The following is a 53,000-nucleotide window of genomic DNA, read 5'->3' on the forward strand; positions in this document are numbered from 1 at the left end:
CCTTGCCCAGTTCCATTTCTCAGGAGCCGACCCTGAGTCCAGTCCAGCTGAGGGGAGGGGTCAGGAGGGAGCCAGGAGGGCGATGGCTGGGAGCCAGGGTAGGGGCCATCCCCTTGCAGACCTGAGGTGGACCCAGGCTGATGGTGGACGTGGTGGGAGCCGGGGGCAGGTCCCTCCCCGGGAACACCCTGACTGTGTTCACCTCAGCCTGTCTCTGCTCCCAAAGCCTCCTGGGAATGCGGCATGGCCAGGTGTGGGGCCCTGAGGGGTCTCTGTGCACAGGTGGCCCCGGGGCCCTGGGGAGCCCGAGGGTCTGTGGCCCCCAGCGTGGGGCTGAAGTCTGAGCTGCCCTAGGGCGGGCCTGGTCCTCCCTGGCCATGTCAGCCCCACCTCCCTCTTCTGGGAAAGGTGACCCGGCCACAGCTCCCGTGGGTCCGTGCGGGCAGCAGGGAGTGTGTGCACGGCTCAGCCCTGCCTCTCCCACCTGTCACCCTCGGCACGACCCTGCCCCAGGAGGGGCTTCCTGCTGCTCACCTGGGGAGACGGGGGCTCACCTGGGGAGACGGGGCTCACCTGGGGAGCAGTGCCGGGTGCAGGTGGACAGAGGTGGTTCTCTGCCCAGGCCTGGCCTGAAGCCCCCGGGCCGCTCAGCCTCCTGGGCAGCAGCCACTGTGCAGGGGATGAGCTGGGCCTCGGGTTCCTGGGGGCGTCCGGGCAGGTGCATGCTCGGCTCCGGTGGCTCAGGGCTGAGTCCCCACCCCGTCTCCATCACCCACCCCCACCCCGCCGGGGTCTTCCTGGCCAGCGCCCCTGCTGCAGTGAGCAGAGGCGGCCGTTACTGGGGCCCCGGCCCCTGCTCACCCACGCCCAGAGGAGAGGGTGGGCTCAGGGCGGAGCATGCTGCCCACCGCAGGAAGCCGTCTCCCCCACCGGCTCTCCCTGCCCAGCCAGCCCTGGCCTGACTGTAGGGTGCCGAGCTGCTGCCTCGGGGAGTCCTGCCCCTGCCCCCACACCCACCCGGGTCTGACTGAGAGGAGGGCAGAGCCCACGAGGCACTCCCAGCGTCGCATCTCGGCGTGGTGGGCTGGGGGCGCGCTGGGGGCCCGTCCCCGCCATCACCTGGCCGTGCGTCAGGAGGACGCAGGCGAGGGCACAGGTGCAGGCGGTTCCAGCGTGGCTGACATTCACGGGACGAGCCACGGCACAAAGTGTCCTGTGTTCCCAAGTCAGGGTCTCGGAGGAACTTGCCGATAAGAGGGATCCAGAAGGCAAACACGGCCCGGCCTTTCCTGCCGCAGCCCCTGTGCCAACGGGCGTCCTCGGGCTCCTGGCCCAGTGCAGGTGGAGTGAGCTCACCACGCGCAGCTCTGCCCCGGAGGCCAGGCCCCGGGAGCCTCTGCTGAGCGCGGCCCTGGAGGCCGAGGAGCCCAGGGAGGGGGACGGCGGGACCTGCACCGTGGGCATGGCCCTCGCTCTGGGGACAGGCACTCTCTCCCCAGCTGGGGGAGGCTGGGGCCAGTCAGGCTACACCTGCCCAAGAGGCTCTGTAGGCTGGGAGGTCAAGCTTCCCTCCCAGAGGGTGGAGATGGCTGGGTTCTGTGGGGGGAGCAGAGGCCTGAGCGCTGGACCTGACATTCAGCTAGATGGGCAGCCACATGGCGGGCACGGGGCCGGCACGGCCAGCACAGACCTCAGCACAGACCCGAGGGAGTCACGGGTCAGCCACCCGGCCCTGCAGGGCTCGGCCTGCCTCTGGTCTGGAGGCTGCGCTGTGTCCCCTGCCTGCCTGGGCCCCAGCTCTGCTGGCCCCAGCGCCCGGAGCCCATGGGACTTGGCCCAGCCCCTCGGGCTGAGCGTACGTCTCTCCCATGGCGGGTTGCGTGTGTGCACGCGTGTGCGCCTGTGCGTGTATAGACGGCGCTTCAGGTGTTCTGATCACGGATGTGCAGACAAATGCTGAACTGCGGGGTGGCTGCTGTGCCGCAGGACATGAAGCCGCGGAGCCGATGCCAGCTCCCGCATCGGAGTGACAGGTGGGGTCCCGGCTGCTCGGCTTCTGATGCCGATTCCTGCCAACTCACCCGGGAAGGCGGCAGAAGACGGCCCACGTGTTAGGGTCCTGGCCACCCCTGTGGAGACCCGGCCAGAGGCCTTGGATCCAGGCTGTGCCTGGCTCGGACCTGGCGTTGCAGCCGTGCGGGGTGTGAACCCGGGGTGGAGGAGCTCTCTCCGTCTGTCGGGGTCGCTCTACTTTTCTAATAAACGCATAACCACATCTGTAGCAGAGGTCAACGCGTGCTCGGGATTTCAGACGTGGCTCCATCATCCCGACACCGAGTGAGCCGTGAGAAGGCTCGGAACCCAGCCCTCGGGCACTGGGGGCACTCGGGTCCCGGACGCAGCCAGGGGCGTGCTGGCTTCCTGACCCTAGCGAGCAGCAGCGGGGTCCTCCCCTGACGTTTAAGGTCGGGGACAGAGGATCCGAAAGAGCCCAGCTGGACCGTGGGTGCACGAGTGGTGGTTTCCACGGAAACCCTGCCGTGTGAGAGGACTTGGCGTCGTCCTGGGGAGAGGACCCTGGGCACTTTCCTGGGCGCTTCCTGCTGAAGCCTTGTCCAGCTGTCACTCACTGCCCTCCCACAGGTCAGCAAGAAAAACGCTCGGTCGTCCACACCGGCCGTGAGACCCCTGACTGGCCCGATTGGCCCGTGTGCTGGGCCCTGGCTGCGCCCACCTTCGGAAGCTGGGCTCTGGGTGTGCGTTGCCCCGGACGGTGCTGCCGACCCCGCTTCTCCTGTGCCAGTTCTTGCAGAACCCTGCAGGCTCCGGCTCCCACGCGCTCCCGCTCCACGCGGCTCCGCTCTTGCTGCAGCTCCTTGGGGCCACAGCGTTGGCCCCGGGACGCAGAACTGGGCTCCCCTCTCCTTTTCCCCCAATCTGTGTGCGCTGGGCCCACCAATGGGCATGGGGTCTGCCATTGTCTGCTGTCAGTCATCCATCCTGTCTAGGGAGGTTGTGGACAAGGTGCATTTCCCACAATGCATCGGGCCGGTGCCTTCCTCTCTACCAGGGGCTTGGTCTGTAGCACCTGCTCACCCCTCCCCCGCCAAGGTCCCCGCTTGTCCTGGGGCGTGGTCACAGAGCTGTGCACGAAGCATCGGAGGTCTCCCTTCTCCCACTCCACTTCACCAAGTTTGATGTATGTTCTTTTTATTATTTTAAAGATTTATTTATATTTTTGGAAGTCAGAGTTACACAGAGACAAGAGAGGAAGAGAGAGAGAGAGAGAGGTCTTCCATCTGCTGGTTCATTCCCAAGATGGCCGCAATGGCCGGAACTGTGTCAATCCGAAGCCAGGAGCCAGGAGATTCCTCCAGGTCTCCCACATGGGTGCAGGGGCCCAAGGACTTGGGCCATCTTCTCCTGCTATCCCAGGCCATAGCTGAGAGCTGCATGGGAAGTGGAGCAGCCGGTTCTCGAACTGAAGCCCATATGGGATGCCTGCACTGCAGGCAGCAGCTTTACCTGCTACGCCACAGAGCCGGCCCCCGATTGCTCTTGTTTCCATTCTACCAACATTCCCGCTCACCCGTCCCGGTCCCCTCTGCTGACCTGCGGCTGCTCTGAGGGTGAGCAGAGTGGGCCCTGCCTGCTCAGTGGCTCAGAGGCGTGGGTCCGGGCTTGCACACAGCCACACAGTTGGGCCCACATTGTCCTGATGATTCTGAGGTTGAGGGTCTTGCCCAGACCACAGGAAGTTCTGCCAAGACCCAAGCCCAAAGCTCTCTCATCCTCACGGCACCCGCGCCAGCAGCCAGCGCGGCAGCCAGCAGCCAGCCAGGTGGCATGGGCTCAGGGCAGCCAAGGCCGCATCGTACCCCGAGGCTCCACACCCAGGGGAGGTCTGAGCCCCTCCCTGGGCGGCAGCCCTGTCTGGGTGACCTTTGTGGAGTCAACAGCCGTGATTGAGGGACGTCCAACAACAACGACACCTGAGCCGCTCCACTGCAGCGCTGGCCACGGGTACGGCCAGGAAGGGATCGGCCGGTCCTCGGCGCCAGCTTCCGGGAGGACCCTGCCCCGGCCCTATAAGGGTGGAGGGGAGAGGAGCTGTGCAGACGCCCCGAGCCCCGGAGCTGACCTGTTGCAGCCGAGAGCGCAGACCCGAGATGCAGACCCTGCTGCTGGCCTTTGGCTTCGGCCTCCTCGTGGTCCTGCAGGCCCAGGACCCCCTGGACGTGGGGACGGAGAACCAGGCCGTGAGGCTCCGAGAGGGGCAGGGCGGGGCTGGGCTGGAGGGGGACGCTCGCGCTGGGCAGGCGAGGCTCTCCTGCTCCTGAGGACCCCGGGCGGCAGAGGGGCCGGGGTGAGGGTCCCTGGGGTCCCGGCCCTGCAGGGACTGGAAGCAGGCACGGGCTGGGTCTGGGGAGGCCGCTGACTGCTTTCAGGTGGTGTGGCTGTGGGGAGTGCGCCCAGTTCCTGGCCCTTGGCTTTCAGGGTCTGGGGGCTGCAGACCCCGGGAGGGGAGGCCCTGGGGCGTCGGTAGGGCCTGATGGGTCGCACCCTCGCCAGCCCTCAGGGACCTTGTACCTGAAGGCCATGGCCTTAGACAAGGAGATTTCAGAGCTGAAGCCGGATTCTGTGGGCCCCGTGACCATCGTAGCCCAGGACGGGGGCAGCCTGGAGGTCACCCTCAGCTCTGTGTGAGTGTCTGCGCCGCCCCTCCCCCACACGGGAGGCCGGGCAGGGATGGGGGCGCTGGCCACACGGGGTCCCCAAGCTGAGCACCTGGGCTCTGAACACAAGCTGCCTGCCTGGACCTGGGCTGCGAGGGCCCCAGGAGGGCCTGGAACCAAGCCTGTGGGCCAGGGGCACCTGCAGGGCACTGCCCACCTCCTCTGCCTGGGCCTCCGTGCCCCACAGGCCCATAGGGAAATGGAGTCTCATCTCAGCCCTGGGTCAGCCTGGGGCCAGGCCTGCACTCTGGACTTGGGACCCTCACGGCGAATCCCTGCTCTGCGCACCCCAGGGCGGGGTTTGCACAATGACCAGGTGGGGACATGACCCCCAGCAGAGGGCGTGGCAGGGACACAAGGACCGCTGTGCCATCAGGGCAGCCCTCAGTGGGGCTCCCTCCTGTGCGGGTCAGCACCTGCTCTCTGGCCTGGAGCTGAACCCGGCTCTCGCTGACCCTGCCGTGGGCCCCATGTTTGCGTCTCCTCCCCGCAGATCCCCCCCCCCACCCCCGTCCCTCTCTAGACCACACTAAGGTGCCTGCGGGCCTGGCTGTGCACGGCTCCTTGTGCAGAGGATCTGCTGGGGGCCTGGGCAGTGAGGGACAGGAGAGGAGCGGCCACAGACCGTCCGGCAGTGGACAGGATGGCGGGGAGGGCAGCCACCTGGAGGAGTGGCCTGGGGCTCGAGGCCACTGCATGACCAGCAGGGCCTGCCGGGCAGCTCTGCCTGCTGCTCCCTGGGCCCGGCTAGGACCCGGTGCCTCCAGGCCCTGCGTGTGTCCGCTCCGAGCAGGGAGGTCAGCCGGGACAGCGCTGCCCACTCGGCTTCTGTTTCCAGGACAAAGGGTCAATGCTATAGGCTGAGCACCGTCCTGGAGAAGACCGAGCAGCCGGGCGTTTACTTGGCCTGTGAGTGCGGAGGCCGCGGGGCCCACGTCAGCGCGGGGAGGGTGAGGCCCCTCCCTCCACTCTGGCCCCCTTCTCAGCCCACCATGCCCGCCCTGGGTCTCCTTGCTTTAAAGGGTCCAGCAGCTGACACCACGCTGCAGGCGAGGCCTTTGGTGCACAAGGGACCTGGCTGTCCAGGGCTGTCCCTCGGGGACGCTGTGCCCCTGTCGCGTCCTGTGTCCGGGATGGGGAGCTGCGTGTCCATGGCAAACTCTGCCCACCTCTCACCCCCAGCCTCCCTGGGCCTCCCTGGCATGGCCACAGCTGTCCCTGGGTGCAGGGGATCTAGGGAGGTGGGGCACCCAGCGCCTCGGGGGACCTGGTCCAGCAGCTCTGGGCAGCTGGCAGCTGAGGTGTTGGCCGGGCTGGGGCGGGGCCACGTCCCGGGGCCTTGCGGAGGGAGGCGTGGCCTTGTGGGACCCCCGTTCCCGTTGTGCAGTCGAGGGCAGGACCACAGTGCAGGTCACTCAGATGAAGGAGAAGGACCACTGGGTGTTCCAGTGCCAGGGCGAGATCCACGGGCAGCGGTTCAAGCACGCCAAGCTGATCGGTGAGCCCCCACCTCCCTTGCCTCCCGCCACTCCTTACCTCTCCCTTGCCTCCTCACCCCTCCCTGAGAGGCCCCTGGGATGCAGGGACCCCGTGCAGGACACTTGTGTTGATTCCTGATCCAAGTGCTGGTCCTGTCTCCAGAGCTCAGGGCTTATCCGGTTCAGCGAGTGGTGGGGCTCACGGCCAGGGGCCCCTGGGAATCCACAGGCAGCTGAAAGCTCTCCCAGTGCCAGGATCTCGGGGTTCAAAGCTCAGAGGTGGCCGAGGGCACCCTCCCAGCCCAGGGGCTCCTGGGTCTCCAGGCTGGGATGCAGATGCCTCCACGCCCGGTGCTGCCCCCCACCCTCCTGACTCCCCCCCGGCCTCACCTGCAGGCAAAGACCCTGAGAACAACCCGGCAGCTTTGGCGGAGTTCGAGCAGCTGGTAAAAGAAAGGGGACTGAACTCGGAGACCATCTTAGTCCTTACACAAGGAGGTAGGGGGACGCACCTGCCGCGCCCCGTGCCCAGGAGCTGGGGCAGCATGGCGGAGTGCCCGGGACGTCCCTCGTCTGGGGCTGCTCTGTGCCTGCCGGGGTGAGGAAACGTCGGGTCGGAGCGGCCCGGGGTCCTCTGAACCGTGTGTCTCCCTCTTCCTACAGAGAGCTGTTCTCCGGGGAGTGACTAGGGTGAGTGGCCAGAGCACACCTGGGAAAACCTGAGTCTGGGGTCTGATGGGCGCAGGAGCCGCGGGCTCCAGTCCCTGCCATCCTACCTGGCAGGTGAGGCCCACCTGGCCTGACAGGGTGGGCTCTGCTCCTGCACCCGTCTTGGCCCTCGGGCGTGGCTTCAGATGCCCGGGCTGGGTTCGAGCCTGGGATCCTGGTGGGGGAACCCTTCCCCGGGGGCCGCTCCCATGGTTCTCTGGGGGAGGCAGACTCTGTCCACACCACACTGCCCAAAGCCTCAGAACGTGGCAGCCGCGCCCCAGGTCTGCTGGCGTCCAGGGCCCTCCCTGCTGGGTGTCCGGTGAGGTCTAAGGGGCAGGACTTGCCCAGGGCCCCACCAGGTTGTGGGTGGAGCCAGGATCTCCTGTTAACCAATGCCCTTCCTAGTCCTCCTTTGTCCCCACGTCTCGCTGTCCCTCTCACACAGGGAGGAGGGCTCTGGGCAGCCTTGGCATGGGCCCTCCCCCGCTGCCTGACCCTGAGGCTGGGTCCCAGGTGCCCGGCCCGTGCCACGCCCCCTGCAGAACCCCCCACTGACCCTCCCCTCCTCCTAGGGCATGGCCCGGCTCTGCAGCCCACTGGGCCTTACCCTGGAACTGGAGGAGCCCCTCCCCCTCGGAGCCCAGCCAGGTCCCTCCGTATCCACCCCCCGATTCTACATAAAGAGCTGAAGCAGTCTCTGTGTCTCTGCTCCCTGGGGCTCCCTTGGGGGTCTGCGGGGATGGGAGGACCCGGCCTGCTCCTGCTCTCCGGGGCAGGGCCTGCAGGCCTATGGGCAAGAGGTAGGGCGTCTCAGTTCAGATGCCCAGTGCCTGGGCCCTGGCTGGGGTGGGGAGTTGGTGTCGGGTGATGGGCGGCTCAGCCCAGGGGCGGACCTGGCAGAGCTCCTGTGCGGGTGGGGATCTCCTGGGCTCCCCAGGTCCTAACCCACTGGGGTCGGGGCAGGAGGGAGGGAGGGGAGGACCCAGCATGGTCACGGGTCAGGGCCAGGCCTCTCGGGCCCTCCAGGTGGGCAGCAGGCCTTGCCCCGCCCCTCTACGTGGACCGACCGTGCTGTTCACTGAGTGCCCGCTGGTGGCTTTAGGGCTGCCCCCTCCCGACTGTCTAGGGGGTTCCTCGGTGCACACGCGTGTGCGTGCCCTTGTCTGCGTCCGTGCTCAGCTCTGGGGCTCCCCTGAGTCTGGCTGGCCCCTCAGCCCCTGCTGTGGGTTTTCCTTCTCCTGTGCCCGTCTGAGGTCCCTGTGGCCTTCCGGGCTGGGCCTGGTGACCCTGGGCCTCTAACTGACCGGCTGAGGACAGCCCAGGGCCAGGCGTGTCTCTAGCAGCATCCGGGACCCGCAGATAGGAATCTGCTCCACCCGGCCTGAGAGTGGGCATCGCCGGGGCCACGGGCGGCCGGGACAGCGCAGCCACAGCCCCGCGGCGGCCTGGGGTGGGGACCGCAGATTCAGGGGCCGGGCAGACGCCCTGGGTCAGCTCTGACCACACCTGCTGTGCCGCCCCCGGCTGCCGGTACCGAGAGAATAAACCTGTGTTGTTTAAACCAGCAACTGTGTGGTCATTTTTCACTAAAGTCACTGGAGATGGACACACTCGGACACAGACACACGGACTCACAGTCAGACACACACAACGGACACACTCGGACACAGACACACGGACTCACACTCAGACACACACACATGGACACACTCGGACACAGACACACGGACTCACACTCAGACACACACACGGACACACTCGGACACAGACACACGGACTCACACTCAGACACACACACGGACACACTCGGACACAGACACACGGACTCACACTCAGACACACACACGGACACACTCGGACACAGACACACGGACTCACACTCAGACACACACACGGACACACTCGGACACAAACACATGGACTCACACTCACACAGACACACACAGAAACACACACAGACGTGTGAACCCTCACAGAATAGCAGGTCCACCTCGGCCCTGAGGGTCCCCAGTGCCCTAGGTGAACGCACACCCTGGCCCTCAGGGTCAGCCACTGGGGACAAACGTCAGGCAGTTCTTTGTCTCAGTGTTCGATCAAGGCCATCTTCACGTGCAGTGCGGGAGGGGTTCCCTCACGTGCCCATGTTACAGATGGGAACAGTGAGGCCCAGGAAGAAGCAGCCAGTGGGATCATGGGTCGTGTGGCCTATCAGACCTAGGATCCACATCGCCTCCACCACAGGCCCACCCAGGGCTGGTCCTGAGTCCCAGACAAGAAGCTGCCCCCCCCCCCCCCCCGGTGCAGGCAGCTGCTTCCCCTGGGGCCCAGCCTCCGAGCCTGGGACCTGGATCCCCTCATTATCCCTGCCCGAGTCAGCCCCACCCCCACAGCAACTGGCAGTGTCCACAGCTGTGTCCCCAAGCATCGGCAACGACCTGGCTCCCGGAGCCCCGTGGGTCACGGAACCACAGGAGGGAGGAGCCGGGCATCGGCCCACAGCCCTGCTCACAGAGGAGACGCCCGGGCCCAGCGGCGTCTCCGCTCCTTCCTTCCCCTCCTCCATCCTCACTCCCAGCACCGTGCTCGCTCCCTGCTGTGTGCGGCACCGGGAGACAGCGTGAACCCCGATCCCGGCCCTGCCCTCGGAGCCCACGGCCGAGCAGCTGGACGGCGTCTGCCCCTCGCCTGAGTGGGGCTGAGCCCGGAAGCTGCTCCAGCCTAGCACCTCTCCGGCTCTCACAGATCCCAGAACCTGCATGGGTGCCGAGGAGTGGTGCGGCACAGTAGCTGGGGCCCAGTGCAGAGCCAGAGCCTGGGTGTCTGTGCAGCTTCCCTGGACCCAGCACAGCTCAGGCCCGGCACCAAAGCAGGTCCCTCTCCAGCACCGCACCACCTCCAGGGCCAGGCCCAGTGGCACAGCCCCAGCCTGCACCAACACCACGTCGGGAGCATGCGCTGAGCTAGGACCAGTCTTAGCCCCTCCTCCTAGCGGAACCAGTTCTGGCTCCGCCCCTGAGCGAGTGCCAATTCTGGCACAGATGCACAGAGAGAATCCACAGTGGTGTCACCTCGACGCTACCAGCGAAAGCCCTGTACCACACACTTCCTGTCCCCCACATGCCAAGACAGGCTTTCCTTCCCGGGCTGTTCCTCCTACATCTTGCGGTTGGCTGCATTTTCATGTCGTGATCTTTATGGAACTGTGGAATCGAGCGGTGTGTGGCCGTCTCTTAGCTCGGGTGTGTGGCTCCTCCAAGCTGCACCTGTCGCTCGCTGTCCGTGGTGCTGAATCACATTCCACTGCGGGCACACGTGTGTCATCCACCCACGCAGCCACCGCTGAGCAGACATGTCCTTTCCATGTCCTGCTGGAGCCTGCGAGCTGGGTTCCGTGCAGGGGCTCGGGTCTGCTCATCGGGGCCCGACCTGTGCTTCCTGTGCTGTGAACTGTCTCTCTCTCTGGTCCCCGGCCTCACGCATGCACACTCTGAAGAGCTGACCCACGGGGGCAGCTTGTGGCTGTGTCCCTCTCACACGTTATGTGATGCGGTGTCCATGTCTCCATGGTGAAGTGGGGACTCGGGGCACACAGTCCCTGTTGTGCTGTGTAGCCCCTCCCCCCCACCCCGCCCAGCACCCGGCTCCCCTGGGGGCACCCACAGCCATCCTGGGGCAGGGAGGGAGGCCCTGCTTGTCCAGGGAGCATCGGCTGCTGGGTGGGACCAGGGACCCAGGGAAGCAGGGACGCTGCCATGGGCTGGGCCGGCGCCCCCTGGTGGCCAGCGACAGGGCTCTGAGGGCGCACACAGTGGCTGCATGGGACCCTCTGTGTCCCCAGCTGTGACCCGGGTTCCCAGCGCTCACTAGAGGGAGCTGTGGAGCTGGGGGATGTGGTGCGCTGGGGCTCTGGGCACACGCTGAGAGCCCAGGGTGAGGACCCCACACGTGAGGGTTCACATGGGTAGGGTGGCCTTTCCCCCAGCGAGGCTGTAATCCCACGACCCTCGTCACCATCCGTCACTGTGACGGGAGCTGTGACAGTGCCCGTCCCTTGTCCCGTGCCCGGGACAGTGGCAGGAGAAGTCCAGCAGTGAGGGACTCCGAGGTGGGGCAGGCAGCGGGGTCCACGCACTGAGGAGAAGGCGGGCGGGGCCGGGACGCACCTGGGTGGCGACCTGCCAGGTGTCCAGGTGAAAACTGGCCCTGGATGGCCGGTGCCGTGGCTCAACAGGCTAATCCTCCGCCTTGCGGCGCCGGCACACCGGGTTCTAGTCCCGGTCGGGGCACTGATCCTGTCCCGGTTGCCCCTCTTCCAGGCCAGCTCTCTGCTGTGGCCAGGGAGTGCAGTGGAGGATGGCCCAAGTCCTTGGGCCCTGCACCCCATGGGAGACCAGGATAAGCACCTGGCTCCTGCCATCGGATCAGCGCAGTGCGCCGGCCGCAGCGCGCTACCGCGGCGGCCATTGGAGGGTGAACCAACGGCAAAAGGAAGACCTTTCTCTCTGTCTCTCTCTCTCACTGTCCACTCTGCCTGTCAAAAATAAAAAAAAAATAAAAAAAAAAAAAAGAAAACTGGCCCTGGAGGCCGGTGTGGAAGCCGAGCCACACCGAAGCCGGGAGACCGGAGCTCCACGCTGGTCTCCCACGTGGGCGACGGGGCTGAAGGCCTCGTGCCCTCACCCGCCCCTCCCCAGGCTGTGCACCCACAGGGAGCTGGACTGGAGCAGTGGGGCTGTGACTGCAACAGCGCTGGGACAGCAGAGCAGGTGTCCCAGCCCGCGCCGCCAGGGACCCGGGGACACGGAGACCCTCGACCTCCGGGCCTGGGGCTGGGCGTGCTGCAGCCACCGCCAAGTCCACCAGGCGGCGCTCGCAGGCAGCGCCCCTCCAGCGCCTCGCCAGCCCGGGGCCGCTGGAATCCAGGTCCCGCAGCAGCTGGAGGCTCAGAGCAGCGTCACTCCCAGGAACCAAGACCGCAGCAGCCCGGTGCGTGTCGCTGGAACCCCGACCCAGGTTCTGCACGCAACGGAGCTCTGCTCAGCCACTGGCAAGGTTTGGGGCACACGTGGTGACACGGAGGAGCCTTGGAGACCGTGGCTCAGGAAGAAAGCCTGGCAGAGGATCCCGTGTGACCCGGGCCCCGTGTGACCGGAGCCCCGTGTGACCTGGGCCCCGTGTGACCCGATCGCTCTAGGGAATGCCTGGGACAGAGACACCACGCCAGCGTTGCAGCTGTCACTCTAGGGTCTTTCTGGGGTCTGGTTCACAGATGGGGCCTGGAGGGAATGGGATGGAGGGTAAGTGGGGTCCCCAGGGTTCTCGGGGACATCATGTCAAGAAGCAGAACTCGGGAGCCAGGGTACGGGCGGTAAACAGGCAGACAGCTGTTAGAGGCCTTGGGCTGCAGGGGGCGCTGTCCAGGCTGAGCACAGGCGAGTCCAGCCAGGCTGGCACTGTGCTTGGACTCCCAGGTCTACAATGAAAGAGGCCATGTGCTGACGTCACCCTGGCTGGAGCTGACCTCTGGGCGGGGACCAGCGATGCCTGGGGGCTCCTGGGCCCTGGCAGGTGCAGGCTCCTGGGGAGAAGGCAGGGTGGGGCAGGGGGAGCACAAGGAACCCTTGTTGTCACCCCCCCCCAGAGTGCACAGTGAGTCCCTCCCACCCACACCACCCTCCCTTTCAGATCAGGACCCACAGGGCCCCACCCAGCGGTGCTGGCTGCTGACCCAAGCCAGCGCCGCCCACTCACAGGCTCCAGGCAACACCGTGCACTCACCGCCGGCTCTGCAGCATGGGGGCCTGGTGGGGGCGGGGCGGGAGTCCTGCTCCAGGGCAGCCCAGAGCCGGATAAATGGGCAGCAGGGAGGCGGGGAGCACAGGGCAGCCGGCGCTGGGACCATGCAGCTGCTCCTGCTGACGGCCGGGCTGGGCCTGCTCTCTGTGCTGGGAGCCCAGGGCCCTCAGCTGATTCGCGCCCGCGCTCAGGAGGTGAGAGACGCGGGGAGAGACACGGGTGGGACCAGAGTTTCCGAGGTCCTGGACCTGGACACAGTGAGAGCCTTGGTCCTCGTCCTCTGATCCCCAGGGGATGGCGGAGAGGTCCCCTCCCCTGTCTTTGGTGACATCTGCCTGGCACGGACGGCCCCACGGCCAGGCAGTCACTCCGATGGGGTGGGGTCCTCCTCCTGTGCACCTGGGGGTGTGGCCTAGGGGCTGTGGGTCACTGGGGGAGGGGTCCTGCTGCGTGGGGGGTTCTCCTGGAACTTGGGCTCCTGGCAGCGTCTCCGCCCCCAGCTGGGCCCCACTCGGAATGCTGACTGCAGTGCCAGCCACCCACCTCAGGGTCAGGTGCACACGGCCGTGAGCCCCCTCTAATCTAAGAGAGTGAGCGTCTGCAGGGAGGCTGAGCGCCCTGCCGAGGACAGACAGAGCCCAGTGCCCATCACAGCCTCCCTTATGTTATGGCCTCGTTCTGAAACCAGAAGGACCCTGACCCAACATGGCCCAGGGTCAGAGCGCTTGTCCAGGAGCCCCTGGCTCCCCCTAGTGGTCAGTCTGGCTCTGGTGCCCCCAGCCCTGACCACAGGGCCGTCTCTATCCTGTGCCCCAAGCCCTCCTGTCCCCTACGCAGGGATGGCCAACTGCCAGTCACCTTCCCAGCCCTGTGTGTTGGGACCCGAGCGCCCTCTGCCCTTCCCACACCAAAGCCTTGTCCGGACCCTCCCTCCCCCCACACAAGGGCCTGGGCTCAGCCAGTCCCAGGCGTCCGTCAGCCACAGCCCTGGACACAGGAGACAAAAACGGCCACGGGTGAGGAGCCCAGGGCCTGGACAAGCAGGAAAGGACGCCGCGGCTGGCCTGGTGGCTGTGTTCAGGCCCCAGGATGGTCCTGTTCCTGTGGGTACAGGTGGGGACGGACAGACACGTGGCATTGGGAGACCTCTGCCGAGTATCTCGCTGAGAACTGGGGACGCCAGGGGAGGGTGCGCCAGCCGGTTCCCAGCACGGTGACAGCGGTCAGAGGCTGCACTCAGGCAATGCATGGTCCCTCATCCCAGGACGTCACCACCTGCTCTGCCCTCTCTGTCCCTGCCCCTGCCCCGTCCCCAACAGCAGCTTTGCCCTGGGCCTCTGGGTGACCTCCCCCAGCTGCTGGGTGCAGGGGCAGGCCCAGGTCCCAGCCCTGCCGGGCGGTGCCTGCCTTGCCCCTCACATGGAGGGACGACCCATCCCCACCCAGCCTCTGCCCCTGCTCCTCGCCCAGCTGAGGGCCCGTTCCCGGCTCAGCCCGGCCCCTGCTGACCCCTCCCAGCTTGTAGGCCGATGGCACATCAAACTCTGGGTGGGAAATTTACCCATTCCTGCCCAGAAGAGGAGCCACCCGCTGCCTCCCTTCACCTTGGCCATGAACGAACTCCAGAAGCTGGAATTCAGGATGAACCTCACGTGAGCCCCTGCCCGCAGCCCCTCCCCCGCCCTCCTGGCCCAGCTGTGCTCTGAGCTCGGCTTCCCTCCTTCCTGCTCAGTCTGGGTCTTCTCCCGTCACCCCTGCCACTTGCCAGGACCCTGTCCTGGGCCTCGCTCCCCTCCGCTGCCTGTGGCGCCCCCTGCTGAGCGGCCGAGTGGCTGTCCCTGAGCAGCCGGGGCTGTGGGTGCTGGGCTCCCTGCTGTGCGGACCAGAGCCGGGGCCCTGCCAGGGTGTGGCCTGGGTGAGGGCCAGGAGCACCCGAGGCAGAGGCGGGCAGGTCCCTGGGGGGGGGGGGGGGCTCCTGGTCTGGACAACAGAGCCGCCTGGGAGTGAGAACTTGGAGACCGGGACAGGACCCGATGGCCCCGGGGGGACACAGGGGATACAGGGCCCTCAGTGAGACACCTGCTGGCTTGGCGGGAAACGTCTGGGCTGTGGGGGCTGCGGGGGCACCAGGCCGTGGTGACCTCGAGTGCCATCTGGCCGTGGGCTCTGTACCCGCCCAGGGTCTCTGGGGCCGGGGCCACAGGGAGCACCCGGGGAGGGGCAGGGAGTCCCCGGGAGGCCACGTGCAGGGCCGTGTCCTACACCATCGGGCAGGATGCGCCAGGCCATCTGTGGCCTTCTGGGGATGGGCTCCATGTGCTCACACTGCTCTGTGGGTCTTACTCGTGCCCGGAGGCCTGCAGGGCCCCGACCCTGACCGCCCCAGGTGCCCAGTGATCCTTACTTGCAGAAGGGGCCGAGGGGCCGCCCGGCTTCCCTGGGCCTCCCGTGACCCGGGCCAGGGCTCCTTGGGGTGGGGCTCCAGGGACCCTTGTGTCCGCGCTCAAAGCCAGTGCGCTCTGCATGGCAGACACCGGGACATAACGGTGGGAGGAGCCGGCCCTCTGCTGGGGAACCCGAGGTCGGGAGCAGGAAGGTTGGGGAGGGGTCCCGGCGGGGTCCATGCCTTGATTCTGCACCAGGAAACCCATCGGATGCATTCCGTTCAAGTCGCCCCTGCACATCGGACCCAAACCCGGCGTCTTCTACACCTGTAAGTGTGAGAGCGCCCGCCTCCCTCTCCTCAGCAGAGCCTGCGGGCGACCCCAGGCACTGCTGTCTCCGTGCCCTCCCGGCAGGGTGGAGGCACTTCATCTCCATCAGATTCCTGCCGGGGAAGCTGCACGCCATCGCATACTACAGTGAAAAGAGGGGCAGCACCCGCCTCAGGATGATGATGCTCATGGGTGCGTCTGCCCTCGGCTCGTTCCCGGATGCTCCGTGGGCGCCCGGTCCCTGTGCACACACAGCTCTCGGGCCATCAGCCCAGCTGCCTCTGCTCCCCAGCCCAGAGCCCTGCTGGGTCAGGACTCTTGGTGGGGGAGGGAGGGCCGGGCTCTGAGTCTCCCGTTTCACTCCTGGGGTCCAACACCGGCATCCACACCCACCCTGTGCTACCCTTGCTCTGGGGCAGGACCCCCTCCTCACACAGCAGCACTCAGAGGACGGGTGTGTAGGGCAGGGGCTGGGGCTCTGTGCACGATGCTGGCCAGGAGGGGCCCGGGTGCAGCCTCTGAGACCCCGACTCCGGGACAGCCGGGGCTGAGGACACAGCCGGGGCCCCTGGGGGAGCCAGGGCCACACGGGGCTCTGCCGCTCTCCAGGGTGAGCCTGTGCGCATGGCAGGGGTCAGCACCCGCGGCCAGGTGGGGAGAGGGGACCTGGGCTGGGAGCTGAGCACCGCATGGGGGGGGGCTCACATGGTGGGACCCCTCCCTTCTCACACTGGGCTCTCCTCCCGGCTGCCAATCGCAGGCCCCTCCCTCAGCCAGGGGATCCCCAGCCCACCGTCTGCCCTCCAGGGCCAGTTGGGGGCAGGACCCCTTCCTGGGGGGCTTGGGGGACGGCCCTGGGGCTGTCAGCCTGGCGGGAGGCCCCTGCGCTCAGGAGACCGGAATTCCAGACAAGACCCAGGCTCCCCCTGCCTGGGCCCCAGCTGCTCCTTCTCAGGATGTTGGGGTGGGGGAGGGTGGGTTCTTGGGGTGCCCTGGGGACAGCAGGCTGGTGGCTTCTCGGAGTCCAGGGCTCCCCCGGGAGCTGTCAGGGTCAGGCCTGGAAGGGGGCCCTCCCCAGCCCTCCTGCTTCCCTGACGTGAGCCGGGGGTCTGCCTGACCCCACCTGCCCCTCACCTGCAGGCCGCAGCCTGGATGAAGACCCGGAGGCCGTGAGGACCTTCGAGGAGTTCGCGGAGAGCAAAGGGCTGAACCGAAGCGACATCGCCAGGCCCCCTCCCCTCGGTGACCTGGGGCTCCCCCGTCTATCACTCACCTGTCACTCACCTGGGAGGAGGGGCTGTCGCTGGTGCCTCTCTGTCCTGTGAGTGCTGACACCTCCCCACCTGTCTCTCTGGGTCTGCAGAAGCCTGTGAGCTGCCTCCAGACTCTTAGTGCCGCGGGCGGCACCGCCTGCCCAGGAAGGACCAGGCCCCGCCCGCGCCTGCGCTCAGAGCTCCAGCCTGGGAGCCGCCCCGCCCTGCCCTGTGTGATGGAGTCAGAGGAGCGGCCCCTCCCTCCCCCGGAGGGTCAGCATCCCTGGCGGGGACCCCTCCCCAGCATGGACACGCGGCGGCGCCCCCCAGGCTCTCTGAGAGGCGGGTGCTGTGGTCTCCACCCCAGACGTCGCCATGGAGACGAGTGTGCTCCTGAGTGACAGCGGCCACAGCCCCTCCCCTCTCAGATGGAGCCCCTGAGCCCAGGGCGGGGTCCCCTGCTGCCCTCCCCCCCCCCCCCCCCCGGATCTCCTGCCCTGAGCCTGGGTGGCTGCTGAGTGAGAATAAAGCTCTTCTCCCCGGTGCTGGCCTGGGCGTCTCCTGGCTGATCTGAGTCTGTGCGTGTTCGGGGTCGGCGGCCCCTGGTGCAGACCCTGGGAACCATGGTGGTGGATTTCCTCTTCCTGTCCAGTGTGGCCTGCCCGCACCACCACGGGCACAGTGCTGTGCTCTGGGCAGGGGAGGCTCCGCCAGTTACACTGCTGTGCTCCTAGCCTGGAAAAGGTGAACAGGTGTTGGCAGAAATCCTCTTCCTCAGGCCTCCCCGGGGACCGTCCCTACCCCCGCGTGGAAGTGAACCTAAGGACAGCCATGATGCCAGGGCCCAGTGCTCAGATGCCAATGGTGTAATGTAAAATACATAAAGCAAATAAGAGATGAGCTCGCTGGGTGCCCAGGGTCCGGTTCCCTCCTGTTTCTCCTCCCCCTGCTCCCTCATCCCCTGGAGAACATTTGCCGAGTGTCAGTTCGGGGGACGTCCTGGAAGGGGTTCACTGCCCAGTGTTATCAGGCTGAGGGATCCCCTGGGGGAGGCTGCTGGGGTACGCACAGGACTTTGTAGCGCTGGGCTAGGGTGTGAGGACAAGGCTGTAAGGTTTGCCTTTCTAACTATGTAACCCCAATGTACCCTTGCCCTGCGCCTCCTACCTGCCCTGCAAGCCCCGCCCCACTGCCTCCCCCTCCCGGCACTGCTGCTGGGATTGCACTTCCGGAAGTCGCCCAGACCAGGGAAGGGGACCTGGGTGACAGGGACGGAAGGCAGTGCACTTCTGCGAGCACCGCCGGTGTCCAGCTGCTCAGCGCCTCCAGGCGGGCGCCAGTCAATGCCGCACTTTCTGCTTCCTCCACGCCTCTGCGTCCATCCTTGGTGGGTGGGTGGTCTCGGGTGGGCTTGTTTCCCACACCCCTCACACTCTGGGGGGCCGGGTAGTGGCACATGCAAGATGTCCGGCGCGTAAAAATCTTCCCAGGCAGACGAATCCATGAATTTGCAGGCTTTTACTGGGGTTCCGCTCCGGGCGAGGTTCCCCGCTCCCGGGCGAGGTTCCCGGTCCCAACAGAGCAAGAGCGGGGGCCGGGGAAGTCGGGGGCCGGGGAAGTCGCGCGTCAGAGATTGGGAGGGCTCCTTTTGTAGATTCAGGGCGTGGGGGTTAAAGGTTGAGGCGGTCTCACCCTCACTGGTTGACCTGTAGGCACCCGCAGGGATCTTGACTTTTCTTCCCCAGAAGTACAGGTAGGAACTTTCCATTCCTATAGTCTTTCCTCCATGCGGATCCCAAAGCTACCAGCACAAAGGGTCACGCTGCAATCTGGAGGGCCCGCGTCCCACAAAGAGCACCTGGTTCAAGTCTTGGCTGCTCCACTTCCAATCCAGTTCCCTGCTCATGTGCCGGGGAGGCAGAGATGATGGCTCAAGTACCCATCACCCATCCGGGAGTCCCAGATGGAGCTCCTGGCTCCTGACCCTCACAGACAGGCCCACCAGGAAGGAACCAGGCGTGGGTTTCACAATTTCCTTTTGCACAAAATGAATGTATTTTTAATTCTGTTTCTCCATGAACTTTTTCAAGTATATTTTTTTATGATTTATTTATTTATTTGAAAGTCAGAGTTACACAGTGAAGAGGCAAAGAGAGAGGTCTTCCATCCGCTGGTTCACTCCCCAATTAGCCGCAATGGTTGGAGCTGTGCCGATCTGAAGCCAGGAGCCAGGAACTTCCTCCAGGTCTCCCATGTGGGTACAGGGGCCCAAGGACTTGGTCCATCTACTGCTTTCCCAGGCCACAGCAGAGAGCTGGATCGGAAGAGGAGCAGCCGGGACTTGAACTGGCGCCCATATGGGATGCCGGCACTGCAGGCAGTGGCTTTACCCACTACACCACAGCACCGGCCCCTCAAATACCTTTGTTAAAATCTGTTTTGTGTGTCACGGTCCCACTGGGTGACCAACGGTCACCTAACACTCGTCATGTGACTGCACGCCACAGCAGAACCTCTTGGGGAGTCTCAGCCCCTCTGCCCTGGGTACCAGACTCACGGATGACCTGGAGGCCGTCAGAGGCCTCCCCAGGGATCTCGTTGTGTCAATCGAGCTCAGAGTCGCGTTTCCCTCTGCGCACTCCCGGTGGCCGGCAGCAGTCCCCTGCCGGGAGGTCCCGGGTTGTCCTCGCCACGTTTGGGCTCAATGGCATCCGCTCGTGGGAACAGTCCGCGTTTTATTTGTCCATCCGTCTGTCCACTGGGGACACGGAGTGGTAGAATTTGCTGCAAACATTTGTGCACAGCTGTCGGGGGGAACACGCGTTTCAGGTGTCTGGGGCAGTGACCCGGCGTCAGGCAGCTGGGCTGTGGGGCAGCTCTGTGTCTAACTGTGGCCCCTGCTGTTTGCCGCCTGGGGTCAGGCCGAGGGGCGGCCTCCTCCACTTCCCACAGCAGCGTGGCGGGGTCTCTGTGCTTCTGCAGGACTCTAGCTCTGCTCTTTTTTTTTTTTTTAATGGGCATGTCAGTACTTTGTAATAGTCATCCTTCTTGCTTTTTTTTTTTTTTTTTAACAATCTATTTCATTTATTTGAAAGGTACCTCTAGAGAGAGAGAGGCAGAGAGACACACCCAGAGAGGTCTTCCATCTGCTGGTTCATCACTCCTCAGACAGTCACAATGACCGGGGCTGGGCCAGGAGCCAGGAACTTCCTCCGCGCCTCCCCTGTGGGTGCAGAGACCCAAGCACTTGAGCCATCTTCCGCGTGTCAGCAGGGAGCGGCGTCAGAGTGCAGCAGCCAGCACGCAGACCGGCGCCCTCATGGGATGCTGGAGGCGCAGGGGATGGCTTCACCTGCCACCCCAGGCTCTGCTCCTGACCCTCACGTGCATGGGGGTGCACAGCACTCCTCAGATGTGTGTTTCCCTGCTGACTGGATGGCGGGCATCTTTCCGTGTGCTTGCTGTCCTCCGGCGTCTGTGAGGATCCAGTGCCCTTTACTGAGCCACCTGTCTTTTCACTGCTCAGGTACCGGGGTGCGTCGTGCGCTGTCGCCACCAGTCCCTCCCAGAGCTGTGATTGGCTCCTGGCCTGTCTCTCGTCGTGGGGTCTCCCGACCCTGATGGTGTCCGTGGACTGCAGAACACCTTGACTTTGGTGGCATCTGCGTTGTCTATTTTTCTAGGTCATAGCAGAATTCAGTGCCACAGAGCTCCACAGGCCCCCTGCGGCGCACCTGCGCAGTCTGCAGGTGTGAGGTCCCGCGCCCTCCTTTCGCAGGTGGACTCGGGGTGGCCTGGAGCTGCTATCCCCTGGGTTTCCGCGGTACGCCCTCCCCTGCGTCTGTGTTTGTAAGTGGGTGGCGATTCTCCTGTCGTTCCTGGAAGTGCTGTCTACTGAGTGCTGTTTCTCCTGCCTGTGGCTCCGCCCACTGCACGTGGGCACTCACTTTGGCTTGACACCCCGGGACCCCTACCCATCTCCAGCAACTCCCTCCAAGGCGTGCTCTATGGCCGGGTCTTTTCCTGGCACATTCAGGACCTCTCCGATGCCCCTTAGTCCACCCTTTGCCTCCTGTACTCAGAGTGGCTGCCTTGCACTGCGGCGCACCTCTCAGCCCCAGTGTGGAGATTCCCTCCGGGCTCACGGCTGCGTGGTCACGGTCGGGCTCTCTGCCTCCCCCTCAGGGAGCACAGCCTGGCCCTGCCTGTGTCCAGGCTCTGAGGACAATTGTCCTCCTGGTTGTGGCCGCTTTTCCCAGTGTTCGTGGTGGGGATGGACAGCCAGGGAGTAGCCACCTCACCATCTCCCCAGCCTGGACAGTGCAGTATTTTTCCATCCTGGCTCTCTGCTTCTGGGTGGGTGTCCGTCCCCCGAGACCTGCACTCGGTGTGGCCACTGGAGGGACCCTTTAAAACTGTATCACATCCTGACCACTGTGGGGCTGTCCTGCCTAGGCTCGGTCCAGGTTCTTGTCTCCATGTGAGACAGAATTCCAGAAGAGAACTAGATAAAGAACAGTAGAGAGGCAGGGTTTGTGCACACTCAGGGACAGGTGTATTCTCAGGAGAGAATGAGCTGCCCTTTTATACCACTGGGAGGAAAGGGGTGGTGTCTGGGGGTGGGGCTTAGTTGAATATTCAAAATGGGGTGGAGATGGGGTGGGCTTGGGCACCGCCCATTTCTGTGTCGTCTGGAAACCTCGGAAGTGTCATGGTGTCAGGTGCGTGGTGGGAGTGGGTATGTTGGCACTGGTGATTTCACGATGACCTTAGGCCCCTGCAGGGACACAGTCTGCAGCCACATTCGATGTTTCCAGCTGGCACTGGTTCTAAGTTTGCAGCTCACGAAACGGGGTTTCCACGACACAGAAGGTGGGGGGCTTGGGAGTGCACGGTGCAGGCTGGGTTGTCACGTGGGCTGTCCCGTTGGCCGGCCAGGCTGTCACTCAGGTCAGCTGAGGTCGCTGCTGGGGTGAGCTGGGGTGGGCCGTGCAGGGCAGCAGGCCGGGCAGGGCTGGGCAGGGCAGCAGGGCATCGGGGCAGCGAGCCGGCAGTACAACTCGGCTCGTCTTTGCTGGCTCCCGCCCTGCCCACGACAAAGCTCCCCAGCACCTGCTATTCCACGCAGAGAGAAGCTGTAGTCCTGACCATGGCCTGCAGCCCACACTCGCGTCCACCCTTGCTCAGGCTCCCCTAGCCAGATGCCCCCAGGGAGGCCTGGGAGGCTGCCGCTGTGCCCTACAGGCTGTCCCTGGACCCGCCAGCCCTCTCCTCCTCCAGGCCCACACCGCGTGTTCCTTCCGCCCAGAGCCCTCGCCCACCCGCCCTGCTCCTGGCCCAATTCCGTGTTCCAGCGCCAGCTCGGGGAGGCGGGCTCCGACCGTGCCACTCAGAGCACAAACGCCCCCTTGTCGCCCTGCCCCGGCCCACGCGGTGCCCTTTGCTTTTCCCCGGGGTGCTCATCACCTGGAAAATAATCTCTAATTACAGGAGTCGGCGCTCAACCAGGAAGCAGGGGCACAGGACGCCCTGAGCAGGGGGTTCACCGGGGAACAATGGACAATGGGCTGGCACAGGGAGCCGCAGGGAACCGCCCGAGACACAGGGGAGCATGTGGCGGGCAGGGGAGCCCGTGGCAGGCAGGGGAGCCCAGTCCCTGCACAGGGCTGGGCAAGGGATGTGTGGGTACAGCCCAGGGCCGCTGGGGACGTTTGCTGGGGTGGCTTTGGCTGGTGCGGATCCCTGGTCGGGGCAGAGGCCAGCAGGGAGGGAAATGCTGGTAGGGCCAGGTGGGCAGGAAGCCTCTTCCCTCCCCTGAGGGCAGGTAGGCTGGGGCCGGGGAGCCTGCGAGACGCCCAGGGTGCACCTGCGGCACAGCCAGGGCCCCAGCAGGGTTTAGCTGCCTCTCGCTCAGGCCACGGTGCTGCCAGTTCACTGCCCACCCGCATGTGCTCTTGGGCATGACTTCCCCTCACTCCCTTTTCCATTTTCTGTTCTCTTTTTATTTTTATTGTATTTATTTATTTTGACAGGCAGAGTGGACAGTGAGAGAGAGAGAGACAGGGAGAAAGGTCTTCCTTTACCATTGGTTCATCCTCCAATGGCTGTTGCAGCCGGCGCACCGCGCTGATCCAAAGCCAGGAGCCAGGTGCTTCTCCTGGTCTCCCAAGCGGGTGCAGGGCCCAAGCACTTGGGCCATCCTCCACTGCACTCCCTGGCCACAGCAGAGAGCTGGCCTGGAAGAGGGGCAACCGGGACAGGATCGGTGCCCCGACTGGGACTAGAACCCGGTGTGCCGGCGCCGCAAGGCGGAGGATTAGTCTATTGATCCGTGGCGCCAACCTTTTTATTTTTTTCTCTTTCTTTCTTTCTTTCTTTCTTGCTTGCTTGCTTTCTTTTTTTTTTTTTTTTTTTTTTTTTTTGACAGGCAGAGTGGATAGTGAGAGAGAGAGACAGAGAGAAAGGTCTTCCTTTTTGCCGTTGGTTCACCCTCTAATGGCCGCTGCGGCCAGCGCATCTCGCTGATCCGAAGCCAGGAGCCAGGTGCTTCTCCTGGTCTCCCATGCAGGTGCAGGGCCCAAGCACTTGGGCCATCCTCCACTGCCTTCCCGGGCCATAGCAGAGAGCTGGACTGGAAGAGGGGCAACCGGGATAGAATCCGGCGCCCCAACCGGGACTAGAACCCGGTGTGCCGGCGCCGCAAGGCGGAGGATTAGCCTGTTAAGCCACGGCGCTGGCCCAGCCTTTTTATTTTTTCAAAGATTTTATTTATTTATTTGAGAAGGTAGAGTTACAGAGAGAAATAGAGACAGAAAGGTCTTCCATCCCTTTGGTTCACTCTCCAAATGGCTGCAATGGCTGGAGCTGTGCTGATCTGAAGCCAGGAGCCAGGAGCTTCCTCCAGGTCTCTCACGCAGGTGCAGGGGCCCAAGGACTTGGGCCATCTTCTACTGCTTTCCCAGGCCACAGCAGAGAGCTGGATCGGAAGAGGAGCAGCCGGAACTAGAACCGGCGCCCATATGGGATGCTGGCACCACAGGCAGAGGATTAACCTACTGCACCATGGCGCTGGCCCCATTTTCTGCTCTCTTTTTAAAAGACTTATTTATTTATTTGAAAAACAGAGTTATAGAGAGCGGTAGCTACACACACACACACACACACACAGAGGTTTTCCATCCGCTGGTTCACTCCCCAAATAACAGCAACCGCTAGAGCTGGGCGGGTCTGAAGCCAGGAGCCAGGAGCTCCATCGGGTCTCCCACATGGGTGCAGGGGCCCAAGGACCTGGGCCATCCTCCACTGCTTTCCCAGGCCACAGCAGAGAGCTGGATCAGAAGAGGAGCAGCCGGGACTTGAACTGGGACTCCGGTTTGGGATGCGTCCATCACCCACTGAGCCACAACGCTGTGGGGGTCCCGGCAGCTCTGCACGTGGATGCTCTGGCATGCAGTGAGGCCGAGGTGTCGAGGTGTCGGGCGGCCTGGGCAGGGTGTGGGGGAAGTGACTGCAGAGTTCGCCGAGCTGCGAGGCCCCAGAGGGACGGACAGCGGTTTCTGGTGGGCGGGAGGATCCTGCATCTGCAGAGACTGTGGGAGACACACAGCTGGGGCAGCCCAGCCCAGGGACCTGCAGCCTGGGGTCTGAGCAGAGCGACGGCCACACGGGCAGTGCTTAAAGTGCACGACCAACAGAGGCCCCGAGGGACCTGAGGCCAACGCTGGGTCACCCTCCCCAAGCACAGTTGCAACCCCAGGCCCCACCCGGGGTCAGACCCTCAGTGGGAGGAGCCTCCAGCACCAGGGGCAGCAGCAGCAGGTGACTGACTGAAGTCCCAGCAGGGCCCACAACACTGTGCCCCGGGAAAGCCTGCCCCAGAGGCTCGGCCAATGGGGGCCGGAAGCGGAAAGACGGGCTCTACAGCCAGGCAGACCCCACCCCGCCCACCCTGTTCCCAGCCCGAGACCCTCGGCCTGAGCTTCACACCTCACCCAGAAACGACTGCAGTGGGTCACAGGTGCTCACGTGGACCTGGCGAGCACAGGCGCTCACGTGGACCTGGGGAGCACAGACTGCTGAAGCTCTTAGAAGCCACAGGAGAGAGTCTGGGGTTGCGCAGCTCCGTCGGGGGTCCTTGGGCTTGTGAACCGATGGAAAAAAGGATCAATAAGAGAGACGTCCTCAAGTGAAAAGAGCTTGCTCCAGGCCTGAGCCTCTGGAGGCTAAGAAAGGACAGGATAGGGGCTGCCACGGTGCGGCCGCGTCGGCGATGGCTCCTGGCCCCGGCCCGTGTGACCCAGCACCCGGCCCCTGGCACTGCAGGATCCCAGGCCCCCCCCCCCCCCCGCCCCGGAAGCTGAGTCCTGCAGCTGCGGTCACGACCGGGCGGCTGAGGCCTCTGGGAATCTGCTGCTCGCGGTGTGGGAGCTGCAAGGCCAAGGCCAAGGTGCTGGCGAGGGTGGTGTCTGCTGGGCCAGCAAGGACGCCTCCCCGCCGTGTCCCCCCACAGTGCAAGGGACGCACCCCTTAGAAGGGCACTAATCCGATTCGTGAAGACTCCAACCTCGTGATGCTCTAACCCCGGAGAGCCCCACCCCAGCACCCGCACCTCAGAGGTCACACACAGGATGGCCATAGCTTTCACAGCCGGGCTTTAGTTCCCCCTCTCCACCGCTAGGAGGCAGTGGCAGCGGCTGTCACTGTTGGGCACACAGGTGCACCACCAGCTGCTGTCTGCTCCCGTTCTCCTCACGCCCCGCTTGTCAGGGTCCACCACGCTCTCTGACCACCTGCACGGGCCGTGGCACCAGTTAGGGAGGGGCCCAGATCCAGAGTTGCCCTCCTTCGGGTTCCAAGGGGATCCTTTGGGTTCCCGTTGTCTCACTGTAGGTGGCCTTGGCAGGAGACCCTCCCCAGAGCCCAGATGACACAAACTTGCTGAGAGGTGACCCCAGGAAACGTGCACATGAGAGAAGCAGGGGTACAGGGAAGCAAAAGTGCCCGCAAAGCCACACGACGTCCAGCGCGGGAAACCGGAACCTCCCGCTGCTGGGGACGCCTGGGCTGCCCTAGGACAGGCGTGTTGCAGTCAGCACGCTCACACAGATGTGCCCACACGGGTGGAGAAGGCAGGAAGTGCCCAGCACATCGGTCACCGGCCAAGAGTCGTTCCTGTTTAAACCTCTTCAAGGGGCCGGTGCTGTGGCGCAGCAGGTAAAGACGCTGCCTGCGACGCCGGCATCCCATATCACATATGGGCGCTGGTTCGAGTCCCGGCTACTCCACCTCCACTCCAACTCCCTGCTGCTGTGCCTGGGGAAGCAGTAGAAGGTGGCCCAGGTCCTTGGGCCCCTGCACCCACGTAGGAGACCCAGAAGAAACTCCTGGCTCCTGGCTTCAGATTGGCACAGCTCCAGCTGTTGCGGCCATCTGTGGAGCGAGCCAGCAGGTGGAAGACCTCTCTGTCTGTCTGTCTCTCTCTCTGCCTCTCCTTCTCTCTGTAACTCTTTTCAAATAAATACATTTTCAAATTAATAAATTTCAAATTTTCAAATAAATATTTTTTCAAATAAATAAATCTTTAAAAAAAGAAAGAAAGAAAGAGATCACAAAACAAAGAGCGAGGTGAGCTAGAGTGAGCAGACCAGCAGGACGAGGGCCAGAGCAGAAGCCGAGGGCCGCAGCCCAGACTTGGAGAAAGCCCAGAGCCGGTTCTCAGCGATCGGCAAAGCCGCGCCGGTGAGAGACGGAAACTCACAGACGCGCGGTGATGACGGCGTGGAGGCGGTGGTGCTGAGAAGCAGGGAGGCAGGGAGGGGTCCTTCCAGAGACGGCCAGGGCGGCGTTCAATGTCGCAGGCAAACCGCCTGCAGATTAAGCTGCCAAGAGCGGCCCCTGTGCAGCTCCGCGGGCGGCCGCAGGTGGGAAGACAAAGTCAGCCCCCGCAGGAGGGAAGCAGCCCAGGCTCTGCCCTCCGGAGTCCTGCCCCCAACCGCACAGGCGGCCCCAGCCCTGCCCCCAGGGAGAGCGCCCAGGAGTGCTCCCTGCCGCCAGGCAGGCTGCTCCGCCGGGTAACTGGGTCAGAACCTTGACCCGAATCTCAGCGACTTCACACCCAGCAAACCCTTTGTCCTGGAGCGAGGGAGAAGGTGGGAAGAACTGGACCCCATTCCCACAGGGGCCCCAGTCTGATGCAGGCCCCTGGCTGTCCCCCGTGTCGCTCCGTTGAACCCTGTGGCCCTGCTTGTCCCCGTCTGCATGGCCGGGGCTGTCCCCCACAGGCGAGAGCTGCAGCTCCACGCCCTGCCCGTGCCCGCACAGCCTGCTCCTCACTCCGCACCGGAGGCCAGGGGATCAGGCTGCCCGTTTGTCACCAGCACAGACACCCTACCTCTCCCTGTCCCCGCTGCCCCTGGAACTGGTGGCTTGGGTGGGGGGTGCTGGGTCCCAGAGCTGACCCCGGAGGATGCCGGGGCTACAGGAGAACGCCAAGACCTCGTGTGGCCTCCCTCTAACTCTAAGCACGCTGGGCAAAGGCTGTCCTGTAGTGAGCTGCGGAGGTGGGGGAGGGGCAGGGCAGCACTTCCAGGCCAGAGACAGGAGGCAGGGCCAGGCCCCCGGCACTGCTGCCCTGTCCGTGGTGACCTTTCCCCAGCAACGGGCAGGACCTGCTCACTGCCAGGTCTTAGGGAGGATGGGGGCTCCTCTGGACCCCTGGACTGCACGGCTCCTGGGGGAGGCTGCCCGTGAGGAGCCAGGACACTCGGGGGGCTGTGTCCCCGGCCCACCTGCGGTCTGCTGGCCTGGGTCACTGCAGGGGGCATCCACAGGCCAGGAGGGTGTGGGGCGCCCGCTGGGTGCTCGCCGTCCACCTGGAGGACACCGGCAGCGGCACATTGTCCCCTTAGACACGGCCTCAGCCAGCTCCAGTGGACCTCAGAGCAGGGGCACAGCCCCGGGGGCGGCCGATCCTGACCTGGGTCCTGGCCGTGGACACAGCTCCCGGGCAGGCGGGGAGCCCGCGGGGGCCCCGCAGCCCGCAGAGCCGGGCTCCTGTCGGATTCCTGCCGATGGCGCTGGCGTCCCAGGTCTGCAGCCCTGGTGTGCGGGGTGCTGAGGTCTGAGCCCTGGATGCCAGGGGCACAGACGCCTCTCAGCAGAAGCTCCACAGGGCCCCCAGGGCCCCCCGAGCTGAATCAGGATCAGACACGGCATCCGGACACCGGGCTGTGGGCAGCGTGGATGGCCAGGACCCAGGAGGAGGAGGACCCTGGCAGAGCTGACCCCTCGGCGGCCTGTGGGTGGAAGCCGGGACCGCAGGGCTGCTGAGCCCCCGGTGCGAGAGGAGTGGGCTGCACGTGGGACAAAGCCAGTGTCCAGCCCCAGGCACTGGAGAGCAGGACCCACCCCGGCCTCCCGCTCCGCCCAGCTCCAGGAAGTCCCTGTGGGTGTGCACGGCCCCGCCAGCCTGTGGGCCCTACACACAGGGGCAGCTGCACTTCCACACTGCACCCACAGGTGCGGCAAGGTAGGCCACACAAGGAGTCCACGCACAGCTACCTGTGGACACGCACGGCTGGCGGCCTCTCCATGGAGGCCTCTGGTGAGTATAAACTCGGCTGCTGGTGTAGACGGGTTGGCATTCTGCCATCCTGCTCATCAAATAAAATCTCCAATGGGGCTGGCCTTGTGGTGCCCAAATCTCATAAGAGTGATGCTTCAAGCCGAAAACTGGTACTGAGGCCAGAGGCTGCACAGGTACACGGGCACCGGGCAAGGGAACCGGCTGGACTGGGCCCAGATCCCCGCCGGCCGAGCTCACGGGTCGTAGAGGCAAGGGCTCCGAAGCCCGGGATCACGAGAGAAACGAGGGGAGGCCATGCTGGGTAGGTGCTGGGTAGAAATGAGGATTTACAGGGACTGGAGCAAGGCCGCCCTCATGACCCTGAGCCCAAACCTGGCCGTGGTGCTCTCCCCCTGGGACATGTGGAGCCGTCTCGCCCTGGACACCTGCCGAGCGGTGGACTCCTTGTGGCACAAGAGCTTCCTGGAGCCATGGCCAGAAACAGCCTCAACACTGGGGGCCTTGGGCGGCAGGGGGCGCTGTCCAGCTCTGAGCACAGGCGAGTCCAGCCAGGCTGGCGCTGGGCTTGGACTCCCAGGTCTACAATGAAAGTGGCAGTGTGCTGGCCGGCGCTGCGGCTCACTAGGCTAATCCTCTGCCTTGCGGCGCTGGCACACCGGGTTCTAGTCCCGGTCGGGGCACCGATCCTGTCCCGGTTGCCCCTCTTCCAGGCCAGCTCTCTGCTTTGGCCAGGGAGTGCAGTGGAGGATGGCCCAAGTGCTTGGGCCCTGCACCCCATGGGAGACCAGGAGAAGCACCTGGCTCCTGCCATCGGATCAGCGCGGTGGCCATTGGAGGGTGAACCAATGGCAAAAGGAAGACCTTTCTCTCTGTCTCTCTCTCACTGTCCACTCTGCCTGTCAAAAAAAAAAAAAAAAAAGAAAAAAAGAAAGTGGCAGTGTGCTAACGTCACCCTGGCTGGAGCTGACCTCTGGGCGGGGACCAGCGATGCCTGGGGGCTCCTGGGCCCTGGCAGGTGCAGGCTCCTGGGGAAAAGGCAGGGTGGGGCAGGGGGAGCACAAGGAACCCTTGTTGTCACCCCCAGAGTGCGCAGTGAGCCCCTCCCACCCACACCACCCTCCCTTTCAGACCAGGACCCACAGGGCCCCACCCAGCGGTGCTGGCTGCTGACCCAGGCCAGCACCGCCCACTCACAGGCTCCAGGCAGCATGGGGGCCTGGTGGGGGTGGGGCGGGAGTCCTGCTCCAGGGCAGCCCAGAGCCAGATAAATGGGCGGCAGGGAGGCGGGGAGCACAGGGCAGCCGGTGCCGGGACCATGCAGCTGCTCCTGCTGACGGCCGGGCTGGGCCTGCTCTCTGTGCTGGGAGCCCAGGGCCCTCAGCTGACCCCTGCCCACGCTCAGGAGGTGAGAGACGCGGGGAGACACTGTCACCACCTGCTCTGCCCTCTCTGTCCCTGCCCCTGCCCCGTCCCCAACAGCAGCTTTGCCCTGGGCCTCTGGGTGACCTCCCCCAGCTGCTGGCTCCGTGGCTGAGGCCGCCCTGGGTGCAGGGGCAGGCCCAGGTCCCAGCCCTGCCGGGCGGTGCCTGCCTTGCCCTCACATGGAGGGACGACCCTGTCCCCACCCAGCCTCTGCCCCTGCTCCTCGCCCAGCTGAGGGCCCCGTTCCCGGCTCAGCCCGGCCCCTGCTGACCCCTCCCAGCTTGTAGGCCGATGGCACATCAAGCTCTGGGCAGGGACCTTGCGCATTCCCGCCCACAAGAGGAGCCACCCGCTGCCTCCCTTCACCTTGGCCATGAACCGGCTCCAGAAGCTGGAATTCAGGATGAACCTCACGTGAGCCCCTGCCCGCGGCCCCTCCCCGCCCTCCTGGCCCAGCTGTGCTCTGAGCTCGGCTTCCCTCCTTCCTGCTCAGTCTGGGTCTTCTCCCGTCACCCCTGCCACTTGCCAGGACCCTGTCCCTGCTGAGCTGTGGGGCTGGGACCCCAGCTGCCCCTGGAGAAGCCGGGGCTGTGGGTGCTGTGCTCTCTTCTGTGCGGGGACAGAGCTGGGGACCGGCCAGGGTGCTGCAGCCTGGACAGATGTGGGCTCCCGGACACCGCTGTCATCAGTGCACTCGTGCATGGGGTGGGGAGTCTGGGAACCTCCTGGGACATCGACCAGCAAGCTTAGGCGTGGCAGTGTGGGGTCCTGCCGACCACGATGCCCTGAGCGGTCCCAGCTGCCAATCAGCGGCCTGCAGAAGTGGCAGGTGGGACCACTTGAAGCTTCCTGGGCCCTCCCAAGAGCCAGGGGCCCGGGCATCTTTAGCTGGCCGAGCCGAGAGGAGGCAGTGGGTGGAGAGGCTGACCCAGTGCTGGGAGTCTGCGCAGCTGGGAGTGGGGAGGGGGCAGGGTTGGGGCTGGGGCCATGCCCTGATTCTGTGCCAGGAAGCCCATTGGATGTGTCCTTTATAAGCTGCCCCTGGACTTCCAGTCCTCTCCTGGCATCTTCAACACCTGTAAGTGTCCCCGCGGCACTAAGTTCCCTGTGAGCAGAGCCCGCAGGGCCCAGCCCCGACCGTCCCCCGTTCCTGTTCCCGGCAGGGTGGCGCCACCTCATCTACATCAGCTTCCTGCCGGGGAAGGAGCACGCCATCGCCTACTTCCAGGTCAAGGTGGACACCATCAACCACTACATGATGATGCTCATGGGTGCGTCTGGCCCTTGCCACACGCATGCGACGTGGCCGTGGACCCCGGGTGCTTGAGCTTGGAGCAGCTGCCCGGGCCTCCTGCCCCTCTCCTCCAGTTCCCAGCCCCGAGCCCAGGCTGTGGGCAGGACTCGCAGTGCCAAGGGAGGAGCGAGCTCTGTGTCTCCCCTGTTCCAGCAGCCACGCCCACTCAGGACCCCCGGGCCTGCCCTCTGCTCTGGAGGGAACTCAGGCTGCAACAGGGGGTCACAGACAAAGACCCCTGCCCAGTGGCCTCAGGTGGAAACCCTGAGGCCGACCTCATGGGCCCAGCTCCACTCAGCTGGACCTGAGCCACCTGCCCCACGTCCCTCCTCGCCTCCTGGCCACCCCTGCTCTGATGCTGGGTGCCTCTCTGTCCTGTGAGTGCTGACCCCTCCTCGCCTGTCTCCTGCTCTGGGGCAGGACCCCCTCCTCACGCAGCAGGACTCGGCGGGGGCGGGGGGGGAGAATGCATAGGGCAGGGGCTGGGGCTCTGTGCACGATGCTGGCCAGGAGGGGCCCGGGTGCAGCCTCTGAGACCCCGACTCCGGGACAGCCCGGGCTGAGGACACAGCCAGGGCCCCTGGGGGAGCCAGGGCCACACGGGGCTCTGCCACTTTCCAGGGTGAGCCTGTGCGCATGGCAGGGGTCAGCACCCGCGGCCAGGTGGGGAGAGGGGACCTGGGCTGGGAGCTGAGCACCGCATGGGGGGGGGCTCACACGGTGGGACCCCTCCCTTCTCACACTGGGCTCTCCTCCCGGCTGCCAATCGCAGGCCCCTTCCTCAGCCAGGGGATCCCCAGCCCACCGTCTGCCCTCCAGGGCCAGTGGGGGCAGGACCCCTTCCTGGGGGGCTTGGGGGACGGCCCTGGGGCTGTCAGCCTGGCGGGAGGCCCTTGCACTCAGGAGACCGGAATTCCAGACAAGACCCAGGCTCCCCCTGCCTGGGCCCCAGCTGCTCCTTCTCAGGATGTTGGGGTGGGGGAGGGTGGGTTCTTGGGGTGCCCTGGGGACAGCAGGCTGGTGGCTTCTTGGAGTCCAAGGGTCCCCGGGGAGCTGTCAGGGTCAGGCCTGGAAGGGGGCCCTCCCCAGCCCTCCTGCTTCCCCGACGTGAGCCGGGGGTCTGCCCGACCCCACCTGCCCCTCACCTGCAGGCCGCAGCCTGGATGAAGACCCGGAGGCCGTAAGGACCTTCGAGGAGTTCGCGGAGAGCAAAGGGCTGAACCGAACCGACATCGCCAGGCCCCCTCCCCTCGGTGACCTGGGGCTCCCCCGTCTATCACTCACCTGTCACTCACTGGGGAGGAGGGGCTGTCGCTGGTGCCTCTCTGTCCTGTGAGTGCTGACCCCTCCCCACCTGTCTCTCTGGGTCTGCAGAAGCCTGCGAGCTGCCCCCAGACTCTTAGTGCCGGGGGCCGCACTGCCTGCCCAGGAAGGACCCGGCCCAGCCCCGCCCTCGCCTGCACTCAGAGCTCCAGCCTGGGAGCCGCCCCGCCCTGCCCTGTGTGATGGAGTCAGAGGAGCGGCCCCTCCCTCCCCCGGAGGGTCAGCATCCCTGGCGGGGACCCCTCCCCAGCATGGACACGCGGCGGCGCCCCCCAGGCTCTCTGAGAGGCGGGTGCTGTGGTCTCCACCCCAGACGTCGCCATGGAGACGAGTGTGCTCCTGAGTGACAGCGGCCACAGCCCCTCCCCTCTCAGATGGAGCCCCTGAGCCCAGGGCGAGGTCCCCTGTTGTCCTCCCCCCCCCCCCCCCCCGGGATCTCCTGCCCTGAGCCTGGGTGGCTGCTGAGTGAGAATAAAGCTCTTCTCCCCTGTGCTGGCCTGGGCGTCTCCTGGCTGATCTGAGTCTGCGCAGGATCAGGTGGGCTCTGCTAGGTCGGAGGTTAGAAATTAGCCTATGTGTGTGTGGCAGGGAGGTCTGGGGGGCTTAGGAAAACTAACACAGCCCAGGATTTTACACCGCACAGCCCTGCCCACACCCCAGTAACCTACAGGTGGTCTCAGCCCTCCCCCCATGGAAGCCTCCCGAGAATCCTCTGTGCTCAGTTCCAGACGGGTTAGGCAGCCTGGCAACACGGGGCAGTAAAACCAGCCGGCCTTCTCCCAGGAGGGCAGCCCGTGGCCGCTGCCTGGCGCCAGGTGGGGCTACTCAGCAGGATCACACGGGGCGCATGGAACCCCGGGAGGAATTCTACGGAATTCACACTCAGCGGAGGGAGGAGGGCCGGGAGAAACGGAGGGCAGAACTGGACCTCGTTCCTTGTAAGCCACAGTGTAGGGTAAACTGCCCCCAGCCCTGTCCGGAGAGGTGCCCACTCGTGCTGGACACGTCACCTCGCCACTCCGCTCTGTCTCACGTCTGCATTCTCTCGCGGGCGGAGACGAGAACCTAGCACACCTGTGGCATCCGCACACCTGCTCTGTTCAGGTCACGCCGGGCACCAGCACGGGCACAGGTGCACAGGTGTCGCTTGGTGGCGGCGCTGTGCCAGCCTTGCAGGGAGAGGCCCCACCAACCTCGATGTGTCACACTCCTAGACTGGAAGAGGAAAAAATACAATTGTCGGAGACCCTGAGTTTGTTTTAGTTCTTTTTTTAAATTTTTTTTTTTTTTTTTTGCCAGGCAGAGTTAGACAGTGAGAGAGACAGAGAAAGAGTTATAGACAGTGAGAAAGAGACAGAGAGAAAGGTCTTCCTTCGATTGGTTCACTCCCCTAATGGCCACTATGGGCGGTGCTGCACCGATCCGAAGCCAGGAGCTGGGTGCTTCCTCCCAGTGTCCCATGCGGGTGCAGGGACCCAAGCACTTGGGCCATCCTCCACTGCCCTCCTGGGCCACTGCAGAGAGCTGGGCTGGAAGAGGAGCAACTGGGACTAGTACCCAGCGCCCCAACCGGGACTAGAACCCGGGATGCCAGCGCCGCAGGCGGAGGATTAGCCAAGTGAGCCATGGTGCCAGCCAGAACCCCCGAGTTTGTAAGGAATTATGAGCAGGAAGGGTAGAAGGCGAGGGAGACACTCACAGCCGGAGCTAAGTTTATTCAAAAGGGAAGAAAGTGAGAGCCTGGCGGAGTGCACATAGCGTGAACGGGGGTGGGGGGTGGGGGGGCAGATCGAGGATTCCGGAACAGGTGGGTCAGTGCAGCGGAAGCCGGGGGAGGGCCCTGAGGCGCAGGGCTTCTCCCTCCGCGGGAGCTGAGCTGGGCGAGGGTAGAGCAGCTCTGGGCTGAGCTTCAGGCATTGCAGTGATCAGGGGGCGGGGCCGCGGTCCATTCCTGGGGTACCCTGACTGGGCGGGCTGGGGACACCTCAGGAGTGCAGGGGGGGGTGGAGCTGGGTGGGGGAGACGACTGGGAGACACGCCCCCACGGAGCAGGGTCTGGGGTCCCAGAGGCAGGGGATGGACACACATCTAAAACCTGTGCCCTGGCTCTGTCAGGTTCTGGGAGCCCCCCACCCCGAGAGAGTCGCCCCTAAACACTCTGGGGGGCCGGGTGGTGGCACAGCGGCTTGAGCTGTTGTTTGGAAGGCCCGGTGCACATCAGAGCGCCTGGTTCTAGCCTTGGCTGCTCCACTCCCCACCTGGCTTCCTGCTGATGCTCCCTGGGAGGCGGCAGTGATGGCTCAAGTACCTGGGCCCCTGCACCCACCTGGGAGTCCCGGATGGAGCTCCTGGCTCCTGGTTAGGGCCTGTCTACACGAGAGGCCCGGCCAGGCGGATGCAGCTCACAGCCGGAAACCCTGTGGGGAGACGCTGCCGCCGGGCGCCCTGGGGGACCCGCCCTGCCCTCAAGGGGGAACCTCGGTGCCCCCCCGCAGAGCCCTAGTGAGCATTCCCAGGACAGATGTCTTGGGGGGTGAGAGGAGAAACAGAGGAGCGTGGGTCACGGGAACCTAGGCCACGCGTGGCCAAGCCTGCCCACGACCCACTCCTACGGCAAAGGCAATGTACATCCGGCCATGAGCGATACCAAGCCGGGAGGCCGGGATGGCCGGTGACAGAGAAGCCGCAGGCAGACCAGGGCCCCCGCAGCCCGCTGGCCAGACAGAGTGGGCAGGGGGCCCTGTGGGGGGATCTGACACCTCTCATGCTTCTGCCTCCGTCACCAGGGCACACAAAGCCTCACCAGCCTGACGAGAAAAGAGCCCAGGCGTGGTGTGCCCAGGGCTGGACAGGGACAGGGGCTGGAGTTCATGTCACAGCTGGAGTGACCCGGGCTTCAGGGCTGCGCTGGGGATGGCCTGCTGCCTGGACCGCAGTCGTCTGGATGGGCAGAGAGCAGAGGTGGGACCCCGAAGGTGCCCTTAGCCAAATACCCCAGGGAACGGGGAGCTGGCTGGGCTGTGGGACTGGCCTGGGGCTGGGCCTGGGCTGGGCTGGGCTGGGGCTGGGGTGGGACTGGGCCTGGGGCTGGGCTGGGCTGGGGCTGGGGTGGGACTGGGCCTGGGCCTGGGGCCTGGGGCTGGGGCTGGGCCTGGGGCTAGGGCTGGGGCTGGACCTGGGGCTGGGGCTGGGCTGGGCTGGGCTGGGCTGGGGCTGGGGTGGGACTGGGCCTGGGGCTGGGCTGGGCTGGGGCTGGGGTGGGACTGGGCCTGGGCCTGGGGCCTGGGGCTGGGGCTGGGCCTGGGCCTGGGGCTGGGGCTGGGCCTGGGCCTGGGGCTGGGGCTGGGGCAGGGCTGGGGTGGGACTGGGCCTGGGGCTGGGCCTGAGCCTGGGGCTGGGGCTGGGGCAGGGCTGGGCTGGGGCTGGGGTGGGCCTGGGCCTGGGGCTGGGGCTGGGGCTGGGCTGGGGCTGGGGTGGGACTGGGCCTGGGGCTGGGACTGGCCTGGGCCTGGGCCTGGGGCTGGGGCTGGGGCTGGGCCTGGGCCTGGGGCTGGGGCTGGGGCTGGGGATGGGCTGGGGCTGGGGCTGGGGCTGGGGCTGGGGCTGGGGCTGGGGATGGGCTGGGACTGGGCCTGGTGCTGGGGCTGGGGCTGGGCTGGGCTGGGCTGGGGATGGGGCTGGGGCTGGGCTGGGGCTGGGGCTGGGGCTGTGGGACTGGCCTGGGGCCTGGGGCTGGGGCTGGGGCTGGGGCTGGGGTGGGACTGGGCCTGGGGCTGGGGCTGGGGATGGGCTGGGGCTGGGGCTGGGGCTGGGACTGACCTGGGCCTGGGGCTGGGGCTGGGCTGGGCTGGGCTGGGGATGGGGCTGGGGCTGGACTGAGGGGGGGGGGCTGAGGGCGGGGCTGGGGCTGGGACTGGGGCTGAGGCTGGGGATGGGCTGGGGCTGGGGCTGGGACTGGGCTGGGCCTGGGGCTGGGGCTGGGCTGAGGGCAGGGCTGGGACTGGGCCTGGGCCTGGTGCTGGGGCTGGGCTGGGCTGGGCTGGGCTGGGGATGGGGATGGGGCTGGGGCTGGGCTGGGGCCGGGGCTGGGGCTGGGGCTGGGCTGGGGCCGGGGCTGGGGCTGGGGCTGGGCTGAGTGCTGAGCTGCTGGGGCTGGGGCTGTGGGTCTGGATGGAAGCTGGGGCTGGGGCAGGTTGGCTCTGGTTCTAACCGGGCAGAGGTGCTGGAGCATTCTAGAGTTGGCTCCTGTCCTGGGCTTGATTCCAACACTGGCCATGCCCAGAAGGGGTGCAAGGAGGGTCGTGGGAGAGGGCTTGGCTCTGGAGCTGACCCAGGTCCGGCAGGTGGCTCCGCTCTGAGCGGCCGTGGGGCAGACGCCGTCCAGCTGCTCGGCCGTGAGCTACAGAGCAGGGCCGGGGAGGAGCTTGGAGGAGCTTGGAGGAGCCACACACCCGAGCTAAGAGACGGCCACACACCGCTCGATTCCACGGTTCCATAAAGATCACGACATGAAAATGTAGCCAACCGCAAGATGTAGGAGGAACAGCCCGGGAAGGAAAGCCTGTCTTGGCGTGTGGGGGACAGGAAGTGTGTAGTACAGGGCTTTCGCTGGTAGCGTCCAGGTGACACCACTGTGGATTCTCTCTGTGCATCTGTTGCAGGATTGGCGCTCGCTCAGGGGCGGAGCCAGAACTGGTTCCGCTAGGAGGAGGGGCTAAGACTGGTCCTAGCTCAGCGCATGCTCCCGACGTGGTGTTGGTGCAGCCCGGGGCTGTGCCACTGGGCCTGGCCCTGGAGGTGGTGCGGTGCTGGAGAGGGACCTGCTTTGGTGCCGGGCCTGAGCTGTGCTGGGTCCAGGGGAGCTGCACAGACACCCAGGCTCTGGCTCTGCACTGGGCCCCAGCTACTGTGCCGCACCACTCCTCGGCACCCATGCAGGTTCTGGGATCTGTGGGAGCAGCTTCCGGGCTCAGCCCCACTCAGGCGAGGGGCAGACGCCGTCCAGCTGCTCGGCCGTGAGCTCCGAGGGCAGGGCCGGGGTCGGGGTTCACGCTGTCTCCCCGGTGCCGCACACAGCAGGGAGCGAGCACGGTGCTGGGAGTGAGGATGGAGGAGGGGAAGGAAGGAGCCGAGACGCCGCTGGGCCCGGGCGTCTCCTCTGTGAGCAGCAGGGCTGTGGGCCGATGCCCGGCTCCTCCCTCCTGTGGTTCCGTGACCCGTGGGGCTCCGGGAGCCAGGTCGTTGCCGATGCTCGGGGACACAGCTATGGACACTGCCAGTTGCTGTGGGGGTGGGGCTGACTCGGGCAGGGATAATGAGGGGATCCAGGTCCCAGGCTCGGGGGCTGGGCCCCATGGGAAGCAGCTGCCTGCACCGGGCGGGGGGGTGCGCTTCCTGTCTGGGACTCAGGACCAGCCCTGGGCGGGCCTGTGGTGGAGGCGATGTGGATCCTAGGTCTGAGAGGCCACGCGACCCATGATCCCACTGGCTGCTTCTTCCTGGGCCTCACTGTTCCCGTCTGTAACATGGGCACGTGAGGGAACCCCTCCCGCACTGCACGTGAAGAGGACCTTGATCAGACACTGAGACAAAGAACTGCCTGACGTTTGTCCCCAGTGGCTGACCCTGAGGGCCAGGGTGTGCGTTCACCTAGGGCACTGGGGACCCTCAGGGCCGAGGTGGACCTGCTATTCCATGAGGGTTCACACGTCTGTGTGTCTGTTTGTGTGTGTGCGTGTGTCTGTGTCCGAGTGTGAGTGTGAGTCCATGTGTCTGTGTCCGAGTGTGTCTGTGTGCCTGTGTGAGTGTGAGTCCGTGTGTCTGTGTCCGAGTGTGTCCGTGTGTGTGTCTGAGTGTGAGTCCGTGTGTCTGTGTCCGAGTGTGTCCGTGTGTGTGTCTGAGTGTGAGTCCGTGTGTCTGTGTCCGAGTGTGTCCGTGTGTGTGTCTGAGTGTGAGTCCGTGTGTCTGTGTCCGAGTGTGTCCGTGTGTGTGTCTGAGTGTGAGTCCGTGTGTCTGTGTCTGAGTGTGTCCGTGTGTGTGTCTGAGTGTGAGTACATGTGTCTGTGTCCGAGTGTGTCCGTGTGTGTGTCTGAGTGTGAGTCCGTGTCTGTGTCCGAGTGTGTCCGTGTGTGTGTCTGAGTGTGAGTCCGTGTCTGTGTCCGAGTGTGTCCGTGTGTGTGTCTGACTGTGAGTCCGTGTGTCTGTGTCCGAGTGTGTCCGTGTGTGTGTCTGTGTGACTGTGAGTCCGTGTGTCTGTGTCCGAGTGTGTCCATGTGTGTGTGTCTGACTGTGAGTCCGTGTGTCTGTGTCCGAGTGTGTCCGTGTGTGTGTCTGACTGTGAGTCCGTGTGTCTGTGTCCGAGTGTGTCCGTGTGTGTGTCTGACTGTGAGTCCGTGTGTCTGTGTCCGAGTGTGTCCGTGTGTGTGTCTGTGTGACTGTGAGTCCGTGTGTCTGTGTACGAGTGTGTCCATCTCCAGTGACTTTAGTGAAAAATGACCGCACAGTTGCTGGTTTAAACAACACAGGTTTATTCTCTCGGTACCGGCAGCCGGGGGCGGCACAGCAGGTGTGGTCAGAGCTGACCCAGGGCGTCTGCCCGGCCCCTGAATCTGCGGTTCCCACCCCAGGCCGCCGCAGGGCTGTGGCTGCGCTGTCCCGGCCGCCCGCGGACCCGGCGATGCCCACTCTCAGGCCGGGTGGAGCAGATTCCTATCTGCGGGTCCCGGATGGTGCCGATGCTGCTAGAGACACGCCTGGCCCTGGGCTGTCCTCAGCCGGTCAGTTAGAGGCCCAGGGTCACCAGGCCCAGCCCGGAAGGCCACAGGGACCTCAGATGGGCACAGGAGAAGGAAAACCCACAGCAGGGGCTGAGGGGCCAGCCAGACTCAGGGGAGCCCCAGAGCTGAGCAAGGACACAGACAAGGGCACGCACACGCGTGTGCACTGAGGCAGCCCCTAGACAGTCGGGAGGGGGCAGCCCTAAAGCCACCAGCGGGCACTCAGTGAACAGCACGGTCGGTCCACGTAGAGGGGCGGGGCAGGGCCTGCTGCCCACCTGGAGGGCCCGAGAGGCCTGGCCCTGACCGTGACCATGCTGGGTCCTCCCCTCCCTCCCTCCTGCCCCGACCCCAGTGGGTTAGGACCTGGGGAGCCCAGGAGATCCCCACCCGCACAGAGGCTCTGCCAGGTCCGCCCCTGGGCTGAGCCGCCCATCACCCCACACCAACTCCCCACCCCAGCCAGGGCCCAGGCACTGGGCATCTGAACTGAGACGCACCCACCCGACCCCTACCTCTTGCCCATTGGCCTGCAGGCCCTGCCCCGGAGAGCAGGAGCAGGCCGGGTCCTCCCATCCCCGCAGACCCCCAAGGGAGCCCCAGGGAGCAGAGACACAGAGACTGCTTCAGCTCTTTATGTAGAATCGGGGAGGGGGTACGGAGGGACCTGGCTGGGCTCCGAGGGGGAGGGGCTCCTCCAGTTCCGGGGTAAGGCCCAGTGGGCTGCAGAGCCGGGCCATGCCCTAGGAGGAGGGGAGGGTCAGTGGGGGGTTCTGCAGGGGGCGTGGCACGGGCTGGGCACCTGGGACCCCAGCCTCAGGGTCAGGCAGCGGGGAAGGGCCCATGCCAAGGCTGCCCAGAGCCCTCCTCCCTGTATGAGTGGGGACAGCGAGATGTGGGGACAAAGGAGGACTAGGAAGGGCATTGGTTAACAGGAGATCCTGGCTCCACCCACAACCTGGTGGGGCCCTGGGCAAGTCCTGCCCCTTAGACCTCACCGGACACCCAGCAGGGAGGGCCCTGGACGCCAGCAGACCTGGGGCGGGGCTGCCACGTTCTGAGGCTTTGGGCAGTGTGGTGTGGACAGAGTCTGCCTCCCCCAGAGAACCATGGGAGCGGCCCCCGGGGATAGGAGGGCAGGGACTAGAACCCGCGGCTCCTGCGCCCATCAGACCCCAGACTCAGGTTTTCCCAGGTGTGCTCTGGCCACTCACCCTAGTCACTCCCCGGAGAACAGCTCTCTGTAGGAAGAGGGAGACGCACGGTTCAGAGGACCCCGGGCCGCTCCGACCTGACGTTTCCTCACCCCGGCAGGCACAGAGCAGCCCCAGACGAGGGACGTCCCGTGCACTCCGCCCTGCTGCCCGAGCTCCTGGGCCCGGGGCACGGCAGGTGCGTCCCCCTACCTCCTTGTGTGGGGACGAAGATGGTCTCCGAGTTCAGTCCCCTTTCTTTTACCAGCTGCTCGAACTCCGCCAAAGCTTCCGGGTTGTTTTCAGGGTCTTTGCCTGCAGGTGAGGCCGGGGGGAGTCAGGAGGGTGGGGGGCAGCACCGGGCGTGGAGGCATCTGCATCCCAGCCTGGAGACCCAGGAGCCCCTGGGCTGGGAGGGTGCCCTCGGCCACCTCTGAGCTTTGAACCCCGAGATCCTGGCACTGGGAGAGCTTTCAGCTGCCTGTGGATTCCCAGGGGCCCCTGGCCCTGAGCCCCCCACTCGCTGAACCGGAGAAGCCCTGAGCTCTGGAGACAGGACCAGGACTTGGATCAGGAAATCACACAAGTGTCCTGCACGGGGTCCCTGCATCTCAGGAGCCTCTCAGGGAGGGGTGAGGAGGGGCGGGAGGCAAGGGAGGTGGGGGGCGGGAGGCGGGGGCTCACCAATCAGCTTGGCGTGCTTGAACCGATGCCCGTGGATCTCGCCCTGGCACTGGAACACCCAGTGGTCCTTCTCCTTCATCTGAGTGACCTGCACTGTGGTCCTGCCCTCGACTGCACAACGGGAACGGGGGTCCCACAAGGCCACGCCTCCCTCAGAAAGGCCCCGGGACGCGGCCCCGCCCCAGCCCGGCCAACACCTCAGCTGCCAGCTGCCCAGAGCTGCTGGACCAGGTCCCCCGAGGCGCTGGGTGCCCCACCTCCCCAGATCCCCTGCACCCAGGGACAGCTGTGGCCATGCCAGGGAGGCCCAGGGAGGCTGGGGGTGAGAGGTGGGCAGAGTTTGCCATGGACACGCAGCTCCCCATCCTGGACACAGGACGCGACAGGGGCACAGCGTCCCCAAGGGACAGCCCTGGACAGCCAGGTCCCTTGTGCACCAAAGGCCTCGCCTGCAGCGTGGTGTCAGCTGCTGGACTCTTTAAAGCAAGGAGACCCAGGGCGGGCATAGTGGGCTGAGAAGGGGCCAGAGTGGAGGGAGGGGCCTCGCCCTCCCCGCGCTGACGTGGGCCCCGCGGCCTCCGCACTCACAGGCCAAGTAAATGCCCGGCTGCTCGGTCTTCTCCAGGACGGTGCTCAGCTTATAGCATTGACCCTTTTTCCTGGAAACAGAAGCGGAGTGGGCAGCGCTGTCCCGGCTGACCTCCCTGCTCGGAGCGGACACACGCAGGGCCTGGAGGCACCCGGGTCCTAGCCGGGCCCAGGGAGCAGCAGGCAGAGCTGCACGGCAGGCCCTGCTGGTCATGCAGTGGCCTCGAGCCCCGGGCCACTCCTCCAGGTGGCTGCCCTCCCAGCCATCCTGTCCACTGCCGGACGGTCTGTGGCCGCTCCTCTCCTGTCCCTCACTGCCCAGGCCCCAAGCAGATCCTCTGCACAAGGAGCCGTGCACAGCCAGGCCCGCAGGCACCTTAGTGTGGTCTAGAGAGAGACGGCAAGGGGGGAGATCTGCGGGGAGGAGACGCAAACATGGGGCCCACGGCAGGGTCAGCGAGAGCCGGGTTCAGCTCCAGGCCAGAGAGCAGGTGCTGACCCGCACAGGAGGGAGCCCCACTGAGGGCTGCCCTGATGGCACAGCGGTCCTTGTGTCCCTGCCACGCCCTCTGCTGGGGGTCGTGTCCCCACCTGGTCATTGTGCAAACCCTGCCCTGGGGTGAGCAGAGCAGGGATTCGCCGTGAGGGTCCCAAGTCCAGAGTGCAGGCCTGGCCCCAGGCTGTCCCAGGGCTGAGATGAGACTCCATTTCCCTATGGGCCTGTGGGGCACGGAGGCCCAGGCAGAGGAGGTGGGCAGTGCCCTGCAGGTGCCCCTGGCCCACAGGCTTGGTTCCAGGCCCTCCTGGGGCTCTCGCAGCCCAGGTCCAGGCAGGCAGCTTGTGTTCAGAGCCCAGGTGCTCAGCTTGGGGACCCCGTGTGGCCAGCGCCCCCATCCCTGCCCGGCCTCCTGTGTGGGGGAGGGGCGGCACAGACACTCACACATAGCTGAGGGTGACCTCCAGGCTGCCCCCGTCCTGGGCTACGATGGTCACGGGGCCCACAGAATCCGGCTTCAGCTCTGAAATCTCCTTGTCTAAGGCCATGGCCTTCATGTACAAGGTCCCTGAGGGCTGGCGAGGGTGCGACCCATCAGGCCCTACCGACGCCCCAGGGCCTCCCCTCCCGGGGTCTGCAGCCCCCAGACCCTGAAAGCCAAGGGCCAGGAACGGGGCGCACTCCCACAACCACACCACCTGATAGCAATCAGCGGCCTCCCCAGACCCAGCCCGTGCCTGCTTCCAGTCCCTGCAGGGCCGGGACCCCAGGGACCCTCACCCCCGGCCCTTCTGCCGCCCGGGGTCCTCAGGAGCAGGAGAGCCTCGCCTGCCCAGCGCGAGCGTCCCCCTCCAGCCCAGCCCCGCCCTGCCCCTCTCGGAGCCTCACGGCCTGGTTCTCCGTCCCCACGTCCAGGGGGTCCTGGGCCTGCAGGACCACGAGGAGGCCGAAGCCAAAGGCCAGCAGCAGGGTCTGCATCTCGGGTCTGCGCTCTCGGCTGCAACAGGTCAGCTCTGGGGCTCGGGGAATCTGCACAGCTCCTCTCCCCTCCACCCTTATAGGGCTGGGGCAGGGTCCTCCCGGAAGCTGGCGCCGAGGCCCGGCCGATCCCTTCCTGGCCGTAACCGTGGCCAGCGCTGCAGTGGAGCGGCTCAGGTGTCGTTGTTGTTGGACGTCCCTCAATCATGGCTGTTGACTCCACAAAGGTCACCCAGACAGGGCTGCCGCCCAGGGAGGGGCTCAGACCTCCCCTGGGTGTGGAGCCTCGGGGTACGATGCGGCCTTGGCCACCCTGAGCCCATGCCACCTGGCTGGCTGCTGGCTGCTGCGCTGGCTGCTGGCGCGGGTGCCGTGAGGATGAGAGAGCTTTGGGCTTGGGTCTCGGCAGAACTTCCTGTGGTCTGGGCAGGACCCTCAACCTCAGAGTCATCAGGACAATGTGGGCCCAACCGCGTGGCTGTGTGCAAGCCCGGACCCACGCCTCTGAGCCACTGAGCAGGCAGGGCCCACTCTGCTCACCCCCAGAGCAGCCGCAGGTCAGCGGAGGGGACCGGGACGGGTGAGCAGGAATGTTGGTAGAATGGAAACAAGAACAAACATCAAACTTGGTGAAGTCGGGTGGGAGAAGGGAGACCTCCGATGCTTCGTGCACAGCTCTGTGACCACGCCCCAGGAGCTCGGCAGTGGACAAGTGGGGACCTTGGTGGGGGAGGGGTGAGCAGGTGCTACAGACCAAGCCCCCGGTGGAGAGGAAGGCACCGGCCAGATGCATTGTGGGAAATGCACCTTGTCCACACCCTCCTTAGACAGGATGGATGACTGACAGCAGACAATGGCAGACCCCGCGCCCATCAGTGGGCCCAGCTCACACAGATTGGGGAAAAAGGAGAGGGGAGCCCAGTTCTGCATCCCGGGGCCAACGCTGCGGCCCCAGAGGAGCTGCAGCAAGAGCGGAGCCGCGTGGAGAGGGAGCGCGTGGGAGCCGGAGCCTGCAGGGTTCTGCAAGAACTGGCACAGGAGAAGCGGGGTCGGCAGCACCGTCCGGGGCAACGCACACCCAGAGCCCAGCTTCCGAAGGTGGGCGCAGCCAGGGCCTGCACACACGGGCCAATCGGGCCAGTCAGGGGTCACACGGCCAGTGTGGACGACTGAGCGTTTTTCTTGCTGACCTGTGGGAGGGCAGTGAGTGACAGCTGGACAAGGCTTCAGCAGGAAGCGCCCAGGAAAGCGCCCAGGGTCCTCTCCCCAGGACGACGCCAAGTCCTCTCACACAGCAGGGTTTCCGTGGAAACCACCACTCGTGCACCCACGGTCCAGCTGGGCTCTTTCGGATCCTCTGTCCCCGACCTTAAACGTCAGGGGAGGACCCCGCTGCTGCTCGCTAGGGTCAGGAAGCCAGCACGGACCTGGCTGCGTCCGGGCCCCCAGTGCCCCCAGCGCCCCCAGTGCCCGAGGGTTGGGTTCCGAGCCTTCTCACGGCTCACTCGGTGTCGGGATGATGGAGCCATGTCTGAAATCCCGAGCACGCGTTGACCTCTCCTACAGATGTGGTTATGCGTTTATTAGAAAAGTAGAGCGACCCCGACAGACGGAGAGAGCTCCTCCACCCCGGGTTCACACCCCGCACGGCTGCAACGCCAGGTCCGAGCCAGGCACAGCCTGGATCCAGGGCCTCTGGCCGGGTCTCCACAGGGGTGGCCAGGACCCTAACACGTGGGCCGTCTTCTGCCGCCTTCCCGGTGTGTTGGCAGGAATCGGCATCAGAAACCGAGCAGCCGGGACCCCACCTGTCACTCCGATGCGGGAGCTGGCATCGGCCCCGCGGCTTCATGTCCTGCGGCACAGCAGCCACCCCGCAGTTCAGCATTTGTCTGCACATCCGTGATCAGAACACCTGAAGCGCCGTCTATACACGCACAGGCGCACACGCGTGCACACACGCAACCCGCCATGGGAGAGACGTACGCTCAGCCCGAGGGGCTGGACCGAGGCCCATGGGCTCCGGGCGCTGGGGCCAGCAGATCTGGGGCCCAGGCAGGCAGGGGACACAGCGCAGCCTCCAGACCAGAGGCAGGCCGAGCCCTGCAGGGCCGGGCGGCTGACCCGTGACTCCCTCGGGTCTGTGCTGAGGTCTGTGCGGGCCGTGCCAGCCCCGTGCCCGCCATGCGGCTGCCCATCTAGCTGGATGTCAGGTCCAGCGCTCAGGCCTCTGCTCCCCCCACAGAACCCAGCCATCTCCACCCTCTGGGAGGGAAGCTTGACCTCCCAGCCTACAGAGCCTCTTGGGCAGGTGTAGCCTGACTGGCCCCAGCCTCCCCCAGCTGGGGAGAGAGTGCCTGTCCCCAGAGCGAGGGCCATGCCCACGGCGCAGATCCCGCCGTCCCCCTCCCTGGGCTCCTTGGCCTCCAGGGCCGCGCTCAGCAGAGGCTCCCGGGGCCTGGCTCCCGGGGCAGAGCTGCGCGTGGTGAGCTCACCCCACCTGCACTGGGCCAGGAGCCCGAGGACGCCCGTTGGCACAGGGGCTGCGGCAGGAAAGGCCGGGCCGTGTTTGCCTTCTGGATCCCTCTTATCTGCAAGTTCCTCCGAGACCCTGACTTGGGAACACAGGACACTTTGTGCCGTGGCTCGTCCCGTGAATGTCAGCCACGCTGGAACCGCCTGCACCTGTGCCCTCGCCTGCGTCCTCCTGACGCACGGCCAGGTGATGGCGGGGACGGGCCCCCAGTGCGCCCCCAGCCCACCACGCCGAGATGCGATGCTGGGAGTGCCTCGTGGGCTCTGCCCTCCTCTCAGTCAGACCCGGGTGGGTGTGGGGGCAGGGGCAGGACTCCCCGAGGCAGCAGCTCGGCACCCTACAGTCAGGCCAGGGCTGGCAGGGCTGGGAGAGCCGGTGGGGGAGACGGCTTCCTGCGGTGGGCAGCATGCTCCGCCCTGAGCCCACCCTCTCCTCTGGGCGTGGGTGAGCAGGGGCCGGGGCCCCAGTAAGGGCCGCCTCTGCTCACTGCAGCAGGGACGCTGGCCAGGAAGACCCCGGCGGGGTGGGGGTGGGTGATGGAGAAGGAGACGGGGGGAGGGATCAGTACAGAGCCACCAGAGCCGAGCATGCACCTGCCCGGGACGCCCCCGTTAACCCGAGGCCCAGCTCATCCCCTGCACAGTGGCTGCTGCCCAGGAGGCTGAGCGGCCCGGGGGCTTCAGGCCAGGCCTGGGCAGAGAACCACCTCCGTCCACCTGCACCTGGCACTGCTCCCCAGGTGAGCCCCCGTCTCCCCAGGTGAGCCCCGTCTCCCCAGGTGAGCAGCAGGAAGCCCCTCCTGGGGCAGGGTCGTGCGGCTGTTCCATTGTGCGTGCCAAGGGTGACAGGTGGGAGAGGCAGGGCCGAGCCTCCTCTTCTGCCTCCTCCTCCTCCTCCTCTTTTCTCCCCCACCCCCGCCTCGCTCCAGAGAGGAAGGCTGGGTTGTCCTGAGCTGCCTGTGCCAGGAACCGGAGCCTCACAATCCGACCAGAAATGGCTAAAGCCGGCAGCCGTGAGTGAGTCTGGTGCTGTCACCAACAGCACCAGGACAGGCCCTGGGGTCAGCCCTGCCCTTCCCCCCACCCCTGCTCCTTGGGTCACTGCAGGCCCTTGGCTCTGCCCCCGTCCCCGTGGCACTCATGGCCGCCCCAATCTCAGCTTCTGTGCCCCCTACATGCGACCCCCAGGTCGAGCAGGGCCGGCTGCTGCTGCCCTACTGTGTGCATTGTCAAGTCCCCTGAGGACACCCTGGACCCCGGCCCCACCTGCCGCCCCGGCCTCCTGTCCCCCTGGGACTTGCTCTCCCTGCGTTTGCTCTGGAGCGTCCCCAGGGACACAGAGCCTTGCCTGGGGATTTTATTCTAACACTGCCCCCTGCCCAGAAGGGACCAGAGAGGCCGGGGAGAGGGCTTTGGCTCGGGAGCTGACCCAGGGGCCGGCAGGTGGCTCCACTCTGAGCGGCCGTGGGGCAGACGCCGTCCAGCTGCTCGGCCGTGAGCTACAGAGCAGGGCCGGGGTCGGGGTTCACCCTGTCTCCCATGCCGCACTCAGCAGGGAGCGAGCACGGTGCTGGGAGTGAGGATGGAGGAGGGGAAGGAAGGAGCCGAGATGCCGCTGGGCCCGGGCGTCTCCTCTGTGAGCAGCAGGGCTGTGGGCCGATGCCCCATGGGGCCCCGGGTGCCCACTGGGAGGGCAAAGGAGATGGTTGAGGCTCACAGCCCTCGAGGGGAGGCACCCGCAAGGCAGAAGGGGACCACACAAAGCATCCGAGCAGCGGGAGATGTCAGAGCGCTCCCCGATTCTCAAACAGGAAGCTCCTGTCGCCGCCCTCCTGTGCCCGGCAGGGAGCTTCCCGCAAGCAGTCCAGGAATGGGCCCGGGGGGGGGGGGGCGGGCGAACCCCGAAACCAGGACCAGGGGTGCCGCGTGTGGCACTGTTCACGGTCCTCAGTTTCCCAGAGCAAACCACAGCCACTCGGAGAGCTCCTGAGGCTGACGTTGGCTGTGCCCACAGACCCGGGGCGCAGGCGCAGGGACCCAGGGAGGAGGCCCTCGAGGGGGACGCGTTCAGTCACCTGTCTTCCTTACCCAAAGGGACAGGGCCTGGGGACAGTTAGCCCACTCAAACCACCACTGGGTGCCCCCGTCTCGGAGCTGGGTGCACTGGGGCCACGGCGCAGGTGCAGGGACAGGGCACACAGAGGGACCCAGGCTGCGGGGAGCTTGTCACGCAGTGACCCAACTGGCTGGAGGTGCTTGTTGGGCCAAGGCCCCGAAGGAGGCCAGGCTCTGGGGCACCTATGGGTGCTACATGTGTCCACAAAGTTACAGAGACACCAGGCAGTGACAGACACACCCGGGGACGCTGGGAGATGCTGTGCAGACTCAGATCAGCGAGCGGACGCCCAGGGCACACAGCGAAGCAGCTTTATTCTCACTCAGCATCCACCCAGGGTCAGGGCAGGCAAAGCCACGTGGTGTCCTGGGGGATCCCAGGGGCGTGGGGGGCAGCAGGGGACCCCGCCCTGGGCTCAGGGGCTCCATCTGAGAGGGGAGGGGCTGTGGCCGCTGTCACTCAGGAGCACACTCGTCTCCATGGCGACGTCTGGGGTGGAGACCACAGCACCTGCCTCTCAGAGAGCCTGGGGGGCGCCCCCACGTGTCCATGCTGGGGAGGGGTCCCCGCCAGGGATGCTGACCCTCCGGGGGAGGGGCCGCTCCTCTGACTCCATCACACAGGGCAGGGCGGGGCGGCTCCCAGGCTGGAGCTCTGAGCGCAGGCGAGGGCGGGGCTGGGCCGGGTCCTTCCTGGGCAGGCGGTGCCGCCCGCGGCACTAAGAGTCTGGGGGCAGCTCGCAGGCTTCTGCAGACCCAGAGAGACAGGTGGGGAGGGGTCAGCACTCACAGGACAGAGAGGCACCAGCGACAGCCCCTCCTCCCCGGTGAGTGACAGGTGAGTGATAGACGGGGGAGCCCCAGGTCACCGAGGGGAGGGGGCCTGGCGATGTCGGTTTGGTTCAGCCCTTTGCTCTCCGCGAACTCCTCGAAGGTCCTCACGGCCTCCGGGTCTTCATCCAGGCTGCGGCCTGCAGGTGAGGGGCAGGTGGGGTCGGGCAGACCCCCGGCTCACGTCAGGGAAGCAGGAGGGCTGGGGAGGGCCCCCTTCCAGGCCTGACCCTGACAGCTCCCCGGGGAGCCCTGGACTCCGAGAAGCCACCAGCCTGCTGTCCCCAGGGCACCCCAAGAACCCACCCTCCCCCACCCCAACATCCTGAGAAGGAGCAGCTGGGGCCCAGGCAGGGGGAGCCTGGCTCTGTCTGGAATTCCGGTCTCCTGAGCGCAGGGGCCTCCCGCCAGGCTGACAGCCCCAGGGCCATCCCCCAACCCCCCCAGGAAGGGGTCCTGCCCCCACTGGCCCTGGAGGGCAGACGGTGGGCTGGAGATCCCCTGGCTGAGGGAGGGGCCTGCGATTGGCAGCCGGGAGGAGAGCCCAGTGTGAGAAGGCAGGGGTCCCACCGAGTGAGCCCCCCCGATGCGGCGCTCAGCTCCCAGCCCAGGTCCCCTCTCCCCACCTGGCCGCGGGTGCTGACCCCTGCCATGCGCACAGGCTCACCCTGGAGAGTGGCAGAGCCCCGTGTGGCCCTGGCTCCCCTAGGGGCCCCGGCCGTGTCCTCAGTCTGGGCTGTCCCAGAGTTGGGGCCTCAGAGGCTGCACCCGGGCCCCTCCTGGCCAGCATTGTGCACAGAGCCCCAGCCCCTGCCCTACACACCCGTCCTCTGAGTGCTGCTGTGTGAGGAGGGGGTCCTGCCCCAGAGCAGGGGTAGCACGGGGTGGGTGTGGATGCCGGTGTTGGACCCCAGGAGTGACAGCTGTGAAACGGGAGGCTCAGAGCCCGGCCCTCCCTCCCCCATCAAGAGTCCTGACCCAGCAGGGCTCTGGGCTGGGAAGCAGAGGCAGCTGGGCTGATGGCCCGAGAGCTGAGTGTGCACAGGGACCGGGCGCCCACGGAGCATCCGGGAACGAGCCGAGGGCAGACGCACCCATGAGCATCATCATCACGTGCTTGGAGAAGTCTATGGTGTCATTGAAGTGTGCGATGGCGTGCTGCTTCCCCGGCAGGAAGTTGATGTAGATGCGGTACTTGTACCCTGCCGGGAGGGCACGGAGACAGCAGTGCCTGGGGTCGCCCGCAGGCTCTGCTGAGGAGAGGGAGGCAGGCGCTCTCACACTTACAGGTGTGGAAGACGCCGGGTTTGGGTCCGATGTCCAGGGGCAACTTGAATGGAATGCATCCGATGGGTTTCCTGGTGCAGAATCAAGGCATGGACCCCGCCGGGACCCCTCCCCAACCTTCCTGCTCCCGACCACTGGGGGCCCCCAGCAGAGGGCCGGCTCCTCCCACCGTTATGTCCCGGTGTCTGCCATGCAGAGCGCACTGGCCTTGAGCGCGGACACAAGGGTCCCTGGAGCCCCACCCCAAGGAGCCCTGGCCCGGGTCACGGGAGGCCCAGGGAAGCCGGGCGGCCCCTCGGCCCCTTCTGCAAGTAAGGATCACTGGGCACCTGGGGCGGTCAGGGTCGGGGCCCCGCAGGCCTCCGGGCACGAGTAAGACCCACAGAGCAGTGTGAGCACACGGGGCCATCCCCAGAAGGCCACGGACGGCCTGGTGCGTCCTGCCTGACATTGTAGGACATGGCCCTGCACGTGGCCTCCCGGGGACTCCCTGCCCCTCCCCGGGTGCTCCCTGTGGCCCCGGCCCCAGAGACCCTGGGCGGGTACAGAGTCCACGGCCAGATGGCACTCGAGGTCAGGACGGCATGGCCACAGGCAGCGGAGGGGAGCGAGGCCCAGGACAGGGTCCTGGCAAGTGGCAGGGGTGACGGGAGAAGACCCAGACCGAGCAGGAAGGAGGGAAGCCGAGCTCAGAGCACAGCTGGGCCAGGAGGGCGGGGGAGGGGCTGCGGGCAGGGGCTCACGTGAGGTTCATCCTGAATTCCAGCTTCTGGAGTTCGTTCATGGCCAAGGTGAAGGGAGGTATCGGGTGGCTCCTCCTCTTGACCGGAATGGGAAAGGTCCCTGCCCAGAGCTTGATGTGCCATCGGCCTACAAGCTGGGAGGGGTCAGCAGGGGCCGGGCTGAGCCGGGAACGAGGCCCTCAGCTGGGCGAGGAGCAGGGGCAGAGGCTGGGTGGGGACGAGTCGTCCCTCCATGTGAGGGCAAGGCAGGCACCGCCCGGCAGGGCTGGGACCTGGGCCTGCCCCTGCACCCAGGGCGGCCTCAGCCACGGAGCCAGCAGCTGGGGGAGGTCACCCAGAGGCCCAGGGCAAAGCTGCTGTTGGGGACGGGGCAGGGGCAGGGACAGAGAGGGCAGAGCAGGTGGTGACAGTGTCTCCCCGCGTCTCTCACCTCCTGAGCGTGGGCAGGGGTCAGCTGAGGGCCCTGGGCTCCCAGCACAGAGAGCAGGCCCAGCCCGGCCGTCAGCAGGAGCAGCTGCATGGTCCCGGCGCCGGCTGCCCTGTGCTCCCCGCCTCCCTGCCGCCCATTTATCCGGCTCTGGGCTGCCCTGGAGCAGGACTCCCGCCCCACCCCCATCAGGCCCCCATGCTGCAGAGCCGGCGGTGAGCGTATGGTGTTGCCTGGAGCCCGTGAGTGGGCGGCGCTGGCCTGGGTCAGCAGCCAGTACCGCTGGGTGGGGCCCTGTGGGTCCTGGTCTGAAAGGGAGGGTGGTGGGGGTGGGAGGGGCTCACTGTGCACTCCGGGGGGGGTGACAACAAGGGTTCCTTGTGCTCCCCCTGCCCCACCCTGCCTTCTCCCCAGGAGCCTGCACCTGCCAGGGCCCAGGAGCCCCCAGGCATCGCTGGTCCCCGCCCAGAGGTCAGCTCCAGCCAGGGTGATGTCACCACACCGCCACTTTTTTTCCTTCATTTCTTTTTTAAGATGTATTCATTTATCTGAAAGGCAGAGTTACAGTGAGAGTGAGGAGAGACAGGGATGGAGAGAGAAATCTTCCATCCACTGGTTCACTCTCCAAATGACCACAGTGGCTGGGGCTGGGCCAGGCCAAGGCCAGGAGCCTGGAGCTCCATCCAGGTCTCCCTCGTGGGTGCGGGTCCCAAGCACTTGAGCCATCTTCTGCTGCTGGCGTCTGGATCAGACGTGGAGCAGCCGGGACTCAGAGCGGCGCCCGCGTGGGATGTGGTGCTGGATTCGTGACTGAGGCGCTGTGCCATAGCGCCGGCCCCACACATCCCCTCACCCCACCGACCTCGGGTGTCTAGGCACACCTAACCCCACTGGACGGTCCTGCACCCAGAGCCTGGACAGCGCCCCCTGCAGCTTCTAGCAGCGCAGTGTTCCCCTCCAGCGGCCTTGGCCGGGACTTGTCTTCTCGCCGGGCTGCCCATGTGAGAACCTGAGGACCTCCACACCCTCCCCTCCTGCCCCCGTCCCCGGCAGCTCAGACCTGAGGGTGGCCTTACAGTGTCCGCACATCCAGCTTCCACAGCAGCGTCACGCAGGCAGTGGCAAGGTCAGCCTGCCCACGGGCCACCCTGGGCTAGAGGACCACAGCGGCCGCACCGTCTGCAGATTGGGGCACATCCTGCGCACGCAGGGGGTCCCGGGCTGTTTGCTAAGCAGGTGCTGCCCGTCGAAGTCCCGGACACTGTGCTGCTCCTGCTCCAAGCCTGGGATGGGCGAGGAGGCCTTGCGGCTCCCTGAGTGCCCGGGGGCCTCTCCCATTGTCCTGGCTCTCACGGGCACCCGGCTCCTGTGCAGGCGCCCCCCCGCCTTTCTCCCTCCCTTCCTGGCCAGGCTACACGTTTTTCGAATCCTGATTCTCAAAGCCTGTGCTGCAGAGAGCCGGCGGCAACGCGCTCACCGCAGCCTGCATACTTCACCGCCTGGATGCCTCTGCCTAGCGCCCGCCCACATCCCAGGGCCGGGACACAGCAGCCGGGTTCCCGGCCTCGGGTCTCCAGGGCGGCCTTGACGTGAGCTCCCGGGAGAACTCTCGTTTCCACCTGAAACGGCCTCCGGTGGCCTCGGCCTGTGGGAAGCCTCGGAGGCAGCCCGGGGTCTCATGGGTGACGTCCACAGCCCCCACAGCGACGCAGCTCTCTGCCTGTCACAGCCCGCCTCCCGGTCCCTGTGCCGCTGGCCCTGCTGGCTCGGCCAGTCTATAGGGAACGCGGATCAAAGCGTCACACAGCTCGCTGCACCCACGAAGCCAACACCAGCGTCTCTGTCCTGCTGGCCGTGGGCTCGGCCACTCTCTGCGGAAGTGCAGATGCTCGCTGGCCGCAAGCCCCGGCGCGGGGGCCACACGGGGACCGGGATAGCCCAGGAAGCCCAGGGGTCAGGCCCCAGGCACCACCTTCTGCAGCCTAAGGAACGAGAGCTTTCTCTTTGTCACTCTTTCTGCTTTTTGCTGTTTTCCT

The 53,000-nt window shown here is 65.8% G+C and overlaps 5 protein-coding genes across 5 annotated transcripts; 3 read left to right on the top strand and 2 right to left on the bottom strand.

The window, feature by feature from the left end:
• Positions 1 to 4,169: 4,169 nt before the first annotated feature.
• On the top strand, positions 4,170 to 7,497 carry LOC133755565 (major allergen Can f 1-like). Its single transcript, XM_062185642.1, has 6 exons — positions 4,170 to 4,259; positions 4,573 to 4,703; positions 5,575 to 5,645; positions 6,124 to 6,234; positions 6,611 to 6,712; positions 7,439 to 7,497. The coding sequence occupies exons 1-6, from the start codon at positions 4,170 to 4,172 to the stop codon at positions 7,495 to 7,497; spliced, it is 564 nt and encodes a 187-aa protein (XP_062041626.1).
• A 5,328-nt stretch (positions 7,498 to 12,825) lies between these two features.
• Positions 12,826 to 16,827, top strand: LOC133755566 (lipocalin-1-like). The gene is made up of 6 exons (XM_062185643.1): positions 12,826 to 12,915; positions 14,240 to 14,373; positions 15,364 to 15,434; positions 15,520 to 15,627; positions 16,576 to 16,677; positions 16,799 to 16,827. The coding sequence occupies exons 1-6, from the start codon at positions 12,826 to 12,828 to the stop codon at positions 16,825 to 16,827; spliced, it is 534 nt and encodes a 177-aa protein (XP_062041627.1).
• A 12,760-nt stretch (positions 16,828 to 29,587) lies between these two features.
• On the top strand, positions 29,588 to 32,391 carry LOC133755567 (lipocalin-1-like). Its single transcript, XM_062185644.1, has 6 exons — positions 29,588 to 29,677; positions 29,975 to 30,108; positions 30,702 to 30,772; positions 30,858 to 30,965; positions 32,140 to 32,241; positions 32,363 to 32,391. Exons 1-6 carry the CDS (start codon positions 29,588 to 29,590, stop codon positions 32,389 to 32,391), a joined length of 534 nt encoding a protein of 177 aa, XP_062041628.1.
• Positions 32,392 to 39,830: 7,439 nt separating this feature from the next.
• On the bottom strand, positions 39,831 to 43,026 carry LOC133755568 (major allergen Can f 1-like). Its single transcript, XM_062185645.1, has 6 exons — positions 42,937 to 43,026; positions 42,493 to 42,623; positions 41,553 to 41,623; positions 40,965 to 41,075; positions 40,494 to 40,595; positions 39,831 to 39,889 (listed from the first exon to the last, which is right to left on the bottom strand). Exons 1-6 carry the CDS (start codon positions 43,024 to 43,026, stop codon positions 39,831 to 39,833), a joined length of 564 nt encoding a protein of 187 aa, XP_062041629.1.
• Positions 43,027 to 48,361: 5,335 nt separating this feature from the next.
• LOC133755564 (lipocalin-1-like) lies at positions 48,362 to 51,057 on the bottom strand. Its single transcript, XM_062185641.1, has 6 exons — positions 50,968 to 51,057; positions 50,538 to 50,671; positions 49,795 to 49,865; positions 49,602 to 49,709; positions 48,546 to 48,647; positions 48,362 to 48,424 (listed from the first exon to the last, which is right to left on the bottom strand). The coding sequence occupies exons 1-6, from the start codon at positions 51,055 to 51,057 to the stop codon at positions 48,396 to 48,398; spliced, it is 534 nt and encodes a 177-aa protein (XP_062041625.1). The 3' UTR covers positions 48,362 to 48,395.
• Between the last annotated feature and the right edge of the window lie 1,943 nt (positions 51,058 to 53,000).

Source organism: Lepus europaeus, unplaced genomic scaffold, assembly GCF_033115175.1.
Source record: "Lepus europaeus isolate LE1 unplaced genomic scaffold, mLepTim1.pri SCAFFOLD_566, whole genome shotgun sequence".
Classification (NCBI taxonomy): Eukaryota; Metazoa; Chordata; class Mammalia; order Lagomorpha; family Leporidae; genus Lepus; species Lepus europaeus.

Coding starts and splice junctions, on each gene's coding strand:
- LOC133755565 (XM_062185642.1), top strand. CDS start 4,170: ATGCAGACCCTGCTGCTGGCCTTTGGCTTCGGCCTCCTCGTGGTCCTG. Junction 4,704..5,574: donor GAGGTCACCCTCAGCTCTGT/GTGAGTGTCTGC, acceptor TTCTGTTTCCAG/GACAAAGGGTCAATGCTATA. Junction 5,646..6,123: donor GCCGGGCGTTTACTTGGCCT/GTGAGTGCGGAG, acceptor CCCGTTGTGCAG/TCGAGGGCAGGACCACAGTG.
- LOC133755566 (XM_062185643.1), top strand. CDS start 12,826: ATGCAGCTGCTCCTGCTGACGGCCGGGCTGGGCCTGCTCTCTGTGCTG. Junction 15,628..16,575: donor CAGGATGATGATGCTCATGG/GTGCGTCTGCCC, acceptor CCTCACCTGCAG/GCCGCAGCCTGGATGAAGAC. Junction 16,678..16,798: donor CGCCAGGCCCCCTCCCCTCG/GTGACCTGGGGC, acceptor CTGGGTCTGCAG/AAGCCTGTGAGCTGCCTCCA.
- LOC133755567 (XM_062185644.1), top strand. CDS start 29,588: ATGCAGCTGCTCCTGCTGACGGCCGGGCTGGGCCTGCTCTCTGTGCTG. Junction 30,773..30,857: donor TCCTGGCATCTTCAACACCT/GTAAGTGTCCCC, acceptor TGTTCCCGGCAG/GGTGGCGCCACCTCATCTAC. Junction 32,242..32,362: donor CGCCAGGCCCCCTCCCCTCG/GTGACCTGGGGC, acceptor CTGGGTCTGCAG/AAGCCTGCGAGCTGCCCCCA.
- LOC133755568 (XM_062185645.1), bottom strand. CDS start 43,026: ATGCAGACCCTGCTGCTGGCCTTTGGCTTCGGCCTCCTCGTGGTCCTG. Junction 41,076..41,552: donor GCCGGGCATTTACTTGGCCT/GTGAGTGCGGAG, acceptor CCCGTTGTGCAG/TCGAGGGCAGGACCACAGTG. Junction 39,890..40,493: donor CTTCGTCCCCACACAAGGAG/GTAGGGGGACGC, acceptor CTGGGGTCCCAG/GTGCCCAGCCCGTGCCACGC.
- LOC133755564 (XM_062185641.1), bottom strand. CDS start 51,057: ATGCAGCTGCTCCTGCTGACGGCCGGGCTGGGCCTGCTCTCTGTGCTG. Junction 49,866..50,537: donor GAATTCAGGATGAACCTCAC/GTGAGCCCCTGC, acceptor ATTCTGCACCAG/GAAACCCATCGGATGCATTC. Junction 48,425..48,545: donor CGCCAGGCCCCCTCCCCTCG/GTGACCTGGGGC, acceptor CTGGGTCTGCAG/AAGCCTGCGAGCTGCCCCCA.